The sequence below is a fragment of the Oncorhynchus tshawytscha genome, unplaced genomic scaffold (assembly GCF_018296145.1).
Source record: "Oncorhynchus tshawytscha isolate Ot180627B unplaced genomic scaffold, Otsh_v2.0 Un_contig_447_pilon_pilon, whole genome shotgun sequence".
Lineage (NCBI taxonomy): Eukaryota > Metazoa > Chordata > Actinopteri > Salmoniformes > Salmonidae > Oncorhynchus > Oncorhynchus tshawytscha.
The window spans coordinates 397531-469430 of NW_024609818.1; the positions used below are offsets into that span (position 1 = coordinate 397531).

At 46.1% G+C, this 71900-nt stretch overlaps 1 protein-coding gene and 2 long non-coding RNA genes across 4 annotated transcripts; 1 reads left to right on the plus strand and 2 right to left on the minus strand.

Annotated features, from left to right (window-relative positions):
• Positions 1-2012: 2012 nt before the first annotated feature.
• Positions 2013-38659, plus strand: lpar2b (lysophosphatidic acid receptor 2b). 2 transcript variants are annotated; one of them, XM_042318902.1, is made up of 8 exons: positions 2013-2215; positions 22178-22653; positions 22920-23029; positions 25580-25666; positions 25769-26096; positions 29813-30078; positions 37574-38088; positions 38216-38659. In XM_042318902.1, the coding sequence occupies exons 2-7, from the start codon at positions 22428-22430 to the stop codon at positions 37670-37672; spliced, it is 1116 nt and encodes a 371-aa protein (XP_042174836.1). In that variant the 5' UTR covers positions 2013-2215; positions 22178-22427; the 3' UTR covers positions 37673-38088; positions 38216-38659. The 2 variants fall into 2 exon arrangements, with proteins under 2 accessions (XP_042174836.1, XP_042174837.1); XM_042318903.1 differs by lacking the exons at positions 37574-38088; positions 38216-38659 and adding an exon at positions 31594-31948.
• A 1411-nt stretch (positions 38660-40070) lies between these two features.
• LOC121846097 lies at positions 40071-40743 on the minus strand. The gene is made up of 2 exons (XR_006083002.1): positions 40671-40743; positions 40071-40584 (listed from the first exon to the last, which is right to left on the minus strand). It is a non-coding gene; the product is annotated as an uncharacterized LOC121846097 (long non-coding RNA).
• A 498-nt stretch (positions 40744-41241) lies between these two features.
• LOC121846096 lies at positions 41242-42686 on the minus strand. The gene is made up of 2 exons (XR_006083001.1): positions 42087-42686; positions 41242-41739 (listed from the first exon to the last, which is right to left on the minus strand). It is a non-coding gene; the product is annotated as an uncharacterized LOC121846096 (long non-coding RNA).
• Between the last annotated feature and the right edge of the window lie 29214 nt (positions 42687-71900).

Genomic DNA, 71900 nt, shown 5'->3' on the forward strand with positions numbered 1-71900 from the left:
TCCGTTAAGAACAAATTATTATTTACAATGACGGCCTACCACGGCCAAACCCTAACCCGGACGACGCTGAGCCAATTGTGCGCCGCCCTATGGGACTCCCAATCACGGCCAGTGGTAATATGCCTGCCCACCGTCCTGCCTAAAAAAGAGCTCTCAACCTCAGTCCATGAAATATATATATTTAAAAAAAATGTTTTTTTTTTAACCTATATTTATTAACTATGATGAGGGAGAGAGCTAAAAATGTATGTAGGCTATAATTATATTATTTTGCTTATTTTAAACGTACTTTGTCCTGTCTCAATGTTTATAATGTGTAGAGTATTATTCTGTTAGCCTCCTAGCATAATCTGTCTTCACTGTCATCTCCTAACGCCTATAGCGTAATCTGTCTTCACTGTCATCTCCTAACGCCTATAGCGTAATCTGTCTTCACTGTCATCTCCTAACGCCTATAGCGTAATCTGTCTTCACTGTCATCTCCTAACGCCTATAGCGTAATCTGTCTTCACTGTCATCTCCTAACGCCTATAGCGTAATCTGTCTTCACTGTCATCTCCTAACGCCTATAGCGTAATCTGTCTTCACTGTCATCTCCTAACGCCTATAGCGTAATCTGTCTTCACTGTCATCTCCTAACGCCTATAGCGTAATCTGTCTTCACTGTCATCTCCTAACGCCTATAGCGTAATCTGTCTTCACTGTCATATCCTAACGCCTATAGCGTAATCTGTCTTCACTGTCATCTCCTAACGCCTATAGCATAACTGTCATCTCCTAACGCCTATAGCATAATCTGTCTTCACTGTCATCTCCTAACGCCTATAGCGTAATCTGTCTTCACTGTCATATCCTAACGCCTATAGCATAATCTGTCTTCACTGTCATCTCCTAACGCCTATAGCATAACTGTCTTCACTGTCATCTCCTAACGCCTATAGCATAATCTGTCTTCACTGTCATCTCCTAACGCCTATAGCGTAATCTGTCTTCACTGTCATATCCTAACGCCTATAGCGTAATCTGTCTTCACTGTCATATCCTAACGCCTATAGCATAATCTGTCTTCACTGTCATCTCCTAACGCCTATAGCATAACTGTCTTCACTGTCATCTCCTAACGCCTATAGCATAACTGTCTTCACTGTCATCTCCTAACGCCTATAGCATAATCTGTCTTCACTGTCATCTCCTAACGCCTATAGCATAATCTGTCTTCACTGTCATCTGCTAACACCTATAGCATAATCTGTCTTCACTGTCATCTCCTAACGCCTATAGCATAACTGTCATCTCCTAACGCCTATAGCATAATCTGTCTTCACTGTCATCTCCTAACGCCTATAGCATAACTGTCATCTCCTAACGCCTATAGCATAATCTGTCTTCACTGTCATCTCCTAACGCCTATAGCGTAATCTGTCTTCACTGTCATCTCCTAACGCCTATAGCATAATCTGTCTTCACTGTCATCTCCTAACGCCTATAGCATAATCTGTCTTCACTGTCATCTCCTAACACCTATAGCATAACTGTCATCTCCTAACGCCTATAGCGTAATCTGTCTTCACTGTCATCTCCTAACGCCTATAGCATAATCTGTCTTCACTGCCATTTCCTAACGCCTATAGCATAATCTGTCTTCACTGTCATCTCCTAACGCCTATAGCATAACTGTCATCTCCTAACGCCTATAGCATAACTGTCATCTCCTAACGCCTATAGCATAACTGTCATCTCCTAACGCCTATAGCATAATCTGTCTTCAGACGTCCCTAGGAACCCTTTAGCCTTTCTATTGTCTTGTTCTATACATAATGTCTTGCTCCTTGTCAAAACAAAATCACACCCAACACTACAGCCCAGCATGGGGGTAAAAACACTGCCTTCGCCAAACGCTGTACTTACGCTGTCAATCATCCTTTCTTCTCCTCTCATTGGTTGTCTTGCCGTGCCAGTATCCAACCGGGGAGCAGTGGAGGCGGGTACGTTGGGCTCCCAGGTTGTCCGAGGCCACATTCTGACAGTCAGAGACAGAGAGCAAGCTCTGCCGCACCCTTTCTCTATCGCGCACAGGTGAACTGCGGCCAAACGACCAAAGTCACTCGAAAGTCACATTTGGATTGTAATTTTTGGCCAAATTTATGGATTAAACAAAGACTAAACTCGTGTCTGGAGACGGATATGAAGGGATAGGCGCTAAAGCAAGACTAAGGTAAGACATTTGATATTTTAATGTTTTTAGTTTTAACGAAAGCACATTTTCATTGTTTAGTGAGTGAAAGCTAAACTCGGATAGGCTACTTGCGAAAAACTTAATTTAGGCTACGTTATAGGCCTTAATGGCTGGTTTAACTTGATAAACTCGTAAAAACAAGTCGTAAAAGAACATTGTGCATTCTCAGCACTTTTGGATAATGGTTGTGGAGTTTTTCCTTACGGAAAAAAAAATGTTAATAACCTTTGTAAAATATTCTCGGTTTTGCTGTGTCTCGCTGGCTGGCTCGCTGTTGCTCCGCTGTATCGCGTGACATTCGGTGGTAACTGCACCGATGCAAGAGTTGACCTGTGCACGTAGTGTATGTACTCGTTTCCCGGATATAGGCTGTAAAATATCTAGATTTTATGTGGCTTTTTTAGCCTACATGTTTTTGTTCTGTTCTTTTTTTTTTCAGCTGCCATTGGGTCAATTACAGCATTTTGCATAGACCTATTGAGAGTAATGTTTCTAAACTTGTCAAACTAACATGTTTCACACCAAAAAAACAAAAAAGGTGCACACTCGGTCTGGCGCACCCACATGTTGTAAGCGCTCTGCTTCTGCAATTCCCACGCACTCGCTCTGTGGAGCGTTCGGAGGAAGAGCGCGCGTAAAAGAAGGCTATTGAATGGGTCAGAGTTGATCTCACGGTGTTATCTGTTGTTTTTATTGCCCCCCGGCGCCCGGCGGCTCCTCCACGGTGATTGCCCTGTCCAGCACGGCTTTGCCCCCTGTAGATCTACACAGAGCTCACCACAACACCACCAATAGACTGTTGATCACCAAATCTCTTTAGTAGCCTGTCAATTAAATGTTGTAAAGGTGTGTGGGGGGGAGGGATGACCACAACTCAAACACATCCACTTGCACACAGGCAGAGACTGAGGCAGAAGGTGAGAGACTGAGGCAGAAGGTGAGAGACTGAGGCAGAAGGTGAGAGACTGAGGCAGAAGGTGAGAGACTGAGGCAGAAGGTGAGAGACTGAGGCAGAAGGTGAGAGACTGAGGCAGAAGGTGAGAGACTGAGGCAGAAGGTGAGAGACTGAGGCAGAAGGTGAGAGACTGAGGCAGAAGGTGAGAGACTGAGGCAGAAGGTGAGGACTGAGGCAGAAGGTGAGGGACTGAGGCAGAAGGTGAGGGACTGAGGCAGAAGGTGAGGGACTGAGGCAGAAGGTGAGGGACTGAGGCAGAAGGTGAGGGACTGAGGCAGAAGGTGAGGGACTGAGGCAGAAGGTGAGGGACTGAGGCAGAAGGTGAGGGACTGAGGCAGAAGGTGAGGGACTGAGGCAGAAGGTGAGGGACTGAGGCAGAAGGTGAGAGACTGGCAGAGACTGAGGCAGAAGGTGAGAGACAGATACAGAGGGTCTCCAGCTGGGTCAATATATACCATGTTCTTTACCTCCTACCCCTTTAACATATCCCAAAAAGAAGCTAACTAAATGTCAAGAGACAGGGTTTTGTCTGTGTAAATGGGCTGAGAGGATCTGAATAGTGACGTTGTAAACTAGACCTGCATCCTGGGAGTCAACTAGTGGAGGTTGGTCCAGTTTCAGTCTTTAGCCGACAGTTGGAGATGTGGACAAAGAAAACACCTTTTGTTTCTCAGAAAACAGTCAACGTCTCTCTCACCTCAGTTCATTCTAGTAGCCTCTGATGTAATGGAAAGATCAGGTGGGGGGTTTGTTTGGAAACCAGAAAATGACTTTCCGCTTGCGGATGAAACTGCTCTTAATTCTCGGTAAGATTTGAACGAAACGGCATCTCGACTGATAACGCAGGAAGGAGGAGAGGGGGAGTAGTGTGTGTGTGTGTGTGTGTGTGTGGTTGAATGACAAGAATAGAGGAGACTCGCTGCACGGAGCCGCATATAGGGGGTCTATCTGACTCACACACACACACACACAGCATTGCTGTTTTATACCGAGTGTCAATGTTAAAGGCTACAGGACCAGGGAGACCTGAACTGACCCTACATTGGTTTCTCTGAGTGGACTGACTATGTGGTAATCAGTTTGTGAACCCAGACTAATACAAAATAACAGAGTTATAACTAAACAGACTGGACAGTAGAATGTAGACTAATTTAACAGAGTTATAACTAAACAGACTGGACAGTAGAATGTAGACTAATATAACAGAGTTATAGCTGGACAGTAGAATGTGGACTAATATAACAGAGTTATAACTAGACAGTAGAATGTAGACTAATATAACATAGTTATGACTAGACAGTAGAATGTAGACTAATGTAACAGAGTTATAACTAGACAGTAGAATGTAGACTAATATAACATAGTTATGACTAGACAGTAGAATGTAGACTAATATAACAGAGTTATAACTACACAGACTGGACAGTAGAATGTAGACTAATATAACAGAGTTATAACTAGACAGTAGAATGTAGACTAATATAACAGAGTTATAACTAGACAGTAGAATGTAGACTAATATAACAGAGTTATAACTAGACAGTAGAATGTAGACTAATATAACAGAGTTATAACTAGACAGTAGAATGTAGACTAATGTAACAGAGTTATAACTACACAGACTGGACAGTAGAATGTAGACTAATATAACAGAGTTATAACTAGACAGTAGAATGTAGACTAATATAACAGAGTTATAACTAGACAGTAGAATGTAGACTAATGTAACAGAGTTATAACTAGACAGTAGAATGTAGACTAATATAACATAGTTATGACTAGACAGTAGAAGAATAATTTCAGAGTTATAACTAAACAGTAGAATGTAGACTAATATAACAGAGTTATAGACAGTAGAATGTAGACTAATATAACAGAGTTATAACTACACAGACTAGACAGTAGAATGTAGACTAATGTAACAGAGTTATAACTAGACAGTAGAATGTAGACTAATATAACATAGTTATGACTAGACAGTAGAATGTAGACTAATATAAGAGTTATAACTAAACAGTAGAATGTGGACTAATATAACAGAGTTATAACTAGACAGTAGAATGTAGACTAATATAACAGAGTTATAACTAGACAGTAGAATGTAGACTAATATAACAGAGTTATAACTAGACTAATATCACAGAGTTATAACTAGACAGACTAGACAGTAGAATGTAGACTAATATAACAGAGTTATAACTAGACAGACTAGACAGTAGAATGTAGACTAATATAACAGAGTTATAACTAGACAGACTAGACAGTAGACTAATATAACATAGTTATAACTAGACAGTAGAATGTAGACTAATGTAACAGAGTTATAACTAGACAGTAGAATGTAGACTAATATAACATAGTTATGACTAGACAGTAGAATGTAGACTAATATAAGAGTTATAACTAAACAGTAGAATGTGGACTAATATAACAGAGTTATAACTAGACAGTAGAATGTAGACTAATATAACAGAGTTATAACTAGACAGTAGAATGTAGACTAATATAACAGAGTTATAACTAGACAGTAGAATGTAGACTAATATAACAGAGTTATAACTAGACAGTAGAATGTAGACTAATATCACAGAGTTATAACTAGACAGACTAGACAGTAGAATGTAGACTAATATAACAGAGTTATAACTAGACAGACTAGACAGTAGACTAATATAACATAGTTATGACTAGACAGTAGAATGTAGACTAATATAACAGAGTTATAACTAGACAGTAGAATGTAGACTAATATCACAGAGTTATAACTAGACAGACTAGACAGTAGAATGTAGACTAATATAACAGAGTTATAACTAGACAGACTAGACAGTAGACTAATATAACATAGTTATGACTAGACAGTAGAATGTAGACTAATATAACAGAGTTATAACTACACATGACATTGTGTCATCCTGAACTTTGGCCACAACGCTGTATTCCATTTTGATGTGCCTCCAGCGACACCTCTCCTTTCCATTTTGATGTGCCTCCAGCGACACCTCTCCTTTCCATTTTGATGTGCCTCCAGCGACACCTCTCCTTTCCATTTTGATGTGCCTCCAGCGATACCTCTCCTTTCCATTTTGATGTGCCTCCAGCGACACCTCTCCTTTCCATTTTGATGTGCCTCCAGCGACACCTCTCCTTTCCATTTTGATGTGCCTCCAGCGAACCTCTCCTTTCCATTTTGATGTGCCTCCAGCGACACCTCTCCTTTCCATTTTGATGTGCCTCCAGCGACACCTCTCCTTTCCATTTTGATGTGCCTCCAGCGACACCTCTCCTTTCCATTTTGATGTTCCACCTCTCCTTTCCATTTTGATGTGCCTCCAGCGACACCTCTCCTTTCCATTTTGATGTGCCTCCAGCGACACCTCTCCTTTCCATTTTGATGTGCCTCCAGCGACACCTCTCCTTTCCCTTTCCATTTTGATGTGCCTCCAGCGACACCTCTCCTTTCCATTTTGATGTGCCTCCAGCGACACCTCTCCTTTCCATTTTGATGTGCCTCCAGCGACACCTCTCCTTTCCATTTTGATGTGCCTCCAGCGATACCTCTCCTTTCCATTTTGATGTGCCTCCAGCGACACCTCTCCTTTCCATTTTGATGTGCCTCCAGCGACACCTCTCCTTTCCATTTTGATGTGCCTCCGGCGACACCTCTCCTTTCCATTCTACAGGTAACTGCCAAAATAAAGGGTGTGCTTTAGTAAAAGAGGGGTAGAAAGTATATTGAAACTGAAGCATGGGTTGCTTCCATACAGGAAGTTACAGACACTTGTAGAATGTATGCCAAGGCACAGTGAAGCTGATCTGGTGGCCCAAGTCCCTGTTAACACACTTTAGGCTGGTGTTTCCTTTATTTTGGGAGTTACCTGTAGCAGCAGGCTACACGGTGAACGGAACAGCTGTGTAGACGAGACGGCTCGAGTCACACTACAGGGAATACCACCTAATACAGGGTGGACACTTCTAGAACATACCATTTACATATTTGTTTTTAGATTTGGTTGTAAGGAAAAAATCACTTCTCCTTTAAGAAACCACGAAGAGAGAGAGAGAGAGGGAAAGAAGGGATGAGGCTCCCGCAAAGGGTGTGTCTCCATCTGTAATGACCTGTTTGCATTCAAACTAGTGTTTACTGATTCTTCCCAGTACTCACACACACACACACACACACACTGGCACACACACACACACTGGCATAACAGGAAGTATAAATCAGACAGCTCAGTGTTTAGAGTTCTGATATATGAGACACGCACTTCCTCTCTCTTAATCACACACACACACACACACACACACACACACACACACACACACACACACACACACACACACACACACACACACACACACACCTCTCAGAATCTGTTTAGCTCCCTAGAGTCAGTCAGGAAGCACCGGTCATCCCCATCAGAATCTGTCAATTTCATCTAGAAATATATGTTTTGTTGCATAGGATGCGTCTCAAATCACAGCCAATGTCTCACTTCTGCATCTGTGGTGGAAGGTGGCTGAGCTACAGCGTTGTTTGTCAGACAATGACATACCGAACACCGGTCTTCTCACAAAAACGGTTCTTAACATCCGAACTAGGGATGCACGATATATCGGTGAACATATCGGAATCAGACGATATTAGCTAAAAATGCCAACGTCGGTATCGGCCCGATGTCTAGATTAACGCCCGATGTTAGAAACTTATATCGAAGCTGCTGTGCATTAGGTACAAAGTAGGTACATGACGTAATAACGGCATGTAAAATGTTGCGCTACACTGCAACACACCATTCCTAACCTAGCCCATACAATGTCTGCTGTGTGGATCGAGCAGTCAATAAGTCGAGGAGGTATTTGAAAGAGTAAGAACATTTCAGCGAGACAACTCAAAGGCCAAATCCATTTAAAGCCAACATAATGGAATTCATTGCCCTTGACAATCAACCGTCACATAATTTGTACAACTGTAACTTCTAGGGTAGCTAGCTTTAGCTTGGTACCTAGCTAGCACCACTACAGCCAGCCTGGAAACAATCACCAGTTGAAATTGCAGTAATTTTCATTATTCTTAGCAATGGTTTAGGAATCCCTGTGAGTACGTATTAGCTAGGTTGCCACTTGTTGTTCGCCTACTGAAATTGAACTCCAGTTCATGAAAATAAATAGCTAGCCAGCTACTTAACCCTGTTGCCCAAAGCTAACGTTATAAGCAGCCAGCTAGCTTCATCTGGCTAGTGAGGTTCGACAGTACCGGGTTATGTGTTGTGAAGCTAGCCACAATGAGAATTAGGCACAATAGTGGAATTTGCTTTTTTCCTTCTAAATAAAAGTATACAATTGACTGTGACGCAAATGAATACAGATAGTAGAATTATGCCATACATTTATTTTGAAGGCTAACCACAAAATCCACTATTGTGGTTAATCCTTATTGTGGCTAGCTTCACATAGATGGGTCCGACCACCATTAATCAAATAAGAACTGTCTTATAAATGAGGGTTATTTTAGATGATGACACCTAGCTATATAGTTAGCTAGCTAACTATAGCTACTGAAACAGATGTTGTTTTGCATTGTTTATGGGGAAGAACATTGTTTTCATCCTTGAGCTTGCTAGCTTTTTTTATGACCAGCACTGTAGGTGCTTGAGACAAGTTTACCAGCATAATAGCATACGTATCGATGAATCGTTGTGATATATGAAATACGAGTGATGGTGTAATAACTACTTTAAAAAATGTATGAAAAAATGTTCAATTATTATTTGACGTGGAGTCATATTCAGGTCCTGATTGGTGAACCCAAACGGAGTTCCATAAAATCCTGGTTGAGAATGAAACGACTGAACAAATGAACAGTGAAACAGCACAGCAAGCAAGTGAAAAAAATAGGTTTTGGTTATAAAAACAACACACTTTTTGGTTAGTGTGGTGTGTGTGTGTGTGTGTGTAACCTTTATTTAACTAGTCAAGTCAGTTGAGAACAAATTCTTATTTACAATGACGGCCCGGACGACACTGGGCCAATTGTGTGGCGCCCTATGGGACTGTCATATCAATCGTATCGGACAAAAATGTCTTATCAGTGCATCACTAATCCGAATGGTTTCACCTACAAACTATTATGCCCCCTCTATGGGAAGATGGCTCTCACGAACACGACGGTGTTCTCCGTTACGGAACTCGTCTGTAGGTAACCGGTACCTGTTAAAAAGTAAATAAATAAAGTGAAGTATGAAGGTGGTTTTGGCCTTTAATTAAAAATGAGTGAAATATGTGTGAAAAAAACGCATGAAAACAAACCAGATTTCCTGATCTTCTATCTACTAGATATAGGGACAGACACCTCAGAACCTTATTCATTATCATTTAAATTTGGACTGTTTTCTTTGCCATTTAATGAATGTGTTATTCAATGTGTTTCTCCCCCCCCCCTAAAGATAGATCTGTGAACATCTCTCTTCCTCTGAGTACAGATAAATCATGTCACCTCCTCACTTCCCTTCTCTCTGAGACACACATACACTCTCTCTCTTGCTCTCTAGTAGCCCCTCTCCCACTCCCAGCACCAACCTACACATGTAATAACGTGGATGACCCCTGGATCATGACTCTAGACTTTTATAACAGCCACTGAGCCTGTTCTGGTGATGTCACACTCTTTAACATGTTACCACAGTCTGGACAAAACAGCACGGTCTGGACGAAACAGCACGGTCTGGACAAAACAGCACGGTCTGGACGAAACAGCACAGTCTGGATTTGGGTCTTACAACTGACTGTTTTAGCCTTCTTCAGTTTGTAGGGCAACGGAACAGTCTACTGTACACACACATAGTCACACAAAAACACTCACCATAGTACTCTGTGTGTTTGTGGTAAGCTACAGGATGTCTGTGTTTTTGCATGGCCCATTTGTAACTGCCAGCTGTCTGTTTGTCACACTCTCAGTTAAAGGAGAATGAAACACTAGTCTTTAGAACACCAGCTAACTGGAAATCGCCATATTGGCATTGTTGCATCATCGGAGGGAATTCCTGAATTTTTCTGAGACCGTGACCCGTGCCTACATTAATGAGCATACTTTACTGGTGTCAAACCATATATGCAAGTATGATACATATCTTGAAAGCTGAGAAACAGCCCTTTCAAATGATATGACATCCAATACACATCGATCAAATGGTAATCAGTCAAGAAAAACACCTGTGAAATGTCTCTTGTGCACCCCCCCCCAAACAACTGCCTTTAGCACAACTTCCTAATGACGATAGACTCCATATGATCTACATTTTTTTTTCTTATTTTGTAAGGATTGATCATTTGAAATCAGAAACTTGTTTACGGTGAATGATGAGTTACAGCTGTTCTAGTGAAAGGAGGTATTTTTGTAGAATTCTATGTTCTGTGATCAGACAGTTCATTATCTGGATAGTATATTAATTAAACACACAGTACCTTCACAAACTATTCATACCCTTTGACTTTTTCCACATTTTATTGTGTTACCGCCTACATTTTAAATGGATTATATTGAGATTTTGTGACACTGGCCTACACACAATACCCCCAGTAATGTCAAAGTGGAATTATGTTTTTAATTTAATATGAGAAGCGGAACTGTCTTGAATCAATGAGTATTCAACCCCTTTTGGTACAACAGCCTAAATAAGTTCAGGAGTAAAAAACTGGCTTAACAAGGGTTAGCTTCTAAGATTCCGGTACGAATTCCAACCGGGCTCAGAAGAATGATCAAGATAGATGTATTAAACCGCTCTGGATCATACAGCTGCAAAGACAAAGTATGAATTTAAATTTTTTTGTTTTTTTTGTTGAACCTTTTAATTAGGGAAGTCAGTTAAGAACAAAGTCTTATTTAAAATGACGACCTACCCCCGGCCAAAACCGGACGATGCCCTATGGGACTCCTAATCATGTCCGGATATGATACAGCCTGCATTAGTCCGTTTCCAACACAAGTCACATAATACGCTGCATGGACTCACTCTGTGTGTAATAATAGTGTCTAACATGATTATTGAATGACTGCCTCATCTCTGTAACCCACACGTACAATTATCTGTAAGGTCCCCCAGTCGAGCACTGAATTTAAAACACAGATTGAACCACAAAGACCAGGGAGGGTTTCCAGTGCCTTGCAGAGAAGGGACATGCACTAGTAATGTCATATTAGTAAAACAATACCTTTTATTGAAAGAATAAGGTAAAACCCCCAATATGCTACAAAAAGCCATGCTATCATAACATTATATACAATATTTATCTCAGGGATATTGGTCTGGAATTACAAAATATGATAAGAATAAGGCATCTAATGACAATAATTGTCTTTTCCAACTAAAACATACTAGGCCTGTAGCCTAACACCAAGAGTCACAATGGGAACACGTTAAAAGCATGTAAGGGAAGTGAAATGACCAGTGACAGTCTGAGTTACTGGGTGAAGGTCCATTTACTATTACCAGTGACAGTCTGAGTTACTGGGTGAAGGTCTCTTTACTATGACCAGTGACAGTCTGAGCTACTGGGTGAAGGTCTCTTTACTATGACCAGTGACAGTCTGAGCTACTGGGTGAAGACCAGAGTCTCTTTACTATGACCAGGGACAGTCGGTGTTACTGGGTGAAGACCAGGAGTCCCTTTACTATTACCAGTGACAGTCTGAGCTACTGGGTGAAGGTCTCTCTTTACTATGACCAGTGACAGTCTGAGCTACTGGGTGAAGGTCTCTCTTTACTATGACCAGTGACAGTCTGAGCTACTGGGTGAAGGTCTCTCTTTACTATGACCAGTGACAGTCTGAGCTACTGGGTGAAGGTCCATTTACTATGACCAGTGACAGTCTGAGTTACTGGGTGAAGGTCTCTCTTTACTATGACCAGTGACAGTCTGAGCTACTGGGTGAAGGTCTCTTTACTATGACCAGTGACAGTCTGAGCTACTGGGTGAAGGTCTCTTTACTATGACCAGTGACAGTCTGAGCTACTGGGTGAAGACCAGAGTCTTTACTATGACCAGTGACAGTCTGAGCTACTGGGTGAAGGTCCTTTACTATGACCAGTGACAGTCTGAGTTACTGGGTGAAGGTCTCTTTACTATGACCAGTGACAGTCTGAGCTACTGGGTGAAGGTCCATTTACTATGACCAGTGACAGTCTGAGTTACTGGGTGAAGGTCCATTTACTATGACCAGTGACAGTCTGAGCTACTGGGTGAAGGTCCATTTACTATGACCAGTGACAGTCTGAGCTACTGGGTGAAGGTCTCTTTACTATGACCAGTGACAGTCTGAGTTACTGGGTGAAGACCAGAGTCTTTACTAGAGCCTGTGTTTGGTATGTACAGAGCCTTAAGAAACTATTCACATCCCTTGACTTTATCCACTTTTTGTTGGGTTATAGGCTGACTTAAAAATCAATTAAATCTACATTTTGTGTCACTGGATCCACATGAATGTAGAAGTGTGGATGCTAATGGTACTTACCTACGGAGCAGCAAGATGAACTGGCCCTCCCTACCTTCAGGCTCTGCTGAAACCCTACTCCCCAACCAGACTACTCTGTTCTTCCACCTCTGGTCTCTTGGCCCTCCCTACCTTCAGGCTCTGCTGAAACCCTACTCCCCAACCAGAGTAGTCCGTTCTGCCACCTCTGGTCTCTTGGCCCTCCCTACCTTCAGGCTCTGCTGAAACCCTACTCCCCAACCAGAGTAGTCCGTTCTGCCACCTCTGGTCTCTTGGCCCTCCCTACCTTCAGGCTCTGCTGAAACCCTACTCCCCAACCAGAGTAGTCCGTTCTTCCACCTCTGGTCTCTTGGCCCTCCCTACCTTCAGGCTCTGCTGAAACCCTACTCCCCAACCAGAGTACTCTGTTCTGCCATCTCTAGTCTCTTGGCCCTCCCTACCATCAGGCTCTGCTGAAACCCTACTCCCCAACCAGACTACTCTGTTCTGCCATCTCAAGTCTCTAATTTTTCACCGAGCAATTGTATTAGTAGAAAATAATATAATTTACCCATTTATTTTTCGAATACAATATAGCTCGGTATTTGTGTGATTTATTTATCATCTTAATCAAGGTTGTAAATAATTTCGGACACCACTGTGTATATAAACTCAGTAAAAAAATAAACACCATCTCACTGTCAACTGACACCACTGTGTGTATATATATATATATATATATATATATAACATCATCTCACTGTCAACTGCGTTTGTTTTCAGTTTTTTTTTTTTTTGCTGATTTTTTTAAATCCATGTTTATTTGAATTTGCTATGAACATCATCTCACCTGATATCTAGATAGATGGAGCTGTGATGTTTTTTGCTGATGTACTTTTTTAGATAGATGTTTAGATATCTTTGACTGTACTGCTACCTGATATCTAGATAGATGGAGCTGTGATGTACTGCTACCTGATATCTAGATAGATGGAGCTGTGATGTACTGCTACCTGATATCTAGATAGATGGAGCTGTGATGTACTGCTACCTGATATCTAGATAGATGGAGCTGTGATGTACTGCTACCTGATATCTAGATAGATGGAGCTGTGATGTACTGCTACCTGATATCTAGATAGATGGAGCTGTGATGTACTGCTACCTGATATCTAGATAGATGGAGCTGTGATGTACTGCTACCTGATATCTAGATAGATGGAGCTGTGATGTACTGCTACCTGATATCTAGATAGATGGAGCTGTGATGTACTGCTACCTGATATCTAGATAGATGGAGCTGTGATGTACTGCTACCTGATATCTAGATAGATGGAGCTGTGATGTACTGCTACCAGATACCTAGATATCTGAAACCGTTTCGTCTCCAGCTAAGACATCAGTTGGTCTTGGGTGCATATATTGTGGTTGAAATACTGTCTGCTGGTATAACAGTGTTAAGGATAACACAGTACATGCACATTTTCTCAAGAGATGCTGAAAGAAATATACAATTTCTCCACACCTGTTCCCGAGACGACATTAACATTTGGTTTAATTTCACTGCAAGGAATGCATAATTACGCTGCGGGTTATTGTCCAGTCCAGTGTCCACATTTCAGTTACTATTCCATTTAACCCAGATATTTAAATGATGACTATTCTGTTTAGTCATGGATACACGGATACTCATGAGTGGGATATCAAAGCTGCATCTAAACAGCTTATCCTGAAGAAGACCTTAAGCAGGATATGAGCTAGTATCTAGTGCCAGAGGGAGGGAAGACCCTAAGCAGGATATGAGCTAGTATCTAGTGCCAGAGGGAGGGAAGACCCTAAGCAGGATATGAGCTAGTATCTAGTGCCAGAGGGAGGGAAGACCCTAAGCAGGATATGAGCTAGTATCTAGTGCCAGAGGGAGGGAAGACCCTAAGCAGGATATGAGCTAGTATCTAGTGCCAGAGGGAGGGAAGACCCTAAGCAGGATATGAGCTAGTATCTAGTGCCAGAGGGAGGGAAGACCTAAGCAGGATATAAGCTAGTATCTAGTGCCAGAGGGAGGGAAGACCCTAAGCAGGATATGAGCTAGTATCTAGTGCCAGAGGGAGGGAACACCCTAAGCAGGATATGAGCTAGTATCTAGTGCCAGAGGGAGGGAAGACCCTAAGCAGGATATGAGCTAGTATCTAGTGCCAGAGGGAGGGAAGACCCTAAGCAGGATATGAGCTAGTATCTAGTGCCAGAACCTCCTCAATGTTTGACTGTAGGGAAGGTGTTTGTTCTTTGAAGGCTGTACCCACAGAGACGGTGTGCTTTACCAGAAATCTCTATTTGGTCTCATCTGTTCACAGGACATTCTCCCAGAAGGATTTTGAAATGTTCATGTGTGTTTTGGTCCAAATCTGATGTCTCTCTCTCAGCAGTGGGATCCTGCTGGCTCTCCTACCATATAACCCCCTTTCATTGAGTTGGAGACGGATGGACAGAGTTGAAACTGTCGTACCTTGTGTGTCTGAAGGTCAGCTTGAATCTGTGTGGCAGTTGATCGAGGTGCTTTCTCCACCTTTCATACATTCCGTCGCTGCGATATTCTATCAGGTGTTCTCTTGCAGCCACATCCTGGGAGGTGGACTACAGTGGAATGGGCCTTACACTTCTAGTTAACATTACGTATGGTAGCAACAGGAACATCAAGGTCTCTGGAGATGGACTTGTAGCCTTGTTTGGCTACAATCTTGTGTCTGACCTCAGAAAACCAGAGAATTTTCTTTTATTTTCTCCATGGTCATTGTGGTACACACAGTGACACAAAACAGATTGTCAGAACCTATAAGCACCTAGTAGTCCTACAGTTGTTTATTCTGCTGTGAGTGTTAGACAGTCAGATCAGGGTAGAGGTCCTGTATGGTTCAGTTAGACAGTCAGATCAGGGTAGAGGTCCTGTATGGTTCAGTTAGACAGTCAGATCAGGGTAGAGGTCCTGTATGGTTCAGTTAGACAGTCAGATCAGGGTAGAGGTCCTGTATGGTTCAGTTAGACAGTCAGATCAGGGTAGAGGTCCTGTATGGTTCAGTTAGACAGTCAGATCAGGGTAGAGGTCCTGTATGGTTCAGTTAGACCAGTCAGGGATATGGGAAGGTCCTGTATGGTTCAGTGAGCTCAGATATGGTAGAGGTCCTGTATGGTTCAGTTAGACAGTCAGATCAGGGTAGGTCCTGTATGGTTCAGTTAGACAGTCAGATCAGGGTAGAGGTCCTGTATGGTTCAGTTAGACAGTCAGATCAGGGTAGAGGTCCTGTATGGTTCAGTTAGACCAGGGATATGGTAAGGTCCTGTATGGTTCAGTCAGATCAGGGATATGGTAGAGGTCCTGTATGGTTCAGTTAGACAGTCAGATCAGGGTAGAGGTCCTGTATGGTTCAGTTAGACAGTCAGATCAGGTAGAGGTCCTGTATGGTTCAGTTATCAGTCAGATCAGGGTAGAGGTCCTGTATGGTTCAGTTAGACCAGTGGATATGGTAAAGGTCCTGTATGGTTCAGACAGTCAGGGATATGGTAGAGGTCCTGTATGGTTCAGTTAGACAGTCAGATCAGGGTAGAGGTCCTGTATGGTTCAGTTAGACAGTCAGATCAGGGTAGAGGTCCTGTATGGTTCAGTTAGACAGTCAGATCAGGGTAGAGGTCCTGTATGGTTCAGTTAGACAGTCAGATCAGGGTAGAGGTCCTGTATGGTTCAGTTAGACAGTCAGATCAGGGTAGAGGTCCTGTATGGTTCAGTTAGACAGTCAGATCAGGGATATGGTAGAGGTCCTGTATGGTTCAGTTAGACAGTAAGATCAGGGATATGGTAGAGGTCCTGTATGGTTCAGTTAGACAGTAAGATCAGGGTTGAGGTCCTGTGGGGTTCAGTTAGACAGTCAGATCAGGGATATGGTAGAGGTCCTGTATGGTTCAGTTAGACAGTCAGATCAGGGTAGAGGTCCTGTATGGTTCAGTTAGACAGTGAGATCAGGGTAGAGGTCCTGTATGGTTCAGTTAGACCAGGGATATGGTAGAGGTCCTGTAGGGTTCAGTTAGACAGTCAGATCAGGGTAGAGGTCCTGTATGGTTCAGTTAGACAGTCAGATCAGGGTAGAGGTCCTGTATGGTTCAGTTAGACAGTCAGATCAGGGTAGAGGTCCTGTATGGTTCAGTTAGACAGTCAGATCAGGGTAGAGGTCCTGTATGGTTCAGTTAGACAGTCAGATCAGGGTAGAGGTCCTGTATGGTTCAGTTAGACAGTCAGATCAGGGTAGAGGTCCTGTGGGGTTCAGTTAGACAGTCAGATCAGGGTAGAGGTCCTGTATGGTTCAGTTAGACAGTCAGATCAGGGTAGAGGTCCTGTATGGTTCAGTTAGACAGTCAGATCAGGGTAGAGGTCCTGTATGGTTCAGTTAGACAGTCAGATCAGGGTAGAGGTCCTGTATGGTTCAGTCAGATCAGGGATATGGTAGAGGTCCTGTATGGTTCAGTTAGACAGTCAGATCAGGGTAGAGGTCCTGTATGGTTCAGTTAGACAGTCAGATCAGGGTAGAGGTCCTGTATGGTTCAGTTAGACCAGGGATATGGTAGAGGTCCTGTATGGTTCAGTCAGATCAGGGATATGGTAGAGGTCCTGATATAGAGGGTTCAGTTAGACAGTCAGATCAGGGTAGAGGTCCTGTATATGGTTCAGTTAGACAGTCAGATCAGGGTAGAGGTCCTGTATGGTTCAGTTAGACAGTCAGATCAGGGTAGATCATGGTTCAGTTAGACAGGATCCTGTATGGTTCAGTTAGACAGTCAGATCAGGGTAGAGGTCCTGTATGGTTCAGTTAGACAGTCAGATCAGGGTAGAGGTCCTGTATGGTTCAGTTAGACAGTCAGATCAGGGGGTAGAGGTCCTGTATGGTTCAGTTAGACAGTCAGATCAGGGTAGAGGTCCTGTGGGGTTCAGTTAGACAGTCAGATCAGGGTAGAGGTCCTGTATGGTTCAGTTAGACAGTCAGATCAGGGTAGAGGTCCTGTATGGTTCAGTTAGACAGTCAGATCAGGGTAGAGGTCCTGTATGGTTCAGTTAGACAGTCAGATCAGGGTAGAGGTCCTGTATGGTTCAGTTAGACAGTCAGATCAGGGTAGAGGTCCTGTATGGTTCAGTTAGACAGTCAGATCAGGGTAGAGGTCCTGTATGGTTCAGTTAGACCAGGGATCAGGGTAGAGGTCCTGTATGGTTCAGTTCAGATCAGGGATATGGTAGAGGTCCTGTATGGTTCAGTTAGACAGTCAGATCAGGTCCTGTATGGTTCAGTTAGACCAGGGTGGTGCCAGTCAGTCAGGGATATGGTAGAGGTCCTGTATGGTTCAGTTAGACAGTCAGATCAGGGTAGAGGTCCTGTATGGTTCAGTTAGACAGTCAGATCTGGGTGAGGTCCTGTATGGTTCAGTTAGACCAGGGATATGGTAAAGGTCCTGTATGGTTCAGTCAGATCAGGGATATGGTAGAGGTCCTGTATGGTTCAGTTAGACAGTCAGATCAGGGTAGAGGTCCTGTATGGTTCAGTTAGACAGTCAGATCAGGGTAGAGGTCCTGTATGGTTCAGTTAGACAGTCAGATCAGGGTAGAGGTCCTGTATGGTTCAGTTAGACAGTCAGATCAGGGTAGAGGTTCTGTATGGTTCAGTTAGACAGTCAGATCAGGGTAGAGGTCCTGTATGGTTCAGTTAGACAGTCAGATCAGGGTAGAGGTCCTGTATGGTTCAGTTAGACAGTCAGATCAGGGATATGGTAGAGGTCCTGTATGGTTCAGTTAGACAGTCAGATCAGGGTAGAGGTCCTGTGGGGTTCAGTTAGACAGTCAGATCAGGGATATGGTAGAGGTCCTGTGGGGTTCAGTTAGACAGTCAGATCAGGGTAGAGGTCCTGTATGGTTCAGTTAGACAGTCAGATCAGGGATATGGTAGAGGTCCTGTGGGGTTCAGTTAGACAGTCAGATCAGGGTCGAGGTCCTGTATGGTTCAGTTAGACAGTCAGATCAGGGTAGAGGTCCTGTATGGTTCAGTTAGACAGACAGATCAGGGATATGGTAGAGGTCCTGTGGGGTTCAGTTAGACAGTCAGATCAGGGTCGAGGTCCTGTATGGTTCAGTTAGACAGTCAGATCAGGGTAGAGGTCCTGTATGGTTCAGTTAGACAGTCAGATCAGGGTAGAGGTCCTGTATGGTTCAGTTAGACAGTCAGATCAGGGTAGAGGTCCTGTATGGTTCAGTTAGACAGTCAGATCAGGGTAGAGGTCCTGTATGCTTCAGTTAGACAGTGCGATCAGGGTAGAGGTCCTGTATGGTTCAGTTAGACAGTGCGATCAGGGTAGAGGTCCTGTATGGTTCAGTTAGACAGTGCGATCAGGGTAGAGGTCCTGTATGGTTCAGTTAGACAGTGCGATCAGGGTAGAGGTCCTGTATGGTTCAGTTAGACAGTCGGATCAGGGATGAGGTCCTGTGGGGTTCAGTTAGCCAGTCAGATCAGGGATATGGTAGAGGTCCTGTATGGTTCAGTTAGACAGTAAGATCAGGGTTGAGGTCCTGTGGGGTTCAGTTAGACAGTCAGATTAGGGATATGGTAGAGGTCCTGTATGGTTCAGTTAGACAGTCAGATTAGGGATATGGTAGAGGTCCTGTATGGTTCAGTTAGACAGTCAGATCAGGGATATGGTAGAGGTTCAGTTAGACAGTCAGATCAGGGTAGAGGTCCTGTGGGGTTCAGTTAGACAGTCAGATCAGGGTAGAGGTCCTGAGGGGTTCAGTTAGACAGTCGGATCAGGGTAGAGGTCCTGTATGGTTCAGTTAGACAGTCAGATCAGGGTAGAGGTCCTGTATGGTTCAGTTAGACAGTAAGATCAGGGTAGAGGTCCTGTATGGTTCAGTTAGACAGTCAGATCAGGGTAGAGGTCCTGTATGGTTCAGTTAGACAGTCAGATCAGGGTAGAGGTCCTGTATGGTTCAGTTGGTAGAGCATGGTTCTCGCAATGCCAGGGTCATGTGTTTGATTTCCTCGGTGGCTTCCCATTTTAAGTGATCTTCTTCACAGTGCAGACACTCCTCTGAGTGGCTGTGGATTAAGATGTCTGCTACGTAATGGCCGGGTGATTATGTCAGGAGAAGGTTAGTTAGTGGTCGTGGTTTAGATATCAGGTGCTTTAGAGAGGGACAGCTGTACTTCCATTCTGTTTAGGGGTCAGACAGGGAGACTGGTGGGAGGGACCTCGAGGCCAGACGACCATCTCTTAGTACACGGCTCACACACCACAAACACTCCCTCTGCATTCCTCTGTTTCTGACTCCAACTCAGCTATTTAACACCTCTCCCCCCCAATCCTTCATGTTTTCATTACCTTTCAGTCTCTTCTATTCCTCTCCTGTATACATCTAATCTTCCCTCTCTCGTTTCCACTCTTCCTGTTTCCCTCTCTCTCCCTCTGTCTGGCAGTCGTAGAGCGCGGCACCAAGGCTGTTTCCCTCTCTCTCCCTCTGTCTGGCAGTCGTAGAGCGCGGCACCAAGGCTGTTTCCCTCTCTCTCCCTCTGTCTGGCCGTCGTAGAGCGCGGCACCAAGGCTGTGTGTGTGTTGCTGTGTGTTTGGATTGAGATTAGGTTACACTGCTGGATTGTGTGATTGTGAGGTGTGTCTCTCTGCTCCAGAAAGCTGCTCTGTTGTTTCTTTTGTCAGGAGGAGAGTAGAGCCGAGGGAGGGAGGGACTAGTTACGTTACTAAATCACTGTCTTCAGTCCACTAACCTGCTAGAATGAAGACATCACTACATTGGTGATAACTCCCCGGGTTCAGTAAAGACTACACAGATCATACTCTTAGGTAGAAGGAATGTTGTTGTTATCTAAACCCCAGCAGGCAGCCTGGTTTACAGTCAACACTGCACAGGGAGGATGGTTCATCAGTGTTAACCTCAGGACCAGAACAACCTGCTGTAGAGGTGTTTGTTACAGGGAGGATGGTTCATCAGTGTTAACCTCAGGACCAGAACAACCTGCTGTTTGTTACAGGGAGGATGGTTCATCAGTGTTAACCTCAGGACCAGAACAACCTGCTGTAGAGGTGTTTGTTACAGGGAGGATGGTTCATCAGTGTTAACCTCAGGACCAGAACAACCTGCTGTTTGTTACAGGGAGTATGTTTCATCAGAGTTAACCTCAGGACCAGAACAACCTGCTGTAGAGATGTTTGTTACAGGGAGGATGGTTCATCAGTGTTAACCTCAGGACCAGAACAACCTGCTGTAGAGATGTTTGTTACAGGGAGGATGGTTCATCAGAGTTAACCTCAGGACCAGAACAACCTGCTGTAGAGATGTTTGTTACAGGGAGGATGTTTCATCAGTGTTAACCTCAGGACCAGAACAACCTGCTGTAGAGGTGTTTGTTACAGGGAGGATGGTTCATCAGTGTTAACCTCAGGACCAGAACAACCTGCTGTAGAGGTGTTTGTTACAGGGAGGATGTTTCATCAGTGTTAACCTCAGGACCAGAACAACCTGCTGTTTGTTACAGGGAGGATGGTTCATCAGTGTTAACCTCAGGACCAGAACAACCTGCTGTTTGGGGGATGGTTCATCAGTGTTAACCTCAGGACCAGAACAACCTGCTGTAGAGATGTTTGTTACAGGGAGGATGGTTCATCAGTGTTAACCTCAGGACCAGAACAACCTGCTGTAGAGATGTTTGTTACAGGGAGGATGGTTCATCAGTGTTAACCTCAGGACCAGAACAACCTGCTGTAGAGGTGTTTGTTACAGGGAGGATGTTTCATCAGAGTTAACCTCAGGACCAGAACAACCTGCTGTAGAGGTGTTTGTTACAGGTAGGATGTTTCATCAGTGTTAACCTCAGGACCAGAACAACCTGCTGTAGAGGTGTTTGTTACAGGGAGGATGGTTCATCAGTGTTAACCTCAAGGGAGGATGGTTCATTAGTGTTAACCTCAGGACCAGAACAACCTGCTGTTTGTTACAGGGAGGATGTTTCATCAGTGTTAACCTCAGGACCAGAACAACCTGCTGTTTGTTACAGGGAGGATGGTTCATCAGTGTTAACCTCAGGACCAGAACAACCTGCTGTAGAGGTGTTTGTTACAGGGAGGATGTTTCATCAGAGTTAACCTCAGAACCAGGAACATCTCTAGACCCGAGTTGAGGGCTCTAAAGGAACGTCTATAGACCTGAGTTGAGGGCTCTGAAGGAAAGTCTCTAGACCCTAGTTGAAGGCTCTAAAGGAACGTCTATAGACCTGAGTTGAAGGCTCTAAAGGAACGTCTATAGACCTGAGTTGAAGGCTCTAAAGGAACGTCTATAGACCTGAGTTGAGGGCTCTGAAGGAAAGTCTCTAGACCCTAGTTGAAGGCTCTAAAGGAAAAACTCCTAACACCAGTCATAATTAAAATAGAGAGTGTGTGTCTTCAACTATGTTACATGTTTTTCTTCTCTTTCCCCCAACAGACCAAAGAGAAGGGACAACGTCTCAGCCCACACACGATTGGAGGAGATAGACGTCAATCAAACTGGACGCCGTCCATTCCCTCCTACCCCTCATGGCGAGACCACCCCCAACCCACCAATAGGGCGAGTCCCATCCACACGAACCCCCGCCACCACTCATCCGTCCGGACAATCCAATTGGTCCCCCTCACTCCACTTAACTTCTGCCCACTCTACGCTCCACCCCATCCACCCCCTCTGATTGGTCAAGATGGACAAGTTGACAGACGATGTCCCCGGGTGCTACTACAACCGTACAGTGCAGTTCTTCTACGAACATAGTGGCAAGAACATCAGCGCCCACTGGCGTCCTCGGGACTACGTGGTGGTGAGCCTGGGCATGGGTGTGTCTGTCATCGTCATCCTGGCCAACATCCTGGTCATGGTGGCCATCTTCATCAACCGACGATTCCACTTCCCTATCTACTATCTGCTAGGTAGGGTGTATGTGTGTGTCTGTCAATTAGCAGCTGTTCCCACTAATTTACCAAATTTACCAGAATTTTCAGACGTTTTGGTCATTTTTAAATCTACAAAATTTGGTAGATTATACTTTCAATACATTTAGTCATATTTATGTCATATTCTTTATATCTGTGAAAATTCCCTAAAATCCAGAAGTTAACTGGTACATTTTAGAAAGTTACCAGTAATATTACCCCCCTTAGCAACCCTACTAATGTCCTTGTCGACTATCCCCTAGGCAACCTGGCGGCAGCAGACCTGTTCTCAGGTATCGCCTACCTGCACCTGATGTTCCACACTGGGCCCTGGACCATCAAGCTGTCCAAGAACCAGTGGTTTGTACGCCAGGTAGGAGAGTCCAACATACACCCTAACTAACCCTGAACCATCAATCTGGCCCAAGAACCAGTGGTTTGTATGCCAGGTAGGAGAGTCCAACATACACCCTAACTAACCCTGGACCATCAATCTGGCCCAAGAACCAGTGGTTTGTATGCCAGGTAGGAGAGTCCAACATACACCCTAACTAACCCTGGACCATCAATCTGTCCAAGAACCAGTGGTTTGTACACCAGGTAGGAGAGTCCAACACACACCCTAACTAACCCTGGACCATCAAGCTGTCCAAGAACTAGTGGTTTGTACACCAGGTAGGAGAGTCCAACACACACCCTAACTAACCCTGGACCATCAATCTGGCCCAAGAGCCAGTGGTTTGTACGCCAGGTAGGAGAGTCCAACATACACCCTAAACCTAACTAACCCTGGACCATCAATCTGGCCCAAGAACCAGTGGTTTGTACGCCAGGTAGGAGAGTCCAACACACACCCTAACTAACCCTGGACCATCAATCTGGCCCAAGAACCAGTGGTTTGTACGCCAGGTAGGAGAGTCCAACACACACCCTAACTAACCCTGGACCATCAATCTGGCCCAAGAACCAATGGCCAGTAAGCCAGGTGCACAAGACAAGTTCTTCCCATAGGATTAGTTGATACAGAAATGGACTGGCCAAAGGGCAGTTTCTTTTCCACATAATTAGCATTACTTAGCTAGTGATGAGGTCCTTGAGGAAAAAATGGGCCGGCATGTCAGAAAAGCCTGGGCTGATTACTGATCCTGGTCCGTCCCTGAGTTGATGCTTGCTAGGGCCCATTAATCCACATTTTTTCTTTCAAACTGGGAAAACTTTTCCTGTCAAAGTACTGTAGGTTTGTGTGATTTATGCTTACTAAGCTATTATAAGCAAAAGGCTCACATAGTTGAAAAAAGGACCCGCTGTGGTCCAGCAGTTAATGCCAAGGAACCCGGCACACATGTACAGTCGTGGCCAAATGTTTTGAGAATGACTCAAATATTAATTTTCACAAAGTCTGCTGTCTCAGTTTGTATGATGGCAATTTGCATATACTCCAGAATGTTATGAAGATTGATCAGATGAATTGTCATGCAAATGAACTGAATCCCCCCAAAAACATTTCCACTGCATTTCAGCCCTGCCACAAAATGACCAGCTGACATGTCAGTGATTCTCTCGTTAACACAGGTGTGAGTGTTGACAAGGCTGGAGATCCCTCTGTCATGCTGATTGAGTTTGAATAACAGATTGGAAGCTTCAAAGGGAGGGTGGTGCTTGGAATCAGTGTTCTTCCTCTGTCAACCATGGTTACCTGCAAGGAAACACGTGCTGTCATCATTGCTTTGCACAAAAAGGGCTTCACAGGCAAGGATATTGCTGCCAGTAAGATTGCACCTAAACCAACCATTTATCGGATCATCAAGAACTTCAAGGAGAGCGGTTCATTTGCTGTGAAGAAGGCTTCAGGGCGCCCAAGAAAGTCCAGCAAGCGCCAGGGCTGTCTCCTAAAGTTGATTCAGCTGCGGGATCGGGGCACCACCAGTACAGAGCTTGCTCAGGAATGGCAGCAGGCAGGTGTGAGTGCATCTGCACGCACAGTGAGGGGAAGACTTTTGGAGGATGGCCTGGTGTCAAGAAGGGCAGCAAAGAAGCCACTTTTCTTCACAAAAAACATCAGGGACAGACTGATATTCTGCAGAAGGTACAGGGATTGGACTGCTGAGGACTGGGGTAAAGTCATTTTCTCTGATGAATCCCCTTTCCGATTGTTTGGGGCATCATGAAAAAGCTTGTCCGGAGAAGACAAGGTGAGCGCTACCATCAGTCCTGTGTCATGCCAACAGGAAAGCATCCTGAGACCATTCATGTGTGGGGTTGCTTCTAAGCCAAGGGAGTGGGCTTACTCACAATTTTGCCTAAGAACACAGCCATGAATAAAGAATGGTACCAACACATCCTCCGGGAGCAACTTCTGCCAACCATCCAGAAATAGTTTGGTGACGAACAATGCCTTTCCCAGCATAGTGGAGCACCTTGCCATAAGGCAAAAGGGATAACGAAGTGGCTCGGGGAACAAAACATCGATATTTTGGGTCCATGGCCAGGAAACTCCCTAGACCTTAATCCCATTGACAACTTGTGGTCAATCTTCAAGAGGCGGGTGGACAAACAAAAACCCACAAATTCTGACAAACTCCAAGAAAACATCCTGCCATCAGTCAGGATGTGGCTCAGAAGTTAATTGACAGCATGCCAGGGCGGATTGCAGAGGTCTTGAAAAAGAAGGGTCAACACTGCAAATATTGACTCTTTGCATCAACTTCATGTAATTGTCAATAAAAGCCTTTGACACTCAAAACCTTTGGCCACGACTGTACAGCCAAGTTTACCAGTCAGCGTGGGTTGTAATCCACCCTCTGGTCTTCTGACTCTCCATCTCTCCTACCTTTCCTGTCTCCTTTCAACTGTCCTATCAACTGTCCTCTCAATCAATATGTTAAAAACCCTTCAAACATAGATGAATTATTCCTCCCTCCAGACCCTGATCGACTCCAGTCTGACAGCATCGGTGTTGAACCTCCTGGCCATCGCCTTGGAGCGTCACCAGACCATCTTCACCATGCAGGTGTGTGTGTGTGTGTGTGTTGATATTACAGTAGAGTGGTCGGGAGAAAGCGGTAGACACATTTCCATCTGTTATGGACTAATAAAGTATATATCATCTCAGCTCCACAGTAAGATGACCAACCGCCGTGTGGTGCTGCTCATCGCCCTTATCTGGGGCCTAGCCATCTTCATGGGCCTGGTTCCCACCATGGGCTGGCACTGTGTGTGTGACCTGGAAAACTGCTCCACCATGGCCCCCATGTACAAACGCTCCTACCTGGTGTTCTGGGCTGTGCTCAACCTGTTCACCTTCTCTCTCATGGTGGCTGCCTACACCAGGATCTTTGTGTACGTCAGACACAAGAGCCAGAGGATGTCTCAGCACACCAGCCAGATACGACACAAGGAGACTGTGTTCAACCTGATGAAGACGGTTTCTATGATCCTGGGTGAGGAGGGCCTGGACACACACACACACACACAGTTGAAGTTCACATACACCGTAGCCAAATATATTTAAACTCAGTTTTTCACAATTCCTGACATTTAGTCCCAGTAAAAATTCCCTGTCTTAGGTCCCCTTAGGTCCCTAAAATGTCAGAATAATAGTAGAATGATTTATTTCAGCTTTTATTTCTTTCATCACATTCCCAGTGGGTCAGAAGTTTACATCCACTCAGTTAGTATTTGGTAGCATTGCCTTTAAATTGTTTAACTTGGGTCAAACGCTTATTTTTATTTCACCTTTATTTAACCAGGTTGAGAACAACTTAGGTTAGTAGGTTAGTGTACTTAGGTAGGTTAGTGTATGCTAGATAGGCCAGTTGAGAATGAGTTCTCATTTACAACTGTGACCTGGGCAATATAAAGCAAAGCAGTGCGACACAAACAACAAACAACAACACAGAGTTACACATGGAGTAAACAAACATACAGTCAATAACACAATAGAAAAGTCTATATACAGTGAGTGCAAATGAGGTAGGTAAGATAAGGGTGGTAGGCAATAGATAATAATAATCAATAGTGGTGAAATAAATCAGATTTAGCAATTAAACACTGGAGTGATAGATGTGCAGAAGATATCCTGGTGTGCAAAGGAGCAAAAAAAATGAATAACAGTATGGGATGAGGTAGTTGGATGGGCTATTTACAGATGGCCTATATGCAGTGATCTGTGAACTGCTCTGACAACTGGTGCTTAAAGTTAGAGAGGGAGATCTGAGTCTCCAGCTTCAGTGATTTTTGCAATTCGTTCCAGTATTTGGCAGCAGAGAACTGGAAGGAAAGGCGGCCAAACGAGGAATTGGCTTTGGTTTTTTGTTTCATCAGATCAGAGGACATTTCTCCAAAAAGTACGATCTTTGTCCCCATGTGCAGTTGCAAACTGTAGTCTGGCTTTTTTATGGTGGTTTTAGAGCAGTGGTTTCTTGCTTGCTGAGCGGCCTTTCAGGTTATGTCGATATAGGACTCGATTTTTACTGTGGATATAGATACTTTTGTACCCGTTTCCTCCAGCCTCTTCACAAGGTCCTTTGCTGTTGTTCTGGGATTGATTTGCACTTTTTGCATCAAAGTATGTTCATCTCTAGGAGACAGAACGCGTCTCCTTCCTGAGCAGTATGACGGCTGCGTGGTCCCATAGTGTTTATACTTGCGTACTAATGTTTGTACAGATGATTGTGGTACCTTCAGGTGTTTGGAAATTGCTCCCAAGGATGAACCAGACTTGTGGAGGTCTTTTTTTTCTGAGGTCTTGGCTGATTTCTTTTGATTTTCCCATGATGTCAAGCAAATAGGCACTGAGTTTAAAGGTAGGCCTTGAAATACATCCACACGTACACCTCCTCCAATTGACTCAAATTATGTCAATTAGCCTATCAGAAGCTTCTAAAGCCATGACATCATTTCCTGGAATTTTCCAAGCTGTTTAAAGGCACAGTCAACTTAGTGTATGTAAACTTCTGACCCACTGGAATTGTGATACAGTGAATTATAAGTGAAATAATCTGTCTGTAAACAATCGTTGGAAAAATTACTTGTGTCATGTGTCAAAGTATATGTCCTAACTGACTTACCAAAACTATAGTTTGTTAACAAGAAATTTGTGGAGTGGTTGAATAAACGAGTTTTAATGACTCCAACCTAAGTGTATGTAAACTTCTGACTTCAACTGTATATATACACACACACACACACACACACACACACACACACACACTCTCTCTCTCTCTCTCCGGCATTCAGGCACCTCTCTGGCTTGTCCTAACTCGTTTAACCAGACACTCTACTTCCACCCCCACATCCCTCACTCTCTCCCTCCCTTCCTCCTTCCTTCCTTCCTTCTCCTCTTTCCTGCTTCTCTCCCAAGCTTCTGCTCCAGCATTTTTAACTTCTGATTAAATTCCTCTGGAAGGAATTTGACGTCTCTGTTTCTCACATATCGGCTCATACAATCCTTGAATTTCTGGTTGTCTCTCTTTCTGGCATGGCAAGTGTGAGTGAGAGAGGCTGTGTGTGTGTGTGTGTGTACTCTCTCTGGCATGGTAAGTGTGAGTGAGAGAGGCTGTGTGTGTACTCTCTCTGGCATGGTAAGTGTGAGTGAGAGAGGCTGTGTGTGTGTGTACTCTGGCATGGTAAGTGTGAGTGAGAGAGGCTGTGTGTGTACTCTCTCTGGCATGGTAAGTGTGAGTGAGAGAGGCTGTGTGTGTGTGTACTCTGGCATGGTAAGTGTGAGTGAGAGAGGCTGTGTGTGTACTCTGGCATGGTAAGTGTGAGTGAGAGAGGCTGTGTGTGTACTCTCTGGCATGGTAAGTGTGAGTGAGAGAGGCTGTGTGTGTGTGTACTCTTTCTGGCATGGTAAGTGTGAGTGAGAGAGGCTGTGTGTGTGTGTACTCTTTCTGGCATGGTAAGTGTGAGTGAGAGAGGCTGTGTGTGTGTGTGTAGTCTGGCATGGTAAGTGTGAGTGAGAGAGGCTGTGTGTGTGTGTGTAGTCTGGCATGGTAAGTGTGAGTGAGAGAGGCTGTGTGTGTGTGTGTAGTCTGGCATGGTAAGTGTGAGTGAGGCTGTGTGAGAGGCTGTGTGTGTAGGCTCTTTCTGGCATGGTAAGTGTGAGTGAGAGAGGCTGTGTGTGTGTGTACTCTTTCTGGCATGGTAAGTGTGAGTGAGAGAGGCTGTGTGTGTGTGTACTCTTTCTGGCATGGTAAGTGTGAGAGAGAGAGGCTGTGTGTGTACTCTGGCATGGTAAGTGTGAGTGAGGCTGTGAGGCTGGTAAGTGTGTGTACTCTGGCATGGTAAGTGTGAGGAGAGAGGCTGTGTGTGTACTCTGGCATGGTAAGTGTGAGGGAGGGAGAGGCTGTGTGTGTACTCTGGCATGGTAAGTGTGAGGGAGAGAGGCTGTGTGTGTACTCTGGCATGGTAAGTGTGAGGGAGAGAGGCTGTGTGTGTACTCTGGCATGGTAAGTGTGAGGGAGAGAGGCTGTGTGTGTACTCTGGCATGGTAAGTGTGAGGGAGAGAGGCTGTGTGTGTACTCTGGCATGGTAAGTGTGAGGCAGAGAGGCTGTGTGTGTACTCTGGCATGGTAAGTGTGAGGGAGAGAGGCTGTGTGTGTACTCTGGCATGGTAAGTGTGAGGGAGAGAGGCTGTGTGTGTTGTGGGTTTTACTGGACACCACAAGTCCTCACAGGATGGTAAAACAAAGAACATGCAGACAATTGGGGACATTTCGCCGGTCCTCACAAGGAAAGAGGCTCATTCACGCTTAGGGGTTAGGTTTAGGGTTAGATGTTAGGGGAAATAGGATTTTGAATGGGAATCAATTGTTTGGTCGCCACCAGGATAGTACAACAAAAAATGTGAGTGAGGAATGTCTGTGCAGGTCCTGACAGGGAACAGCATAGTTAAACCACCACGACGCAAATACACTCCTCCATTTCAACCTCCCCTTCTCTGTGTGTGTGTGTGTGTGTGTGTGTGTGTGTACAGTATGAATTCCTGAAGGGTGAAATTGTGTAATTGAATATTATCATAATGAAATCAGATCTGTCCGACCAACCCCAAGCCACACACCAACAGTGGATACTGACTCTGTGTGTGTACAGTATTCACTCACCAGCTGAAATTTTACAATTGTCTCTCCCCCTCCTCCCCTCCCCTCTCCTCCAGGTTGTTTTGTGATCTGCTGGACCCCGGGCCTGGTGTTGTTGATGTTGGATGGTCTGGGCTGTGAATCTTGCCAGGTGCTGCGTTATGAGAAGTACTGTCTGGTCCTGGCTGAGTGTAACTCCCTGGTCAACCCCATCATCTACAGCTTCAGAGACACGGACATGTTACAGACCTTCAAGCGGATCCTCTGCTGCCTGTGTCGCCGCGGCGACGCTGGCCGCAAAGACACGCTGTCCGGCATGCGCTGCAACACCCTGGAGCAAGAGGTACTCTCCGAGAGCAACGGCAACAATCACCACGACAACCACAACGACGACAAAAATCATATAAGTCCCCACGGCGACCACTCGGACACAGACGATTAGACGAGGACAGTAGACACATATAGGTGACGTACGATGACAACGTTACAAGCAGCTACACCGTAACAATGTCAACACTGACAGGGTGCTATAGTAACTTTCATCACCATGCCCAGACAACTAGCTAACAGTCCTGTGACAACAATGTAGCTACACTGTCACAATAACATAAACTACAACCTAACAACAATGTTATGGCCTCCAAACTATACCATAGCAACCACCATGCACTGACACACCTTAACAACATCAACTACTGTAACCACTACAACTTAACAAAACATTTTTTTAAATAACTACACTGGACAAAAGACCACTTAAGTGACTACTACCAAGTAACAAAATACCATGGCAACACCTACGTCAATGTAACACAATACCACGACAACACCTACAATAACAACAACATAACAAAATACCATGACACCACTTACAACAAGTACAACGTAACAAAATACCATGACAACACCTACAACAACGACAGCGTAACAAAATACCATGACAACACTTACAACAAGTACAACGTAACAAAATACCATGACAACACCTACAATAACAACAGCATAACAAAATACCATGACACCACTTACAATAAGTACAACGTAACAAAATACCATGACAACACCTACAATAACAACAACATAACAAAATACCATGACAACACTTACAACAAGTACAACGTAACAAAATACCATGACAACACCTACATCAACGACACCGTGACAAAATACCATGACAACACTTACAACAAGTACAACGTAACAAAATACCATGACAACACCTGCAACAACGACAACGTAACAAAATACCATGACAACACTTACAACAAGTACAACGTAACACAATACCACGACAACACCTAGAATAACGACAACGTTACACAATACCATTAAAACACCTACAACAACAGAATTACAGTGGAACATGTACCACAACAATGTCACAAAATAGCCCTACAACAACCAGGCCTCTACGACAACCACCTCCTGATTCAGAGAGGGTTAAATGTGGAAGACACATTTCAGTAGGAGGCATTCGGTTGTACAACTGACGAGGTATCTCCCTCCCCCTTTACAAGCAGACAGAGAATATGGCCTATATGAGTGTTTGTAGCATCGTTGTTATAATACTGTATGTGGCGCTGTAACATAGCAGCCCTATCAGTCTGTGTTCTCATCAACATAGAACCATATGAATAGTTAATCATGCAGATATTATTGTTTGGGAACGAACGGTAGCTGTACTGTCTGGAGAAGTGACTGTGTGTTATTAGAAACCGGAGCCTACGTGCTGTTTGTAAAAAAAAGACCTGATCAAACATAACGTTGTGACTGGATTGAGAGTGATGGGGCTGATTTCTCCTCTGTTAACATGGTGCCGTGCAGCTTCTAACGCAGATGTCTCAATCTGTGTGTCTAGAGAGAAAGAGACGTTCTACAACGCCAAGACTTGAATGAGTCCGGTTGAGTAAGACCAGCCCCCCGCGGTGAATGTTTTGGTCTTCAGCTGGGTCCATACTGGACTCTGATAATGCAACTGTTTTCCATACAGACTTTCTATATAGTGACAATGTCTCTATAACGTTGTTGGAACGTTGTAGGAAGGCTGTCTGCCACCCCTGGACAGCCTGGTGGGATGTGAACCAGATGTTAAAGTGGTTCAAACGGGTCTGACTAGTTGTCATGTTTCCTGTGTCCTGTAGCTATGGCATGTACACACACACACACACACACACACACACACACACACACACACACACACACACACACACACACACACACCACATACACACACACACACACACCACACCACATACACACACACCACACCACATACACAAACCACACACACACCATACACACACACCATACATACACACACATATACACACACACCATACACACACCATACACACACACACACCATACACACACCACACACACACACACACACACACCACACACACACCATACACACACACACACACACACCACACCACGTACACACACCACATACACCACATACACACACACACACACACCACACACAAACAAACACACGGCTGACTCATCACTGTGTCGTTGCTCTGTGTGGAGACACAGGAGTGTGTGTGTGTGTGTGTGTTTACAGTACCCCAAACAAACACCAGTTACACATCCTGTCAGTGATGTCACTAATGGAGAACGAACAAACGGCACAATTACAGGCGGGGGGGAAACATTTCAGTGTCGCACGCTATTCTGCACTAACTCTGGTGTGACAGTGAAATATGTTCCCCTCGTACTTACCCTACCCCACCCATGACATGGACTGTCATTTTGTTTTACACACACACATACATACACACACACACACACACATATACACACACACACACATGCACACACACACACACACACACACAGTAAAGTGTGATATACATTAGCGCCCCCAAGTGGTCAAGTGAAATCAAGTCGTCCTCTTCTACACTCCTGGGTCCGCGTCCCAATTGTCTCTTCTTCCTCCCAAAGTGTGCACTCGTTCACTTCCCTTCACTGATTTGAAAGGAAATGACTGGTATAAGAAATAATGGTGGGAACTCCCTCTAGCCCTCCACCAATCCAATGCTGTCAGATGTGTGGTGGGAACTCCCTCCAGCCCTCCACCAATCCAATGCTGTCAGATATGTGGTGGGAACTCCCTCCAGCCCTCCACCAATCCAATGCTGTCAGATGTGTGGTGGGAACTCCCTCCAGCCCTCCACCAATCCAATGCTGTCAGATATGTGGTGGGAACTCCCTCCAGCCCTCCACCAATCCAATGCTGTCAGAATGTGGTGGGAACTCCCTCCAGCCCTCCACCAATCCAATGCTGGGAACTCCCTCAGATCCAATGCTGTCAGATGTGTGGTGGGAACTCCCTCCAGCCCTCCACCAATCCAATGCTGTCAGATGTGTGGTGGGAACTCCCTCCAGCCCTCCACCAATCCAATGCTGTCAGAATGTCATGAACGGGTGCACCCTTCAGGAGAAAGGAGAGACCATTGGGACGTACCCCAACTCTCACCCTCTCTGACTGTAGTGAACGGGTGCACCCTTCAGGAGAAAGGAGAGACCATTGGGACGTACCCCAACTCTCTCCCTCTCTGACTGTAGTGAACGGGTGCACCCTTCAGGAGAAAGGAGAGACCATTGGGACGTACCCCAACTCTCTCCCTCTCTGACTGTAGTGAACGGGTGCACCCTTCAGGAGAAAGGAGAGACCATTGGGACGTACCCCAACTCTCACCCTCTCTGACTGTAGTGAACGGGTGCACCCTTCAGGAGAAAGGAGAGACCATTGGGACGTACCCCAACTCTCTCCCTCTCTGACTGTAGTGAACGGGTGCACCCTTCAGGAGAAAGGAGAGACCATTGGGACGTACCCCAACTCTCACCCTCTCTGACTGTAGTGAACGGGTGCACCCTTCAGGAGAAAGGAGAGACCATTGGGACGTACCCCAACTCTCACCCTCTCTGACTGTAGTGAACAGGTGCACCCTTCAGGAGAAAGGAGAGACCATTGGGACGTACCCCAACTCTCTCCCTCTCTGACTGTAGTGAACAGGTGCACCCTTCAGGAGAAAGGAGAGACCATTGGGACGTACCCCAACTCTCACCATTACTGGCTGAAATCATCTCTGAACAGGGAAAATGTTTATAACTGAGAAACTATAAAAGGGAAATGCTGGTTATGAATATTCTAATTATTTAGATGTTTTATATAAATATGCCTGTTAATATGCATTATTTTCATCAGCACGTATGAAAACATATTTTTCCCAGATTGTAAAATAAAACAATCCTCCATTTAACAGAGAAACTGTTTGTTCTCTTTCATTTAAAAAAAATCTGTTTCTGTTTTTTAGTTTTATTTTTGTACTAAAAAATCTCTGAAAAATAAAACCAGAAAAATGAAAATATTCCTAATCTGTGCCTGTCTGCCTGATCGCATCGTGGTGCGGCATCGTGGTGCGGCCATCGCTCGATCATGTCTGTCCTTTATGATGCTGCCAGGAACGAGAATTAGGACACAAACTAGAAGCTAAACATATTAGTCATTTAGCAGACGCTCTTATCCACAGCCACTTACAGGAGCATCAGGGTTAAAGTGCCTTTGCTCTCAAGGGCACGTTGACATTCTTCACCTAGTCGTCTCGGTTACTGGCCCAACAGGCTTCACCGCTTGGCTACCCACCACCCACAGAAATGGCTCAATAAATAGGTTCTGGGTTATAGTTGGGTTTCATTTAGGTTATAGCTTGGTTGTATTGTGTCCTTATTGTGTTTCCTTATTGTGTGTCCTTATTGTGTTTCCTCTGTATGCACAGGGAGGATATCTGTACGCGCTGTGATCCAGCTTATTATGGAGAGGAGCAGGGAGGATATCTTTGTGCTGTGATCCAGCTTATTATGGAGAGGAGCAGGGAGGATATCTGTACGCGCTGTGATCCAGCTTATTATGGAGAGGAGCAGGGAGGATATCTTTGTGCTGTGATCCAGCTTATTATGGAGAGGAGCAGGGAGGATATCTGTACGCGCTGTGATCCAGCTTATTATGGAGAGGAGCAGGGAGGATATCTGTGTGCTGTGATCCAGCTTATTATGGAGAGGAGCAGGGAGGATATCTGTACGCGCTGTGATCCAGCTTATTATGGAGAGGAGCAGGGAGGATATCTTTGTGCTGTGATCCAGCTTATTATGGAGAGGAGCAGGGAGGATATCTGTACGCGCTGTGATCCAGCTTATTATGGAGAGGAGCAGGGAGGATATCTTTGTGCTGTGATCCAGCTTATTATGGAGAGGAGCAGGGAGGATATCTGTACGCGCTGTGATCCAGCTTATTATGGGGAGGAGCAGGGAGGATATCTTTGTGCTGTGATCCAGCTTATTATGGAGAGGAGCAGGGAGGATATCTGTACGCGCTGTGATCCAGCTTATTATGGGGAGGAGCAGGGAGGATATCTGTGTGCTGTGATCCAGCTTATTATGGAGAGGAGCAGGGAGGATATCTGTGTGCTGTGATCCAGCTTATTATGGAGAGGAGCAGGGAGGATATCTGTGTGCTGTGATCCAGCTTATTGCTGTGCTTGTCATGGAGAGGAGCAGGGAGGATATCTGTACGTGCTGTGATCCAGCTTATTGCTGTGCTTGTCATGGAGAGGAGCAGGGAGGATATCTGTACGTGCTGTGATCCAGCTTATTGCTGTGCGTACCATAGAGAGGAGCAGGGAGGATATCTGTACGCGCTGTGATCCAGCTTATTGCGGTGCGTACCATAGAGAGGAGCAGGGAGGATATCTGTACGTGCTGTGATCCAGCTTATTGCTGTGCGTACCATAGAGAGGAGCAGGGAGGATATCTGTACGCGCTGTGATCCAGCTTATTGCTGTGCGTACCATAGAGAGGAGCAGGGAGGATATCTGTGTGCTGTGATCCAGCTTATTATGGAGAGGAGCAGGGAGGATATCTGTACGTGCTGTCATCCATCTTATTGCTGTGCTTGTCATGGAGAGGAGCAGAGATGAAGCTACTGAACACCTCTGTGAAAGACACCACACTGTATTTCTCTGTTTCTTCATCTCTATCTCTCTCTCCGATGGCTGGACCTTACTAACTCTCTCTTTCTCCTTTCTCCCCTCTCTCCTCGTCCCCTTCACCCTGCCTCTCCATCCCTCTCTTTCTCTCCTCATCCTCCACCTAATCCCCTTCACCCTGCCTCTCCATCCCTCTCTCCTCGTCCCCTTCACCCTGCCTCTCCATCCCTATCTTTCTCCTTTCTCCCCTCTCTCCTCGTCCCCTTCATCCTGCCTCTCCATCCCTCTCTTTCTCCTTTCTCCCCTCTCTCCTCATCCCCTTCACCCTGCCTCTCCATCCCTCTTTCTCCTTTCATCCCCTCTCCTCGTCCCCTTCATCCTGCCTCTCCATCCCTCTTTCTCCTTTCATCCCCTCTCTCCTCGTCCCCTTCACCCTGCCTCTCCATCCCTCTCTCCTCGTCCTTCACCCTGCCTCTCCATCCCTCTCTCCTCGTCCCCTTCACCCTGCCTCTCCATCCCTCTCTCCTCGTCCCCTTCACCCTGCCTCTCCATCCCTATCTTTCTCCTTTCATCCCCTCTCTCCTCGTCCCCTTCACCCTGCCTCTCCATCCCTCTCTTTCTCCTTTCATCCCCTCTCCTCGTCCCCTTCACCCTGCCTCTCTTTCTCCTTTCATCCTCTCTCCTCGTCCCCTTCACCCTGCCTCTCCATCCCTCTCTTTCTCCTTTCATCCCCTCTCCTCGTCCCCTTCATCCTGCCTCTCCATCCCTCTCTTTCTCCTTTCTCCCCTCTCTCCTCATCCCCTTCACCCTGCCTCTCCATCCCTCTCTTTCTCCTTTCATCCTCTCTCCTCGTCCCCTTCATCCTGCCTCTCCATCCCTCTCTTTCATCCCCTCTCCTCGTCCCCTTCACCCTGCCTCTCCATCCCTCTCTCCTCATCCCCTTCACCCTGCCTCTCCATCCCTCTCTCCTCGTCCCCTTCACCCTGCCTCTCCATCCCTCTTTCTCCTTTCATCCCCTCTCCTCGTCCCCTTCATCCTGCCTCTCCATCCCTCTTTCTCCTTTCATCCCCTCTCTCCTCGTCCCCTTCACCCTGCCTCTCCATCCCTCTCTCCTCGTCCTTCACCCTGCCTCTCCATCCCTCTCTCCTCGTCCCCTTCACCCTGCCTCTCCATCCCTCTCTCCTCGTCCCCTTCACCCTGCCTCTCCATCCCTATCTTTCTCCTTTCATCCCCTCTCTCCTCGTCCCCTTCACCCTGCCTCTCCATCCCTCTCTTTCTCCTTTCATCCCCTCTCCTCGTCCCCTTCACCCTGCCTCTCTTTCTCCTTTCATCCTCTCTCCTCGTCCCCTTCACCCTGCCTCTCCATCCCTCTCTTTCTCCTTTCATCCCCTCTCCTCGTCCCCTTCATCCTGCCTCTCCATCCCTCTCTTTCTCCTTTCTCCCCTCTCTCCTCATCCCCTTCACCCTGCCTCTCCATCCCTCTCTTTCTCCTTTCATCCTCTCTCCTCGTCCCCTTCATCCTGCCTCTCCATCCCCTCTCTCCTCATGCCCTCCTCCCTCTCATCCCTCCTCATCCCCTTCCTCCCTCTCCATCCCTCTCTCCTCATCCCCTTCATCCTCCCTCTCCATCCCTCTCTCCTCATCCCCTTCATCCTCCCTCTCCATCCCTCTCTCCTCATCCCCTTCATCCTCCCTCTCCATCCCTCTCTCCTCATCCCCTTCATCCTCCCTCTCCATCCCTCTCTCCTCGTCCCCTTCATCCTCCCTCTCCATCCCTCTCTCCTCGTCCCCTTCATCCTCCCTCTCCATCCCTCTCTCCTCGTCCCCTTCATCCTCCCTCTCCAGCCGTATGAGAATGGTGATGCGGAGCTGGTGGAGAAGACCAGGGGAGCTCCTCTCATCCTGAAGGGAACAGAGGACATGATGACGTCCACAGAGAGCTGACACGAGCATACGCACGCACGCACACACACACACAGTGTGTGATTATTTTGGGGGAGTTTCTGAATCCTGCTGAATGTTTTTATTGTATAGATGTGATGTTTAGTTGTATTGATGTAAAATGTTGTTTGTATGATACTGTATGTTACAGAAAACATGAATACAGTTACCTACAGGCACTGACATTTCTGTTTGAAACAACTTTATTGACATTGTCCCATTTACACTCAGATATGTGTTGACATGTGGTCTACCCGAGCAGCCAGCTCAGTAGAAAAGTCATCATTACAATCAGAACTGAATATTTATGACTTTTTAATTTGACATTTTATTTATGCATTTTTTGTTGTTGATCTTACGAGAATAGTCTGCGCTGTGTATACAGTGAGGGGAGAGGTGTGTGTGCAGGGGTTGGAGAGGTGTGTGTGCAGGGGTTGGAGAGGTGTGTGTGCAGGGGTTGGAGAGGTGTGTATACAGTGAGGGGAGAGGTGTGTGTGCAGGGGTTGGAGAGGTGTGTGTGCAGGGGTTGGAGAGGTGTGTGTGCAGGGGTGTGTGTGTGTACTGCATAACATGTTAGGTGAGTTTTAAGAAAGGGAGGGGGGGTATTTGTAAAGACATTTTACTGTTATTAAATGTATTGTTAGGTTCTGAACAGAGTATAAACTCTGTAAAAGTTTATTCACCGCCCTGAATGCCTCGGCTGCAAGCACATTTCACACATGATCAAACAGGCATTTATACATCAGGGTGTATCTTCTCTGAACTGCCATCTGTTGCCCAATACTGCCTACATGTTGCGTCGTTGTCTTGGCCTTCCAGCCGTCTGCCAGCCGTCCCTCTCATCTGTCTAGCTGTCTAGAGAATGAAGGAATAGACTGTAGACCAGTCTGTATTGTAGACTGATGTGTTCTGGTTGTTTCTGTGACCTCACAATCAGTTTCATGGTCAGAAATGATGGAAACCGCTTCTATTAAAGAACCTACAACACTACTGTCTGTCTGTCCATCTGTCTCTGTTACTGTCTGTCCATCTGTCTCTGTTACTGTCTGTCCATCTGTCTCTCTGTTACTGTCTGTCCATCTGTCTCTCTGTTACTGTCTGTCCATCTGTCTCTGTTACTGTCTGTCCATCTGTCTCTCTGTTACTGTCTGTCCATCTCTCTCTCTGTTACTGTCTGTCTCTGTTACTGTCTGTCCATCTGTCTCTCTGTTACTGTCTGTCCATCTCTCTCTCTGTTACTGTCTGTCCATCTGTCTCTGTTACTATCTGTCTCTGTTACTGTCTGTCCATCTGTCTCTCTGTTACTGTCTGTCCATCTGTCTCTGTTACTGTCTGTCCATCTGTCTCTCTGTTACTGTCTGTCCATCTGTCTCTCTGTTACTGTCTGTCCATCTGTCTCTCTGTTACTGTCTGTCCATCTCTCTCTCTGTTACTGTCTGTCCATCTGTCTCTCTGTTACTGTCTGTCCATCTGTCTCTCTGTTACTGTCTGTCCATCTGTCTCTCTGTTACTGTCTGTCCATCTGTCTCTCTGTTACTGTCTGTCCATCTGTCTCTCTGTTACTGTCTGTCCATCTCTCTGTTACTGTCTGTCCATCTGTCTCTGTTACTGTCCTGTCCATCTGTCATCTGTTACTGTCTGTCCATCTGTCTCTGTTACTGTCTGTCCATCTGTCTCTCTGTTACTGTCTGTCCATCTGTCTCTCTGTTACTGTCTGTCCATCTGTCTCTCTGTTACTGTCTGTCCATCTGTCTCTGTTACTGTCTGTCCATCTCTCTCTGTTACTGTCTGTCCATCTGTCTCTCTGTTACTGTCTGTCCATCTGTCTCTCTGTTACTGTCTGTCCATCTGTCTCTCTGTTACTGTCTGTCCATCTGTCTCTCTGTTACTGTCTGTCCATCTGTCTCTCTGTTACTGTCTGTCCATCTCTCTCTGTTACTGTCTGTCCATCTGTCTCTCTGTTACTGTCTGTCCATCTGTCTCTCTGTTACTGTCTGTCCATCTGTCTCTCTGTTACTGTCTGTCCATCTGTCTCTGTTACTGTCTGTCCATCTGTCTCTCTGTTACTGTCTGTCCATCTGTCTCTCTGTTACTGTCTGTCCATCTGTCTCTCTGTTACTGTCTGTCCATCTGTCTCTCTGTTACTGTCTGTCCATCTGTCTCTCTGTTACTGTCTGTCCATCTGTTTCTCTGTTACTGTCTGTTACTGACTGTTTCTCTGTTACTGTCTGTCCATCTGTCTCTCTGTTACTGTCTGTCCATCTGTCTCTCTGTTACTGTCTGTCCATCTGTCTCTCTGTTACTGTCTGTCCATCTGTCTCTCTGTTACTGTCTGTCCATCTGTCTCTCTGTTACTGTCTGTCCATCTGTCTCTCTCTGACTGTCTGTCCACCTGTGTCTCTCTGACTGTATGTCCATCTGTCTCTCTCTGACTGTAGTGAACGGGTGCACCCTTCAGGAGAGTACTGGTACGTACCCCAACTCTCACCATTACTGGCTGAAATCATCTCTGAAAAGGGAAAAAGTTCATACCTGAGAAACTATAAAAGGGAAATGCTGGTTATGAATATTCTAAATATTTAAATATGATTGTTAATATGCATTATTTTTATAAGCACGTATGAAAACACATTTCACCATTAAAATAATTTCCCTCCCCCAAATTAAAGACTACATTTTTGAGAAGCTGTTATTTTTCTCTTTCATTTAAAAATATCTGTTACTGTTTTTTAGTTTTATTTTTGTACCAAAACATCTAAATAAAGCCAGAAAAATGAATACATTCTTAATCTGTGTCTGTCTGCCTGATCGCTTGGTTATGCCTGGCGGCGGCCATCGCTTGATCATGTCTGTCTTTATGATGCTGCTAGGAACGAGAATAAAGACACAAACTAGAAGTTAAACACTCTGTCCACCTGTCTCTCTCTGATCATGTCTGTCTTTATGATGCTGCTAGGAACGAGAATAAAGACACAAACCAGAAGTTAAACACTCTGTCCACCTGTCTCTCTCTGTCTACCTGTCTCTCTGTCTGTCCTGTCTGCTTGCCTGTCCATCCGTCTCTCTGTCCACCTGTCTCTCTCTGTCCACCTGTTTCTCTCTGTCCACCTGTCTCTCTCTGTCCACCTGTCTCTCTCTGTCCACCTGTCTCTCTCTGTCCACCTGTCTCTCTCTGTCCACCTGTCTCTGTCTGTCCACCTGTCTCTCTCTGTCCACCTGTCTCTCTCTGTCCACCGGGTCTCTCTGTCTGTCTGTCCTGTCTGCGTGCCTGTCCATCCATCCATCCGTCTCTCTGTCCAGGGCCGAGGTCAGGTTTAAAGTAAGGGGTTAACATTTGCCAGGGATAATCTCTCTTTAGGAGGTGATTCCTTCTTGATGTTAACCAGAGAGAATATATTTTTGGCTGGTGGTGGAGGAGGTGATTCCTTCTTGATGTTAAGCAGAGAGAATATATTTTGGGCTGGTGGTGGAGGAGGTGATTCCTTCTTGATGTTAAGCAGAGAGAATATATTTTTGGCTGGTGGTGGAGGAGGTGATTCCTTCTTGATGTTAAGCAGAGAGAATATATTTTGGGCTGGTGGTGGAGGAGGTGATTCCTTCTTGATGTTAAGCAGAGAGAATATATTTTGGGCTGGTGGTGGAGGAGGTGATTCCTTCTTGATGTTAAGCAGAGAGAATATCTTCTGCTCTCCTTTCTTCCTCTTACCCAGAGAGAGAGACTTCGGTGACACAGACTCCTTCCTAGAGTTATCCAATGACAGCCTCTTGATTGACAGCGACTCCTTCCTCTTCCCGGCCACTGAAAACGTATTATTGGGAGTAAGGACCTCCCTCTTCAGGTTATCCACTGACAGTTTGTCCAGAGGAGGAATAATGATGCTTCTCTTCTGTTTCTTACTGGATAATGCCCCCTTCAGTTCACTCCAGGTCAACACTGAGTCCTGTTGCTTCTTTCTCCCCCCAAATACAGTCTTCTTAGAGGAGGAGCCCCCCATAGCAGACAGGGGGGGAGGAGCCCACCGTAGCAGACAGGGAGGAGAGGAAGAGAGCTGAGGTTCTTGGGTACTGATCTGGAATGACATCATAGCAAACGGTTCATTAATATTAAATTCAAATGACCCAAAACAGACATAATGCAAGACTACTAATTTACACGTAGACACACGACACACACACAAACACACACACACACATAGACAGACACACACACAAGCACACACACACACACATAGACAGACAAACACACACACATACATACACACACACAAACAAACAGCTGAACTTGGACATGAAACAAACATTCACAAGCAAATATTGGGAAAGACATATACACTTAGACGGTAAACAAAACCAGCATACAGTTAAAACACCACAAACTAACTTTCAGAACATCTCTCTCACACACACAGATACTCACTGTAGTTGTGTCAGTCTGCTCTCTGTCAAGTCTCCTCTGTGTCTCAGTCAAAATGAAGGCTGTATGACAGTAACACACCTGTTCTTCGCCGAGTCAGGACTAGGATCAGATTCTAACCCACCTGTTCTTCCCCGAGTCAGGACTAGGATCAGATTCTAACCCACCTGTTCTTCCCCGAGTCAGGACTAGGATCAGATTCTAACCCACCTGTTCTTCCCCGAGTCAGGACTAAGATCAGATTCTAACCCACCTGTTCTACCCCGAGTCAGGACTAAGATCAGACCGAGGATCAGATTCTAACCCACCTGCTACATTACTGATCAGAAGCTGCAAGTAACTTTAGTGTTGTCATCACCAGACAGGTTTAACAGGTTACACTGCATTCTAGCTGACTGTTCATCTTTGTGTGCATCCTAAAGAGGGGAGGTTAGAAAACCCCTTCAGGCCACACCCCTCTTCAGACCACACCCCTCTTCAGACCACACCCCTCTTCAGACCACACACCCCTTCAGGCCACACACCCCTTCAGGCCACACCCCTTTTCAGACCACATCCCTCTTCAGGCCACACCCTTCTTCAGGCCACACACCCCTCTTCAGGCCACACACCCCTCTTCAGACCACACCCCTCTTCAGGCCACCCCCTTCAGGCCACACCCCTCTTCAGACCACACACCTCCTCAGGCCACACCCCTCTTCAGGCCACACCCCTCTTCAGGCCACACCCCTCTTCAGACCACACACCCTCCAGGCCACACCCCTCTTCAGGCCACACCCCTCTTCAGGCCACACTTGAATGTCTTTAACCAGATAGAAAGAATGGAGGAATGATGATGGACCTGTATATTTATATTACATCCCTCCCCAAAAGTTTACCCATCCCTGCTGATATAGAATCACTCTCCCTCCTCCTCTCTCAATCACATTTAGTTATAAAGCCCTTTTTACATCAACAGATGTCAAAGTGCTAATACAGAAACCCAGCAAAATCCCCAAACAGAAGCAATGCGACGAGGAAAAACTCCTAGGCTGGAACCTGGGAGGAAACCTAGAGAGGAACCAGGCTCTGAGGGGTGGCCAGTTCTCTTCTGAATGTGCCGGGTAGAGATTATAAACCTAGAGAGGAACCAGGCTCTGAGGGGTGGCCAGTCCTCTTCTGAATGTGCCGGGTAGAGATTATAAACCTAGAGAGGAACCAGGCTCTGAGGGGTGGCCAGTCCTCTTCTGAATGTGCCGGGTAGAGATTATAAACCTAGAGAGGAACCAGGCTCTGAGGGGTGGCCAGTCCTCTTCTGAATGTGCCGGGTAGAGATTATAAACCTAGAGAGGAACCAGGCTCTGAGGGGTGGCCAGTTCTCTTCTGAATGTGCCGGGTAGAGATTATAAACCTAGAGAGGAACCAGGCTCTGAGGGGTGGCCAGTTCTCTTCTGAATGTGCCGGGTAGAGATTATAAACCTAGAGAGGAACCAGGCTCTGAGGGTGGCCAGTCCTCTTCTGAATGTGCCGGGTAGGATTATAAACCTAGAGAGGAACCAGGCTCTGAGGGTGGCCAGTTCTCTTCTGAATGTGCCGGGTAGAGATTATAAACCTAGAGAGGAACCAGGCTCTGAGGGGTGGCCAGTTCTCTTCTGAATGTGCCGGGTAGAGATTATAAACCTAGAGAGGAACCAGGCTCTGAGGGTGGCCAGTCCTCTTCTGACTGTGCCGGGTAGAGATTATAAACCTAGAGAGGAACCAGGCTCTGAGGGGTGGCCAGTTCTCTTCTGAATGTGCCGGGTAGAGATTATAAACCTAGAGAGGAACCAGGCTCTGAGGGGTGGCCAGTTCTCTTCTGAATGTGCCGGGTAGAGATTATAAACCTAGAGAGGAACCAGGCTCTGAGGGTGGCCAGTTCTCTTCTGAATGTGCCGGGTAGAGATTATAAACCTAGAGAGGAACCAGGCTCTGAGGGGTGGCCAGTTCTCTTCTGAATGTGCCGGGTAGAGATTATAAACCTAGAGAGGAACCAGGCTCTGAGGGGTGGCCAGTTCTCTTCTGAATGTGCCGGGTAGAGATTATAAACCTAGAGAGGAACCAGGCTCTGAGGGGTGGCCAGTCCTCTTCTGAATGTGCCGGGTAGAGATTATAAACCTAGAGAGGAACCAGGCTCTGAGGGGTGGCCAGTTCTCTTCTGAATGTGCCGGGTAGAGATTATAAACCTAGAGAGGAACCAGGCTCTGATGTGCCGGGGTGGCCAGTTCTCTTCTGAATGTGCCGGGTAGAGATTATAAACCTAGAGAGGAACCAGGCTCTGAGGGGTGGCCAGTCCTCTTCTGAATGTGCCGGGTAGAGATTATAAACCTAGAGAGGAACCAGGCTCTGAGGGGTGGCCAGTTCTCTTCTGAATGTGCCGGGTAGAGATTATAAACCTAGAGAGGAACCAGGCTCTGAGGGGTGGCCAGTCCTCTTCTGAATGTGCCGGGTAGAGATTATAAACCTAGAGAGGAACCAGGCTCTGAGGGGTGGCCAGTCCTCTTCTGAATGTGCCGGGTAGAGATTATAAACCTAGAGAGGAACCAGGCTCTGAGGGGTGGCCAGTCCTCTTCTGAATGTGCCGGGTAGAGATTATAAACCTAGAGAGGAACCAGGCTCTGAGGGGTGGCCAGTTCTCTTCTGAATGTGCCGGGTAGAGATTATAAACCTAGAGAGGAACCAGGCTCTGAGGGGTGGCCAGTTCTCTTCTGAGATGTGCCGAACCAGGTAGAGATTATAAACCTAGAGAGGAACCAGGCTCTGAGGGGTGGCCAGTTCTCTTCTGAATGTGCCGGGTAGAGATTATAAACCTAGAGAGGAACCAGGCTCTGAGGGGTGGCCAGTTCTCTTCTGACTGTGCCGGGTAGAGATTATAAACCTAGAGAGGAACCAGGCTCTGAGGGGTGGTCAGTTCTCTTCTGACTGTGCCGGGTAGAGATTATAAACCTAGAGAGGAACCAGGCTCTGAGGGGTGGCCAGTTCTCTTCTGAATGTGCCGGGTAGAGATTATAAGGGTACATGGACATTAAGGCCAGATTGTTCTTCAAGATGTTCAAACGTTCATAGATGACCAGCAGGGTCCAATAATAATCACAGTGGTTGTAGAGGGTGCAACAGGTCAGCACCTCAGGAGTTAACCCTCTAGAGTCGATTGATGCACCGGTGATACATTTAAAAAAATCCCAATCAAAATCTGTCAGTTTAAGGTAGAGATATAATATCTGTCAGTTTAAGGTAGAGATATAATATCTGTCAGTTTAAGGTAGAGATATAATATCTGTCAGTTTAAGGTAGAGATATAATATCCGTCAGTTTAAGGTAGAGATATAATATCTGTCAGTTTAAGGTAGAGATATAATATGTCAGTTTAAGGTAGAGATATAATATCTGTCAGTTTAAGGTAGAGATATAATATCTGTCAGTTTAAGGTAGAGATATAATATCTGTCAGTTTAAGGTAGAGATATAATATCTGTCAGTTTAAGGTAGAGATATAATATGTCAGTTTAAGGTAGAGAGATAATATGTCAGTTTAAGGTAGAGATATAATATCTGTCAGTTTAAGGTGGAGATATAATATCTGTCAGTTTAAGGTAGAGATATAATATCCGTCAGTTTAAGGTAGAGATATAATATCTGTCAGTTTAAGGTAGAGATATAATATCTGTCAGTTTAAGGTGGAGAGATAATATCCGTCAGTTTAAGGTAGAGATATAATATCCGTCAGTTTAAGGTAGAGATATAATATCTGTCAGTTTAAGGTAGAGATATAATATCAGTTTAAGGTGGAGATATAATATCAGTTTAAGGTAGAGATATAATATCAGTTTAAGGTAGAGATACAATATCAGTTTAAGGTAGAGATATAATATCCGTCAGTTTAAGGTGGAGATATAATATCTGTCAGTTTAAGGTAGAGATATAATATCTGTCAGTTTAAGGTAGAGATATAATATCAGTTTAAGGTAGAGATATAATATCTGTTTAAGGTAGAGATATAATATCAGTTTAAGGTAGAGATATAATATCTGTTTAAGGTGGAGATATAATATCTGTCAGTTTAAGGTGGAGATATAATATCAGTTTAAGGTAGAGATATAATATCTGTCAGTTTAAGGTGGAGATATAATATCTGTCAGTTTAAGGTAGAGATATAATATCTGTCAGTTTAAGGTAGAGATATAATATCAGTTTAAGGTAGAGATATAATATCAGTTTAAGGTAGAGATATAATATCAGTTTAAGGTAGAGATATAATATCAGTTTAAGGTAGAGATATAATATCAGTTTAAGGTAGAGATATCTGTTTGTTTGCATTGGATGCGTCTCAATTCACCACATCTGACAGCGTCTCATTTCCAAGTCTGCGGTGAAAGGTGACAGAGCGGTGTGTGTCAAGACCATGAGACATCCCGAAAATCGGTCTTCTCACGATAATGTCTAATGTCCGAGACTCACGAAGAGGATGGTGTTCTCTCCGTTTTGCTCTGTGACCCCCATAAGTGCCACAGGACTCATCTGAAGGCGACGGGACTCGTCTGAAGGTAACACGACTCGTCTGAAGGTAACACGACTCGTCTGAAGGTAACAGGACTCGTCTGAAGGTAACAGGACTCATCTGAAGGTGACGGGACTCGTCTGAAGGTAACACGACTCGTCTGAAGGTAACAGGACTCATCTGAAGGTGATGGGACTCATCTGAAGGTGATGGGACTCGTCTGGGGTGGGGGTTGGGGGTGGGGGTGGGTGTTATTTATTTGGCTTGAAAAATTGCAGCTGTCGTCATAAGAGGAGAGATAATAATTAAAAGATCTCTCTCTCTCTGGTCTGGTCCCCTCAACCTGCCAGTATAAACAGCCTCCAGACTGGCCCTGGGTACAGCACACAGACAGGCCCTGGGTACAGCACACAGACAGACCCTGGGTACAGCACACAGACAGGCCCAGACAGGCCCTGGGTACAGCACACAGACAGGCCCTGGGTACAGCACACAGACAGGCCCTGACAGGCCCTGGGTACAGCACACAGACAAGCCCTGGTTACGGCACACAGACAGGCCCTGGGTACAGCACACAGACAGGCCCTGGGTACAGCACACAGACAGGCCCTGGGTACAGCACACAGACAGGCCCTGACAGGCCCTGGGTACAGCACACAGACAGGCCCTGGGTACAGCACACAGACAGGCCCTGCACACAGACAGGCCCTGGGTACAGCACACAGACAGGCCCTGGTTACAGCACACAGACAGGCCCTGGGTACAGCACACAGACAGGCCCTGGGTACAGCACACAGACAGGCCCTGGGTACAGCACACAGACAGGCCCTGGGTACAGCACACAGACAGGCCCTGGGTACAGCACACAGACAGGCCCTGGGTACAGCACACAGACAGGGAGTAGCGGAAGTCGTTCTAGTTTACTGTCCCTGGAATCTGTCTCCACTCTAATCTCTTGTTCTCCTCAGACGCTGGCTGTGCAACCAGGGTCCATGTTGAGCTCACAGGTTTGTACAGAAGAAAACACACAGGAAGGAGCCTAGGAAACAAGGTGTCGTCATCTAGGTCACATGTTTTGCATACTGATGCTGATTCAGATCTGCAAAAACATGTTGGGGCTGGACAGGTTCCTGTACATCACATTCTTCTATATCACATTTGTATTCAGACTCACATTTTAGCATGCCTGGTTTCTCCACCATGTTCCACACTATAGGAGAGGCAGAAGAACACACAGACTGAGAGAGAGAGAGACAGAGAGAGACAGAGAGAGACAGAGAGAGACTGAGAGAGAGACTGAGAGACAGACTGAGAGACAGACTGAGAGACAGACAGACAGACAGACTGAGAGACAGAGACAGACAGAGACAGACTGAGAGACAGAGACAGACAGAGACAGACTGAGACTGAGAGACAGAGACAGACAGAGACAGACAGACAGACAGACTGAGACTGAGAGACAGAGACAGACAGAGAAAGACAGACAGACAGACAGAGACAGACAGAGAGAGACAGACAGAGAAAGACAGACTGAGACTGAGAGACAGACTGAGACTGAGAGACAGAGACAGACAGAGACAGACTGAGACTGAGAGACAGAGACAGACAGAGAAAGACAGACTTCATTGTGCTGTTCATACAGTTCCTCCAGTCATTGTGCTGTTCATACAGTTCCTCCAGTCAATGTTGTCATCTGTTCAGCGATATTCAAAGTGGGGAAATTCCCTTCCTCCTGTCTACAATGTGGATCCTCCTCCTACACTAACTTGTCCTGTAGGACCTATTGAACCTGATTACAGTGGAGATTACCGTGATGATTTCACCATGTGGGGCGGCAGCGTAGCCTAGTGGTTAGAGCGTTGGACTAGTAACCGGAAGTTTGCAAGTTCAAATCCCCGAGCTGACAAGGTACAAATCTGTCGTTCTGCCCCTGAACAGGCAGTTAACCCACTGTTCCTAGGCTGTCACTGAAAATAAGAATTTGTTCTTAACTGACTTGTTAAGGTCAAATAAAAAATTTAAAAAATGTAAAATAGGGTCTTGAAAGTCTCATTGAGCAATGAGGTGTTAACAGAAGCAACATTTTCCATTTACCTGAGTTTCTCCAGTTTATCAGAGAGCAGCTTCACTCCAGAGTCTCCTGAGTGATTGAAGCTCAGGTCCAGTTCTCTCAGGTAGGACGGGTTTGACCTCGGGTTTGACCTCAGAACTGAAGCCAGAGAAGCACAGCCCTCCTCTGTGACCAGACATCCTGCAGAGAGAAGTTGGCATTGAATTGAGTGAATCGCACTCAATATTACATTTATACTGCAACAGCATTGTGTGAGACCATCACCACCAAAACCTTCAAGGCACAGCGAGGTCCCCCAAAATGGGTGGGCTATTTACCAATAGACTATGTACAGCAGCAGCGATCGGTTAGCTGCTCAGATAGCTGATGTTTGAAGTTGGTGAGGGAGATAAAAGTCTCCAACTTCAGCGATTTTTGCAATTCGTTCCAGTCACAGGCAGCAGAGTACTGGAACGAAAGGCGGCCAAATGAGGTGTTGGCTTTAGGGATGATCAGTGAGATACACCTGCTGGAGCGCGTGCTACGGATGGGTGTTGCCATCGTGACCAGTGAACTGAGATAAGGCGGAGCTTTACCTAGCATGGACTTGTAGATGACCTGGAGCCAGTGGGTCTGGCGACGAATATGTAACGAGGGCCAGCCGACCAGAGCATACAGGTCGCAGTGGTGGGTGGTATAAGGTGCTTTAGTGACAAAACGGATGGCACTGTGATAGACTGCATCCAGTTTGCTGAGTAGAGTGTTGGAAGCCATTTTGTAGATGACATCGCCGAAGTCGAGGATCGGAAGGATAGTCAGTTTTACTAGGGTAAGCTTGGCGGCGTGAGTGAAGGAGGCTTTGTTGCGGAATAGAAAGCCGACTCTTGATTTGATTTTCGATTGGAGATGTTTGATATGAGTCTGGAAGGAGAGTTTGCAGTCTAGCCAGACACCTAGGTACTTATAGATGTCCACATATTCAAGGTCGGAACCATCCAGGGTGGTGATGCTAGTCGGGCATGCGGGTGCAGGCAGCGATCGGTTGAAAAGCATGCATTTGGTTTTACTAGCGTTTAAGAGCAGTTGGAGGCCACGGAAGGAGTGTTGTATGGCATTGAAGCTTGTTTGGAGGTTAGATAGCACAGTGTCCAATGACGGGCCGAAAGTATATAGAATGGTGTCGTCTGCGTAGAGGTGGATCAGGGAATCGCCCGCAGCAAGAGCAACGTCATTGATATATACAGAGAAAAGAGTCAGCCCGAGAATTGAACCCTGTGGCACCCCCATAGAGACTGCCAGAGGACCGGACAGCATGCCCTCCGATTTGACACACTGAACTCTGTCTGCAAAGTAATTGGTGAACCAGGCAAGGCAGTCATCAGAAAAACCGAGGCTACTGAGTCTGCCGATAAGAATATGGTGATTGACAGAGTCGAAAGCCTTGGCAAGGTCAATGAAGACGGCTGCACAGTACTGTCTTTTATCGATGGCGGTTATGATATCGTTTAGTACCTTGAGCGTGGCTGAGGTGCACCCGTGACCGGCTCGGAAACCAGATTGCACAGCGGAGAAGGTACGGTGGGATTCGAGATGGTCAGTGACCTGTTTGTTGACTTGGCTTTCGAAGACCTTAGATAGGCAGGGCAGGATGGATATAGGTCTGTAACAGTTTGGGTCCAGGGTGTCTCCCCCTTTGAAGAGGGGGATGACTGCGGCAGCTTTCAATCCTTGGGGATCTCAGACGATATGAAAGAGAGGTTGAACAGGCTGGTAATAGGGGTTGCGACAATGGCGGCGGAAAGTTTCAGAAATAGGGGTCCAGATTGTCAAGCCCAGCTGATTTGTACGGGTCCAGGTTTTGCAGCTCTTTCAGAACATCTGCTATCTGGATTTGGGTAAAGGAGAACCTGGAGAGGCTTGGGCGAGGAGCTGCCGGGGGGCAGAGCTGTTGGTCGAGGTTGGAGTAGCCAGGCGGAAGGCATGGCCAGCCGTTGAGAAATGCTTATTGAAGTTTTCGATAATCATGGATTTATCGGTGGTGACCGTGTTACCTAGCCTCAGTGCAGTGGGCAGCTGGGAGGAGGTGCTCTTGTTCTCCATGGACTTCACAGTGTCCCAGAACTTTTGGAGTTGGAGCTACAGGATGCAAACTTCTGCCTGAAGAAGCTGGCCTTAGCTTTCCTGACTGACTGCGTGTATTGGTTCCGGACTTCCCTGAACAGTTGCATATCCCGGGGACTATTCGATGCTATTGCAGTCCGCCACAGGATGTTTTTGTGCTGGTCGAGGGCAGTCAGGTCTGGGGTGAACCAAGGACTGTATCTGTTCTTAGTTCTGCATTTTTGAACGGAGCATGCTTATCTAAAATGGTAAGGAAGTTACTTTTAAAGAATGACCAGGCATCCTCAACTGACGGGATGAGGTCAATGTCCTTCCAGGATACCCGGGCCAGGTCGATTAGAAAGGCCTGCTCACAGAAGTGTTTTAGGGAGCGTTTGACAGTGATGAGGGGTGGTCGTTTGACTGCGGCTCCGTAGCGGATACAGGCAATGAGGCAGTGATCGCTGAGATCCTGGTTGAAGACAGCGGAGGTGTATTTGGAGGGCCAGTTGGTCAGGATGACGTCTATGAGGGTGCCCTTGTTTACAGAGTTAGGGTTGTACCTGGTGGGTTCCTTGATGATTTGTGTGAGATTGAGGGCATCTAGCTTAGATTGTAGGACTGGCGGGGTGTTAAGCATATCCCAGTTTAGGTCACCTAACAGAACAAACTCTGAGGCCTGATGGGGGGCGATCAATTCACAAATGGTGTCCAGGGCATAGCTGGGAGCTGAGGGGGGTCGGTAGCAGGCGGCAACAGTGAGAGACTTATTTCTGGAGAGAGTAATTTTCAAAATTAGTAGTTCGAACTGTTTGGGTATGGACCTGGAAAGTATGACATTACTGCAACTCCTCCCCCTTTAGCAGTTCTATCTTGACGGAAGATGTTATAGTTGGGTATGGAAATCTCTGAATTTTTGGTGGCCTTCCTGAGCCAGGATTCAGACACAGCAAGGACATCAGGGTTAGCAGAGTGTGCTAGAGCAGTGAGTAAAACAAACTTAGGGAGGAGGCTTCTGATGTTGACATGCATGAAACCAAGGCTTTTTCGATCACAGAAGTCAACAAATGAGGGTGCCTGGGGACATGCAGGGCCTGGGTTTACCTCCACATCACCCGCGGAACAGAGAAGGAGTAGTATGAGGGTGCGGCTAAAGGCTATCAAAACTGGTCGCCTAGAGCGTTGGGGACAGAGAATGAGAGGAGCAGGTTTCTGGGCATGGTAGAATATATTCAGGGCATAGTGCGCAGACAGGGGTATGGTGGGGTGCGGGTACAGCGGGGGTAAGCCCAGGCACTGGGTGATGATGAGAGAGGTTGTGTCTCTGGACATGCTGGTTGTAATGGGTGAGGTCACCGCATGTGTGGGAGGTGGGACAAAGGAGTTATCAGGGGTATGAAGAGTAGAACTAGGGGCTCCATTGTGAACTAGAACAATGATAACTAACCTGAGCAACAGTATACAAGGCATATTGACATTTGAGAGAGACATACAGCGAGGCATACAGTAATCACAGGTGTTGAATTGGGAAAGCTAGCTTAAACAGTAGGTGAGACAACAGCTAATCAGCTAGCACAACAACAGCAGGTAAAATGGCGTTGACTAGGCAACGGGGCCGACAGATAAAACATAAACAAGCAGAATGGAGTACCGTGATTAATGGACAGTCCAGAGTGCATCAGCTATGTAGCCAAGAGATCAGTGTCCAGGGGGCAGCGGTGGATGGGGCAGGGAAGCTGGACTGGCGAGTGTTATCCAGGTTGAAAAAAAAAGTTAACAATGACTAAATAGCTTGTAGCTAGTTAGCTGGTTAGCTTCTGGAGGTTCTTGAGTGTGTTCTAAAAATTAAAAATAATAGCGATTCCGTAACACATTGGGTGAGGCAGGTTTCCGGAAAGGTATAAACAGATTAAAAATCAAGAAGAGATAGAAAGTAAATATGGGTCCGGTGAGTGTTTGGGACGCGGCGATTCAGACGGTTAGCAGGCCTGTGCTAACAAGCTAACAGTTCGTAGGCCCGGGCTAAACAAGGTAGCAGTTAGCGGACCGAGTTTAGCAAGCAGGGAGATAGCGAGGGCTAGAGAGTTGGCCTTTAGGGGACGTCGCGATGGGGTGAGTCTGTTTATTCCTCTTCATGCGGTGACATCGATAGACCGGTCGTGGGCCCGGGTATTGTAGCCCAGGAGTATGCTACGGTGGTGGTACAGGTGCGCTGGCCGGGCTAGCTTCACGCTAAGTGGGTGGAAGCGCTAGCCAGGAGTAATCATCCGGGGTTGCGGTTTAGCTAGATAGCTAGTTGTGAAGATCCAGCTGAAATGTTCCGTTTGCGGTGGGAATCCAGGGATGAGTCCGGGGATGAAAAAATAAATAGGTCCGTTATGCTCTGGTTAGAGTCGCGTTGTTCGAGCTGGCGAGAGCTTTCCGAGCTAAGCTGATGACCGGTTAGCTGAAGACCGCTAGCATAGCTGGTGGTTAGCCGGCTAGCTTCAGTTGAGGGGTTCCGGTTCCGAAGTAAATATAAATACTTTAGGAAAAATAGCTACATTGGGTGAGGTGGGTTGCAGGAGAGTATTTGGAAGCTTAGGTTTAGCAAAATGTTTTTGAAGAAAAATATGTAAAAAACGAAAAATAGACGATATATACAGGGACACGACGAGACAGGACGACTTACTGCTTACTGCTACGCCATCTTGGAGAGACAGTTTACAGTGGACTCATAAGCCCAGTAGACATCCTCTCCACCCCGGTGTCTGCCAGTTTGTTGTAGTTTACAGTGGACTCATAAGCCCAGTGGAGATCCTCTCCACCCCGGTGTCTGCCAGTTTGTTGTAGCTGAGGTCCAGCTCTGTCAGATGGCTCTTCTCTGACTCCAGAGGTGAGCCTAACGTATCATAGCAGTCCTCTTTGAGAACGCACCCCACAAACCTAGGGAGAAAAAGTAACCTACTCACCTTAGCGTGTGCAGTTGACTGTGCAGCGATTCCCCCAGTGCAGAAGTCAAGAGACCGAGCCCTGACTTCTCCGTGTCGACGTAGCTCAGATCCGTAAACTCCAGTCTGCAGTTGGGACTCCTCAGTCCAGAAGAGAGGAGCTTTAGGTGTGAGTCAATCATGACGTGGTGACTGATGTCCAGCTCTCTCACGTGTGAGCCAGGCAGCTGGAGAGCTGATGCAACAATTTCCCAGCGTCTGGTTGTGAGGGAGCAGTCCTCTAGTCTGAGGAGAGGAAGACAAAACTAGATGTTTAATTAAGTATAACTTTTGATGTTTGATGAAGCTAGCTATCTTGCCATGTAGATTAGTTGGCTAATTAATAACATAGTGACAGATTAGCTGGCTAATTAATAACATAGTGACAGATTAGCTGGCTATCTGCTAACATAGTGACAGATTAGCTGGCTATCTGCTAACATAGTGACAGATTAGCTGGCTATCTGCTAACATAGTGACAGATTAGCTGGCTATCTGCTAACATAGTGACAGATTAGCTGGCTATTTGCTAACATAGTGACAGATTAGCTGGCTATTTGCTAACATAGTGACAGATTAGCTGGCTATTTGCTAACATAGTGACAGATTAGCTGGCTATTTGTTAACATAGTGACAGATTAGCTGGCTAATTAATAACATAGTGACAGATTAGCTGGCTATTTGCTAACATAGTGACAGATTAGCTGGCTAATTGCTAACATAGTGACAGATTAGCTGGCTATTTGCTAACATAGTGACAGATTAGCTGGCTATCTGCTACTGTTGTGACAAGGTGTATCTTCTGTTGTCAAATTGGATTTTAAGAAATGTATGTGCTAACTAATATCTGTTTATTGTGTAACTGCTTTTAATAATCCTTATAAGAAATATCACATTAATAACAGAATAATAGGTACCTGCGTGTCATTTTACATGTAACACTAGTTGTCCCCCGCTATCCTTAGTGAATCTGGCCATTATGGAATGATCTGTTGTCCTCTGTTAAGGACTTATAATCATTTCTGGCCTGGACTTGGTTTGTATGTGGAATTCTACAAATGCCTGCAAAGCAAACCGATGATAAATAACATCTGAAGCTCCGTAGCCTTCCTGCAGTGTCTAGCTACCGGGACCAGTCTTCTACCTCCTCTAGTGTTGTGCTGTATTTTCTCATGTCAAATTCACCTCCTCTGACATCAGCAGCATGTAGGCCAGTACCTCCTCTGACATCAGCAGCATGTAGGCCAGTACCTCCTCTGACATCAGCAGCATGTAGGCCAGTACCTCCTCTGACATCAGCAGCATGTAGGCAAGTACCTCCTCTGACATCAGCAGCATGTAGGCCAGTACCACCTCTGACATCAGCAGCATGTAGGCCAGTACCTCCTCTGACATCAGCAGCATGTAGGCCAGTACCTCCTCTGACATCAGCAGCATGTAGGCCAGTACCTCCTCTGACATCAGCAGCATGTAGGCCAGTACCTCCTCTGACATCAGCAGCATGTAGGCAAGTACCTCCTCTGACATCAGCAGCATGTAGGCCAGTACCACCTCTGACATCAGCAGCATGTAGGCCAGTACCTCCTCTGACATCAGCAGCATGTAGGCCAGTACCTCCTCTGACATCAGCAGCATGTAGGCCAGTACCTCCTCTGACATCAGCAGCATGTAGGCCAGTACCTCCTCTGACATCAGCAGCATGTAGGCCAGTACCTCCTCTGACATCAGCAGCATGTAGGCCAGTACCTCCTCTGACATCAGCAGCATGTAGGCCAGCGCTGAACACTGACCAGGGGTCAACTTCCTCTCAGGCTGACTTTGAATTTCCTCCACCAGCGAGTTCTTGTTCAACTCCATCAAACAGAGGAGATTGAAACACTGCTCCGAGGAGTAATGCTTCAAAGAGTCTATAAAAACCTGGTTGCCAGGTGAGAGCTTATCCTTGATGTACTGGATGGTCTTCTGGATGCTCTCTGCGTCTCGCTCTGTCTGGAGCTTTAGGCTTCTCCAGAGGATCTGATTGGACTATAGTGAGATGCCCAGAAGGAAGCGGAGGAAGAGGTCTAGGTCTCGCTGTTCAACACTACATCCACAGCACTCCTCTGCAAGTCAAACACTGTTCTCTGAGAACCTTCAGGTTAAGGGAGGATTTCTTGAAATCTATGTCTTGAAATTAACGAGGTTGACATTTTCACTTACATAAACGTAGGACACGTAGAGTGCTGCGAAGAACTCTTGAACGGTGAGAAGAACTCTTGAAAGGTGAGATGCACAAAGCTGTATGTCTTTGTTCTAAACATAGGGTCCTCCTCTCTGAAGATCTCTGTGCACATCCCTGAGAGCAAGAAGGCTTCGTTGACATCAATGTCACACCCTATCAGATCATCTTCAGATAACACCAGATTGCTCTTTTGTTTTGGAAGGCTAGTTTTGGAAGGCTAGTTTTGCAAGCTTCAGAATGATCTGTACAAATCAAATCCAATGTATTGGTCACATACACGTGTTTAGCAGATGTTATTCCGGGTGTTTTTTATTTTACCTTTATTTAACCAGGCAAGTCAGTTAATAACAAATTCATATTTTCAATGACGGCCTAGGAACAGCGGGTTAACTGCCTGTTCAGGGGCAGAACGACAGATTTGTACCTTGTCAGCTCGGGGGTTTGAACTTGCAACCTTCCGGTTACTAGTCCAACGCTCTAACCACTAGGCTACCCTGCCGCCCCGGTGTAGCGAAATGCTTGTGCTTCTAGCTCCGCCAGTGCAGTAATATCTAACAACTAATATCTAACCGTTTCACAACATATACCCAAAAATGCATGTAAATCTAAGTAAAGAATGAATGAAGAATATATATACATATGTCAGAACAGCATTGGACTAAGATACAGTGGCATAGTCTAGAGTACAGTATGTACATATGAGATGGGTGATGCAATATTTACACAAAATTAAGGTGACAAAGATACCGTAGAATAGTACAGAGTACAGTTTACACATATGAGATGAGTAATGCAAGATAGGGAGACATTATGTGTTTCATTTCCCTAAAGTGGCCAGTGATTCCTAATCTCTATAGGTAGCAGCCTCTGATGTGCTGTAGGCGGCTGTTTAAAAGTCTGATTGATGACTTTGAGATAGAAGCTGTGTTTCAGTCTCTCGGTCCCTGCTTTGATGCACCTCGCCTTCTGGATGATAGCGGGGTAAACAAGCAGCGGTAATGCGTTAGGCAGACGGCACCACCCTCTGGAGAGCTTTGCGGTTGTGGGCGGTGCAGTTTCCGTACCAGGTGATGATACAGCCCGACAGGATGCTCTCAATTGTACATCTGAAAAAGTTTTAGGTGTTAAGACAAATTTCATCAGCCTCCTGAGGTTGAAGAGACGCTGTTGCGCCTTCTTCACCACACTGTCTCTGTGGGTGGACCATTTCAGTTTGTCAGTGATGTGTACGCCGAGGAACTTGAAGCTTCCAACCTTCTCCACTGCTGTCCCAACGATGTGGATAGGGGGGTGCTCCCTCTGCTGTTTCCTGAAGTCCACGATCATCTCCTTTGTGTTGTTGACGTTGAGTGAGAGGTTATGTTCCTGGCACCACACTCCCAGAGCCCTCACCTCCTCCCTGTAGGCTGTCTCATCGTTGTTGGTAATCAAGTCTACTACTGTTGTGTCGTCTGAAAACTTGATGATTGAATTTGAGGCCTGCTTGGCCACACAGTCATAGGTGAACAGGAGGGGGCTGGGCACACTTGTGGGGCCGCAGTGTTGAGGATCAGCAAAGTGGAGATGTTGTTTCCTCCCTTCAGGAAGTCCAGGACCCAGTTGCACAGGGCGGGGTTCAGACCCAGGGCCTCGTGCTTGATGATGAGCTTGGAGGGTACTATGATATTGAATGCTGAGCTATGGTCAATGAACAACATTCTTACATCCTTTTGTCCAGATGGGTTAGGGCAGCGTGCAGTGCGGTGGTGATTGCATCGTCTGTGCACCTATTGGGGCGGTAAGCAAATTGAAGTGGGTCTAGGGTGTCAGGTAAGGTGGAGGTGATATGATCCTTGACTAGTCTCTCAAAGCACTTCATGATGACAGAGGTGAGTGCAATGGGCGATAGTCATTTAGTTCAATTACCTTTGCTTTCAGGGACAATGGTGGCCATTTTGAAGCATGTGGGGACAACAGACTGACAGATAACAGACTGACAGATAACAGACTGACAGATAACAGACTGACAGATAACAGACTGACAGATTACAGACTGACAGATAACAGACTGACAGATAACAGACTGACAGATAACAGACTGACAGATTACAGACTGACAGATTACAGATTGACAGATTGATAGGTTACAGACTGACAGATTATAGACTGACAGATTACAAGGATCTGATTAATTTTTCTCATGATACTTCTTGTTCTTCATGTTTGTCAGAGTGAGAAGGAAGTGAATGTACATCTCAGTCAGAGTTTTAGGGACTTCTTCAGAACATGTTCCTAAGAACCATGGCAGTAATCCAACAGAAGACTGAAATGTGACACATGATGAAGAGACTCCTCGATGTCTTCATGTGGGAGATGATTGGACAGGTTTTCAACATCACTGGATCTCTTCTTGAAGTATTCTTCCTTCTGTGGGTCTTTCAGATTCCCCTTGATGAGGTTTGTCAGCAGCTTGTCCACTGATGTTGTCTTGGTTACATTAGACAGCCTCTTGTTGTCATGGAAATCCAGTGGAAGTTGACTTTCATCCAGACCATCCAAGATGAACACAACTTTACCGTCGACCACCTTCTTTGTGTCCTTCATATTTGAAAGTTCAGGGTGGAAGTCACTCCGGAGCTCCAACAGACTGTACTGGTTAACTTTGGTTCGATTCAAGTCCCCGAATGGAAGGATGAAGACAAAATCTAGATCCTGATTGGCTATTCCTTCTGCCCAGTCAAGGATGAACTTCTGCACTGAGACTGATTCTCCGATGCCAGCGATGCCCTTGGTCAGCACAGTTCTGATGGGTACCTCTTGTTGGAATATGGATTTGAAGATGTCATTGCAGTTGATTGCATGATCTTAAAATGCTTTGATCTGAGCCGTATCTTCAATCTGCTGAACCTCCTGCTCCTTATTAACCCCTTCACTCTCTCCAGCTGTGATGTAGAGCACTTTGTACAGTAGATCTTTTGAGCAATGTTGGATTCCCCAGCTGTGATATAGAGTTCTGTATAGATCTTGTTGAGCAATGTTGGATTCTCCAGCTGTGATATAGAGTTCTGTATAGATCTCGTTGAGCAATGTTGGATTCCCCAGCTGTGATATAGAGTTCTGTATAGATCTCGTTGAGCAATGTTGGATTCCCCAGCTGTGATATAGAGTTCTGTATAGATCTCGTTGAGTAATGTTGGATTCTCCAGCTGTGATGTAGAGTTCTGTATAGATCTCGTTGAGCAATGTTGGATTTCCACGTTTTGCAATGCCCTCAAAGATGTTCCCAAACTTCTTCCTCATGTTGGACTTGTTGTTTTTTCAGTCCTTGCAGGTCTACTTCTAATAAGAAAAAATATAGAGATATTGAGTAGTTTGTTGCTATTGAGTAGTTTGTTGATATTGAGTAGTTTGTTGATATTGAGTAGTTTGTTGATATTGAGTAGTTTGTTGCTATTGAGTAGTTTGTTGATATTGAGTAGTTTGTTGCTATTGAGTAGTTTGTTGCTATTGAGTAGTTTGTTGCTATTGAGTAGTTTGTTGCTATTGAGTAGTCTGTTGCTATTGAGTAGTTTGTTAGTCCGAGTTCTAGTGTCTGTTATATGTCACTATGGGCGTTTTCACACAAGGTTAGTTTGCTATAGTTCTAATCAGTTTGTTTATTTGCTACATAGTATGTTTTCATTGGGTCTGGTCAGTTTCACATTGCTAAATGAATGAAAGTGCCTAAACCAAACCACGTGTTCTTCATGCTGGTTCACTCATCATAGGTTGTTTTTGTACAGTACTTAACCTCGTACTCCCAACGTAGAGGATGCTGCGCAGCCTAATCAGGTGAAGATTCAAATGTGTGACTTCTTTACAAGGTCAATTCATGATGTTAGCATATAGTACATCCACTTTAAACAGGATAAAGGTCAGACCACCGCTGTGTTGTAAACGTCGCAAAATGCAGAGGAAAAGTGAACCGTAATGGAGATTAAAATGGTGTTATTTAAGCAGCCCTGTATCTGTTCAACCCAGATAATACAGAGATTCACTGAAACTCACTCAGTGTGTTTCTCTATTTCCTTTGAGAATGAACACATGTCTGTGTGACTCACCAGTAGCTGGATGACTTGTCTCTGTAGAGAGAGAGAGGAAACACTCAAGCTCTTTTATTAAAGCTCTTATTTATCTTCGGAAATATCTTTATGGTCTTTGATCGTAAAATGGAAAACCAAAAACGGAGATATATAGTTTGTCAGCAGCAGCATGTTAACTGATAGTGATATTAATGTTAACTGACCCCCCCCCCTCCCCCCCTGAGCCATGATGGAGGACTGTGGAAGAACAGGTTGAGCCGTAATGGAGGACTGTGGAAGAACAGGTTGAGCCGTAATGGAGGACTGTGGAAGAACAGGTTGAGCCGTAATGGAGGACTGTGGAAGAACAGGTTGAGCCGTAATGGAGGACTGTGGAAGAACAGGTTGAGCCGTAATGGAGGACTGTGGAAGAACAGGTTGAGCCGTAATGGAGGACTGTGGAAGAACAGGTTGAGCCGTAATGGAGGACTGTGGAAGAACAGGTTGAGCCATAATGGAGGACTGTGGAAGGACAGGTTGAGCCGTAATGGAGGACTGTGGAAGGACAGGTTGAGCCGTAATGGAGGACTGTGGAAGGACAGGTTGAGCCGTAATGGAGGACTGTGGAAGGACAGGTTGAGCCGTAATGGAGGACTGTGGAAGAACAGGTTGAGCCGTAATGGAGGACTGTGGAAGAACAGGTTGAGCCGTAATGGAGGACTGTGGAAGAACAGGTTGAGCCATGATGGAGGACTGTGGAAGAACAGGTTGAGCCGTAATGGAGGACTGTGGAAGAACAGGTTGAGCCGTAATGGAGGACTGTGGAAGAACAGGTTGAGCCGTAATGGAGGACTGTGGAAGAACAGGTTGAGCCGTAATGGAGGACTGTGGAAGAACAGGTTGAGCCGTAATGGAGGACTGTGGAAGAACAGGTTGAGCCGTAATGGAGGACTGTGGAAGAACAGGTTGAGCCGTAATGGAGGACTGTGGAAGAACAGGTTGAGCCGTAATGGAGGACGAGGGACCGGAGTCCTGAGCTGGAACAAGAGACTGAGGAGTCCCGTCCATGATAATGGGAGCTCCACTATAGAGACACAAACAGTGAGGGAATGAGCCTTGTTGTCTGTTGACACAACGAGAGGCAACAAACAATGATAGCACAACATCAAATATTAAATCAGAAATTGTTTTGTATCATAAAAATGTGTTTGTTTTTTTTATATACGAAAGGGGACTCCGATCTATCCAAAATTAAACCAACTTCACCACATTCAGCCTACAACTTGAAGCCTACCAACTACCTTCATAATGTTAACAAAAATAAGACTCTGATGTAGGCTACAATTGACTGTAGAAATTACAGTAAATGAACTGCAAAAAAGTTGCCAGTAAAAGTATGGTAAAACAACAGTGATTTACTGCAAATTAGAATTAAAACATTCATTGCTGTAGATGTACTACAATAACTTACTGTTTATAAATAACAGACATTTGCTATAGATGTACTACAATAACTTACTCATTCTCTATTTCCTTTGAGAATGAACACATTTCTGTGTGACTCAATGTTGCGTGCATGAGCTGCGAGAGTTGTCCTCTGTCACCTCCTGCTGGCCCTTCTCTGGAAGTACCTTGTGCCTCTGACAGTGATATCATTTGAAACAACTGTGTTGTCAGATTTGAAGTGAAATGCAGCGACCGAAGCCTCAATATTCTTGCTGTAATCAGTTCCCTTTTCTACCTGAATGAGAGGCCGAAATAAACTGCCAGCACTTAAAAAAGGCTTGGAACAGTTGGTGTCTCTCTGCTAGAGTCCCACATAGATTGTTAAAGTGGTGCAATTTCTGTGCACACTGCTTGAAGTAAGTATGCTTACTTTCAAACCGCAACGTCCAGAGATGAATAAGTGGGCCGAACCTAACGATAAGCTGGGGTAATGGCAGAGATAATGGTGCTTTGGCTTGAGGGGGAATAAGTGGGCCGACCCTAACGATAAGCCGGGGTAATGGCAGAGATAATGGTGCTTTGGCTTGAGGGGGAATAAGTGGGCCGACCCTAACGATAAGCTGGGGTAATGGCAGAGATAATGGTGCTTTGGCTTGAGGGGGAATAAGTGGGCCGACCCTAACGATAAGCTGGGGTAATGGCAGAGATAATGGTGCTTTGGCTTGAGGGGGAATAAGTGGGCCGACCCTAACGATAAAGCTGGGGTAATGGTAATGGCAGATAATGGTGCTTTGGCTTGAGGGGGAATAAGTGGGCCGAACCTAACGATAAGCTGGGGTAATGGCAGAGATAATGGTGCTTTGGCTTGAGGGGGAATAAGTGGGCCGACCCTAACGATAAGCTGGGGTAATGGCAGAGATAATGGTGCTTTGGCTTGAGGGGGAATAAGTGGGCCGACCCTAACGTTAAGCTGGGGTAATGGCAGAGATAATGGTGCTTTGGCTTGAGGGGGAATAAGTGGGCCGACCCTAACGATAAGCTGGGGTAATGGCAGAGATAATGGTGCTTTGGCTTGAGGGGGAATAAGTGGGCCGACCCTAACGATAAGCCGGGGTAATGGCAGAGATAATGGTGCTTTGGCTTGAGGGGGAATAAGTGGGCCGACCCTAACGATAAGCCGGGGTAATGGCAGAGATAATGGTGCTTTGGCTTGAGGGGGAATAAGTGGGCCGACCCTAACGGGGGTAATGGCAGAGATAATGGTGCTTTGGCTTGAGGGGGAATAAGTGGGCCGACCCTAACGATAAGCTGGTGTAATGGCAGAGATAATGGTGCTTTGGCTTGAGGGGGAATAAGTGGGCCGACCCTAACGATAAGCCGGGGTAATGGCAGAGATAATGGTGCTTTGGCTTGAGGGGGAATAAGTGGGCCGACCCTAACGATAAGCCGGGGTAATGGCAGAGATACTGGTCAGCAGTAATGGCTGATGCACATATATACCCGACCATTTGTCTTCGAAGTTAAATCAACTGCCATACACCACTATCTGGTGTATTTTTGCACCCATCTCCTACGAAGAGGAGGACTGCTCTCAACAGACACCGGTTCTGTACAGTATGTCCACTTAGCTTCTCACTGCCAGGGCTGATCTCTGGAGGTTTGTCTTTAGCATCACTTACAAGGTATTTCAATTGGCTGATGCATCTGTTCAATTCTAAATATGTCAAATGTTTCTCTTGATTTGACCAAATGATTCATGGACAGTGCAAGGTCAACAGAGACAATGCCCTCGAAGAGGTCATGACCACGGCAAGGAGGCAGTCCAGGCTGGCAAACATGGAAGTACCTAAGCTCATTAAATAGAGGATCAAATGTGACACCTAAGGTTGCACATTTTGGGGTAATAAAGGTGGACCACTTTCTGTGGGAATTAACGGGAATATATGCAAATTAATAGAGTGGGTTAGGTCTGCTCTATCCCAAATTAATAGAGTGGGTTAGGTCTGCTCTATCCCAAATTAATAGAGTGGGTTAGGTCTGCTCTATCCCAAATTAATAGAGTGGGTTAGGTCTGCTCTATCCCAAATTAATAGAGTGGGTTAGGTCTGCTCTATCCCAAATTAATAGAGTGGGTTAGGTCTGCTCTATACCAAATTAATAGAGTGGGTTAGGTCTGCTCTATACCAAATTAATAGAGTGGGTTAGGTCTGCTCTACCAAATTAATAGAGTGGGTTAGGTCTGCTCTATCCCAAATTAATAGAGTGGGTTAGGTCTGCTCTATACCAAATTAATAGAGTGGTGTAGGTCTGCTCTATACCAAATTAATAGAGTGGGTTAGGTCTGCTCTATACCAAATTAATCTGATATACACACCTCTTAGGTCACAGGATGAGGCTTCGGCAGGAGTAATAGTGGGGGTTGGGCCTGTTGCGCTGTTCACGGCCTGGGCATATGTCCTGCTGTCATGTTGAGGTCCTTGCTGCAGGGGTGGGGGGCATGGGGTGGGCAGAAGGGGCATAGATCTGATATGCGGGGTCTATATAGGGTGTGGCCAGGTTTTGCTTGGGTCTTAGCTGGTTTGGGTGTGGCTGGTGATGCTGTGGTCTGGGTGTAGGTCGTCTTGGAGTGGGATCTCTCGGTGGAGGTCCTTCAGGTGGGGGTCTTGCAGGTCTGGGAGTGTGTCTCGCTGGTCTAGGCGGGGTGTTCATTGCTCTGTTGCTCCTATGTGAAGTGCTGGGCCTACGGTTGAGGGTGATGTCCTTCAGGGTCCTGGCAAAAGTTGGGATTGCTGCCTTGTAGAGGTGAATCTGGTCGTAAAGGCTGTTCCACGGCCAGGGTGGAGTGATGGGCCAGGTGGACATTAGGTCTCTCTCTTTCCTCTAGCAGTCTGCATTATCACCAAAGATGGAACAATGACACAGATATTTCACCGGATGTAAAAATGTGAAGCATCCGCAACGGGTGAAAATGGAACAAGATCAATTTTGGACAATTTTCTCATCTATGAAACATTTGATATTAAAGTTTTCAGTTTCCAAAACTAGAATCTGTTAACTTTGTAGACTTTACCCTTTGCCAAAGTCTTAAAACATTGTGTTGTTTAGAAGCAAAGGCACATTTAGTTATTGCACACGAGCACTTCACAGAGTAGGCGTTCCCTAACGGAAATATGCAAATGCATGCTAGAACGCGCCAATGTGATCTGCCTAGCTTGTGCTCGGCTCTGCCCACCTCCTTGCTTGTTCTGCCCACTATGACTCATCTGTTACCATTGGAAACAACAGGCTGTGGTCTATCTTGATTTCATCATAAAAATATTTCCCATCACTCTCTCTCCTCCTGTCTCTCTCTCTTTCCTCAACCACTCTGCAGTATCATTCTCCTCCTGTCTCTCTCTCTTTCCTCAACCACTCTGCAGTATCATTCTCCTGCTGTCTCTCTCTCTTTCCTCAACCACTCTGCAGTATCATTCTCCTCCTGTCTCTCTCTCTTTCCTCAACCACTCTGCAGTATCATTCTCCTCCTGTCTCTCTCTCTTTCCTCAACCACTCTGCAGTATCATTCTCCTCCTGCTCTCTCTCTTTCCTCAACCACTCTGCAGTATCATTCTCCTCCTGCCTCTCTCTCTTTCCTCAACCACTCTGCAGTATCATTCTCCTCCTGCCTCTCTCTCTTTCCTCAACCACTCTGCAGTATCATTCTCCTCCTGCCTCTCTCTCTCTTTCCTCAACCACTCTGCAGTATCATTCTCCTCCTGCCTCTCTCTCTTTCCTCAACCACTCTCTCTCTTTCCTCAACCACTCTGCAGTATCATTCTCCTCCTGCCTCTCTCTCTTTCCTCAACCACTCTGCAGTATCATTCTCCTCCTGCCTCTCTCTCTTTCCTCAACCACTCTGCAGTATCATTCTCCTCCTGCCTCTCTCTCTTTCCTCAACCACTCTGCAGTATCATTCTCCTCCTGTCTCTCTCTCTTTCCTCAACCACTCTGCAGTATCATTCTCCTCCTGCCTCTCTCTCTTTCCTCAACTACTCTGCAGTATCATTCTCCTCCTGTCTCTCTCTCTTTCCTCAACCACTCTGCAGTATCATTCTCCTCCTGTCTCTCTCTCTTTCCTCAACCACTCTGCAGTATCATTCTCCTCCTGTCTCTCTCTCTTTCCTCAACCACTCTGCAGTATCATTCTCCACCTGTCTCTCTCTCTTTCCTCAACCACTCTGCAGTATCATTCTCCTCCTGTCTCTCTCTTTCCTCAACCACTCTGCAGTATCATTCTCCTCCTGCCTCTCTCTCTTTCCTCAACCACTCTGCAGTATCATTCTCCTGCCTCTCTCTCTTTCCTCAACCACTCTGCAGTATCATTCTCCTCCTGCCTCTCTCTCTTTCCTCAACCACTCTGCAGTATCATTCTCCTCCTGCCTCTCTCTCTTTCCTCAACCACTCTGCAGTATCATTCTCCTCCTGCCTCTCTCTTTCCTCAACCACTCTGCAGTATCATTCTCCTCCTGTCTCTCTCTCTTTCCTCAACCACTCTGCAGTATCATTCTCCTCCTGTCTCTCTCTCTTTCCTCAACCACTCTGCAGTATCATTCTCCTCCTGTCTCTCTCTCTTTCCTCAACCACTCTGCAGTATCATTCTCCTCCTGTCTCTCTCTCTTTCCTCAACCACTCTGCAGTATCATTCTCCTCCTGTCTCTCTCTCTTTCCTCAACCACTCTGCAGTATCATTCTCCTCCTGTCTCTCTCTCTTTCCTCAACCACTCTGCAGTATCATTCTCCTCCTGTCTCTCTCTCTTTCCTCAACCACTCTGCAGTATCATTCTCCTCCTGTCTCTCTCTCTTTCCTCAACCACTCTGCAGTATCATTCTCCTCCTGTCTCTCTCTCTTTCCTCAACCACTCTGCAGTATCATTCTCCTCCTGTCTCTCTCTCTTTCCTCAACCACTCTGCAGTATCATTCTCCTCCTGCCTCTCTCTCTTTCCTCAACCACTCTGCAGTATCATTCTCCTCCTGTCTCTCTCTCTTTCCTCAACCACTCTGCAGTATCATTCTCCTCCTGTCCTCTCTCTTTCCTCAACCACTCTGCAGTATCATTCTCCTCCTGCCTCTCTCTCTTTCCTCAACCACTCTGCAGTATCATTCTCCTCCTGCCATTCTCTCTCTTTCCTCAACCACTCTGCAGTATCATTCTCCTCCTGCCTCTCTCTCTTTCCTCAACCACTCTGCAGTATCATTCTCCTCCTCCTCTCTCTCTCTTTCCTCAACCACTCTGCAGTATCATTCTCCTCCTGCCTCTCTCTCTTTCCTCAACCACTCTGCAGTATCATTCTCCTCCTGTCTCTCTCTCTTTCCTCAACCACTCTGCAGTATCATTCTCCTCCTGTCTCTCTCTCTTTCCTCAACCACTCTGCAGTATCATTCTCCTCCTGCTCTCTCTCTCTTTCCTCAACCACTCTGCAGTATCATTCTCCTCCTGTCTCTCTCTCTTTCCTCAACCACTCTGCAGTATCATTCTCCTCCTGTCTCTCTCTCTTTCCTCAACCACTCTGCAGTATCATTCTCCTCCTGTCTCTCTCTCTTTCCTCAACCACTCTGCAGTATCATTCTCCTCCTCTCTGCCTCTCTCTCTTTCCTCAACCACTCTGCAGTATCATTCTCCTCCTGCCTCTCTCTCTTTCCTCAACCACTCTGCAGTATCATTCTCCTCCTGTCTCTCTCTTTCCTCAACCACTCTGCAGTATCATTCTCCTCCTGTCTCTCTCTCTTTCCTCAACCACTCTGCAGTATCATTCTCCTCCTGTCTCTCTCTCTTTCCTCAACCACTCTGCAGTATCATTCTCCTCCTGCCTCTCTCTCTTTCCTCAACCACTCTGCAGTATCATTCTCCTCCTGCCTCTCTCTCTTTCCTCAACCACTCTGCAGTATCATTCTCCTCCTGCCTCTCTCTCTTTCCTCAACCACTCTGCAGTATCATCTCTCTTTCCTCCTGTATCATTCTCCTCTCTCTTTCTTTCCTCAACCACTCTGCAGTATCATTCTCCTCCTGTCTCTCTCTCTTTCCTCAACCACTCTGCAGTATCATTCTCCTCCTGTCTCTCTCTCTTTCCTCAACCACTCTGCAGTATCATTCTCCTCCTGTCTCTCTCTCTTTCCTCAACCACTCTGCAGTATCATTCTCCTCCTGTCTCTCTCTCTTTCCTCAACCACTCTGCAGTATCATTCTCCTCCTGTCTCTCTCTCTTTCCTCAACCACTCTGCAGTATCATTCTCCTCCTGTCTCTCTCTCTCTTTCCTCAACCACTCTGCAGTATCATTCTCCTCCTGTCTCTCTCTCTTTCCTCAACCACTCTGCAGTATCATTCTCCTCCTGCCTCTCTCTCTTTCCTCAACCACTCTGCAGTATCATTCTCCTCCTGTCTCTCTCTTTCCTCAACCACTCTGCAGTATCATTCTCCTCCTGTCTCTCTCTCTTTCCTCAACCACTCTGCAGTATCATTCTCCTCCTGTCTCTCTCTCTTTCCTCAACCCTCTCTCTCTTTCCTCAACCACTCTGCAGTATCATTCTCCTCCTGTCTCTCTCTCTTTCCTCAACCACTCTGCAGTATCATTCTCCTCCTGTCTCTCTCTCTTTCCTCAACCACTCTGCAGTATCATTCTCCTCCTGTCTCTCTCTCTTTCCTCAACCACTCTGCAGTATCATTCTCCTCCTGCCTCTCTCTCTTTCCTCAACCACTCTGCAGTATCATTCTCCTCCTGTCTCTCTCTCTTTCCTCAACCACTCTGCAGTATCATTCTCCTCCTGTCTCTCTCTCTTTCCTCAACCACTCTGCAGTATCATTCTCCTCCTGTCTCTCTCTTTCCTCAACCACTCTGCAGTATCATTCTCCTCCTGTCTCTCTCTCTTTCCTCAACCACTGCAGTATCATTCTCCTCCTGTCTCTCTCTCTTTCCTCAACCACTCTGCAGTATCATTCTCCTCCTGTCTCTCTCTCTTTCCTCAACCACTCTGCAGTATCATTCTCCTCCTGCCTCTCTCTCTTTCCTCAACCACTCTGCAGTATCATTCTCCTCCTGCCTCTCTCTCTTTCCTCAACCACTCTGCAGTATCATTCTCCTCTTTCCTCAACCACTCCCTGCAGTATCATTCTCCTCCTGTCTCTCTCTCTTTCCTCAACCACTCTGCAGTATCATTCTCCTCCTGTCTCTCTCTCTTTCCTCAACCACTCTGCAGTATCATTCTCCTCCTGCCTCTCTCTCTTTCCTCAACCACTCTGCAGTATCATTCTCCTCCTGTCTCTCTCTCTTTCCTCAACCACTCTGCAGTATCATTCTCCTCCTGTCTCTCTCTCTTTCCTCAACCACTCTGCAGTATCATTCTCCTCCTGTCTCTCTCTCTTTCCTCAACCACTCTGCAGTATCATTCTCCTCCTGTATCATTCTCCTCCTCTCTCTCTTTCCTCAACCACTCTGCAGTATCATTCTCCTCCTGTCTCTCTCTCTTTCCTCAACCACTCTGCAGTATCATTCTCCTCCTGCCTCTCTCTCTTTCCTCAACCACTCTGCAGTATCATTCTCCTCCTGCCTCTCTCTCTTTCCTCAACCACTCTGCAGTATCATTCTCCTCCTGTCTCTCTCTCTTTCCTCAACCACTGCAGTATCATTCTCCTCCTGTCTCTCTCTCTTTCCTCAACCACTCTGCAGTATCATTCTCCTCCTGTCTCTCTCTCTTTCCTCAACCACTCTGCAGTATCATTCTCCTCCTGCCTCTCTCTCTTTCCTCAACCACTCTGCAGTATCATTCTCCTCCTGTCTCTCTCTCTTTCCTCAACCACTCTGCAGTATCATTCTCCTCCTGTCTCTCTCTCTTTCCTCAACCACTCTGCAGTATCATTCTCCTCCTGCCTCTCTCTCTTTCCTCAACCACTCTGCAGTATCATTCTCCTCCTGTCTCTCTCTTCTTTCCTCAACCACTCTGCAGTATCATCTCTCCTTTCCTCAACCACCTGTATCATTCTCCTCCTGCCTCTCTCTCTTTCCTCAACCACTCTGCAGTATCATTCTCCTCCTGCTCTCTCTCTTTCCTCAACCACTCTGCAGTATCATTCTCCTCCTGCCTCTCTCTCTTTCCTCAACCACTCTGCAGTATCATTCTCCTCCTGTCTCTCTCTCTTTCCTCAACCACTCTGCAGTATCATTCTCCTCCTGTCTCTCTCTCTTTCCTCAACCACTCTGCAGTATCATTCTCCTCCTGCCTCTCTCTCTTTCCTCAACTACTCTGCAGTATCATTCTCCTCCTGTCTCTCTCTCTTTCCTCAACCACTCTGCAGTATCATTCTCCTCCTGTCTCTCTCTCTTTCCTCAACCACTCTGCAGTATCATTCTCCTCCTGTCTCTCTCTCTTTCCTCAACCACTCTGCAGTATCATTCTCCTCCTGCCTCTCTCTCTTTCCTCAACCACTCTGCAGTATCATTCTCCTCCTGCCTCTCTCTCTTTCCTCAACCACTCTGCAGTATCATTCTCCTCCTCTCTCTCTTTCCTCAACCCTGCAGTATCATTCTCTCTTTCCTCAACCACTCTGCAGTATCATTCTCCTCCTGTCTCTCTCTCTTTCCTCAACCACTCTGCAGTATCATTCTCCTCCTGTCTCTCTCTTTCCTCAACCACTCTGCAGTATCATTCTCCTCCTGTCTCTCTCTCTCTTTCCTCAACCACTCTGCAGTATCATTCTCCTCCTGTCTCTCTCTCTTTCCTCAACCACTCTGCAGTATCATTCTCCTCCTGTCTCTCTCTCTTTCCTCAACCACTCTGCAGTATCATTCTCCTCCTGTCAACCTCTCTCTCTTTCCTCAACCACTCTGCAGTATCATTCTCCTCCTGTCTCTCTCTTTCCTCAACCACTCTGCAGTATCATTCTCCTCCTGCTCTCTCTCTTTCCTCAACCACTCTGCAGTATCATTCTCCTCCTGCCTCTCTCTCTTTCCTCAACCACTCTGCAGTATCATTCTCCTCCTGCCTCTCTCTCTTTCCTCAACCACTCTGCAGTATCATTCTCCTCCTGCCTCTCTCTTTCCTCAACCACTCTGCAGTATCATTCTCCTCCTGTCTCTCTCTCTTTCCTCAACCACTCTGCAGTATCATTCTCCTCCTGTCTCTCTCTCTTTCCTCAACCACTCTGCAGTATCATTCTCCTCCTCTCTCTCTCTTTCCTCAACCACTCTGCAGTATCATTCTCCTCCTGCCTCTCTCTCTTTCCTCAACCACTCTCTCTCCTCCTCTTTCCTCAACCACTCTGCAGTATCATTCTCCTCCTGTCTCTCTCTCTTTCCTCAACCACTCTGCAGTATCATTCTCCTCCTGCCTCTCTTTCTTTCCTCAACCACTCTGCAGTATCATTCTCCTCCTGTCTCTCTCTCTTTCCTCAACCACTCTGCAGTATCATTCTCCTCCTGTCTCTCTCTCTTTCCTCAACCACTCTGCAGTATCATTCTCCTCCTGTCTCTCTCTCTTTCCTCAACCACTCTGCAGTATCATTCTCCTCCTGTCTCTCTCTCTTTCCTCAACCACTCTGCAGTATCATTCTCCTCCTTCTCCTCTGCCTCTCTTTCCTCAACCACTCTGCAGTATCATTCTCTCCTCCTCTCTCTTTCCTCTCTTTCCTCAACCTCTTTCTCAACCACTATCATTCTCCTCCTGCCTCTCTCTCTTTCCTCAACCACTCTGCAGTATCATTCTCCTCCTGCCTCTCTCTCTTTCCTCAACCACTCTGCAGTATCATTCTCCTCCTGCCTCTCTCTCTTTCCTCAACCACTCTGCAGTATCATTCTCCTCCTGCTCTCTCTCTTTCCTCAACCTCTGCAGTATCTTTCCTCCTGTCTCTCTCTCCTCAACCACTCTGCAGTATCATTCTCCTCCTGTCTCTCTCTCTTTCCTCAACCACTCTGCAGTATCATTCTCCTCCTGCCTCTCTCTCTTTCCTCAACTACTCTGCAGTATCATTCTCCTCCTGTCTCTCTCTCTTTCCTCAACCACTCTGCAGTATCATTCTCCTCCTGTCTCTCTCTCTTTCCTCAACCACTCTGCAGTATCATTCTCCTCCTGTCTCTCTCTCTTTCCTCAACCACTCTGCAGTATCATTCTCCTCCTGTCTCTCTCTCTTTCCTCAACCACTCTGCAGTATCATTCTCCTCCTGTCTCTCTCTCTTTCCTCAACCACTCTGCAGTATCATTCTCCTCCTGCCTCTCTCTCTTTCCTCAACCACTCTGCAGTATCATTCTCCTCCTGTCTCTCTCTCTTTCCTCAACCACTCTGCAGTATCATTCTCCTCCTGTCTCTCTCTCTTTCCTCAACCACTCTGCAGTATCATTCTCCTCCTGTCTCTCTCTCTCTCTTTCCTCAACCACTCTGCAGTATCATTCTCCTCCTGCCTCTCTCTCTTTCCTCAACCACTCTGCAGTATCATTCTCCTCCTGTCTCTCT

Bases quoted from the DNA above. Each gene is read 5' to 3' on its own strand.
- lpar2b (XM_042318902.1), top strand. From the start codon at position 22,428: ATGGACAAGTTGACAGACGATGTCCCCGGGTGCTACTACAACCGTACA. The intron at 25,667-25,768 runs GTGTGTGTGTGT...ATATCATCTCAG, and splicing joins AGACCATCTTCACCATGCAG to CTCCACAGTAAGATGACCAA. The intron at 30,079-37,573 runs GTACTCTCCGAG...CTCCCTCTCCAG, and splicing joins GCAACACCCTGGAGCAAGAG to CCGTATGAGAATGGTGATGC.